The sequence below is a fragment of the Nicotiana tabacum genome, chromosome 12 (genome assembly GCF_000715075.1).
Source record: "Nicotiana tabacum cultivar K326 chromosome 12, ASM71507v2, whole genome shotgun sequence".
NCBI lineage: Eukaryota > Viridiplantae > Streptophyta > Magnoliopsida > Solanales > Solanaceae > Nicotiana > Nicotiana tabacum.
The window spans coordinates 101,167,071-101,239,159 of NC_134091.1; the positions used below are offsets into that span (position 1 = coordinate 101,167,071).

General features: G+C 38.2%; 1 long non-coding RNA gene across 1 annotated transcript; it reads left to right on the top strand.

Annotated features, from left to right (window-relative positions):
- Positions 1–13,095: 13,095 nt before the first annotated feature.
- On the top strand, positions 13,096–30,781 carry LOC107823560 (uncharacterized). The gene is made up of 2 exons (XR_001656673.2): positions 13,096–13,573; positions 30,369–30,781. It is a non-coding gene; the product is annotated as an uncharacterized LOC107823560 (long non-coding RNA).
- Positions 30,782–72,089: the final 41,308 nt, after the last annotated feature.

The following is a 72,089-nucleotide window of genomic DNA, read 5'->3' on the forward strand; positions in this document are numbered from 1 at the left end:
ACTCATAAGTTTTACTGAAATTTTGGGTCAAATGTAACTGCGATTTTCTCCCAATATACTTAGAGTTATGGGGTGTTCCACCGATCAAATTAAAGATCTATGAGTCTATTTTCCAATGCACTAAACCGTTTGTCAATATGACATTGGAGTAGAAAGATATGGGCATTTGTGCGATACTGCGCAAGCTGCTAGGTGACAAGTAGGTGTGTCACCTACTTGCTTAAATGAAAGCCCAAAAATGGGCCATTTCGGGTCATCCAAAGAGGCCTTTTAAGGGCCTATTTTCTTCATATATTATACTTAAAATAGAGCATAATAACCAAATATAAGCTCTGCAAAGAATCCTCCCAAAAATTTCCCACAAACCCTAATTGATTTTCTCTCCCTTTCAAGTTCTAATTGGAGGTAAAACCTAGAGTTTGAAGAACCAAGATAGGAGCTGAGTTATCCAACAAATAAGGTGAGTTTACTGCTCTCTTTCATCCAGTTTTTCTTCTGAAAATTCATGGTAAGTCGTTCTATACTTGTAAGAACTCACGGGACGGTGATCGGAAGCCGTGAGTTCGAGTTATTCACTTGTAGCGGACTATTTTGTGGACTGTTTTGTGTTGCTGTTGGGCTGCGTGTTTTACTACTGTTTTGTGGAGTTTTGGAGGAGGAAGGGGGTTTATAAACACCATATAAATGTAGGGTGATTGGCTGGTCATTCGTCATAACATTTCCGGGTCGTTTAACACTACTACGGTGGTCGTTTTGTGTATGAAGAGATTGGGGTGTGTTGGGCTGTTTTGTAGTATTTGATGGTGTATATAGGGCTGGAAAATGATGTATATATGTTGTTATTATCCTTTTCTTGTATTGTTGGTGTTATCTTGAATTTGGAGGAAGTAAGGATTATAGGGGAGATGCTGCCCGTTTTAATACAAAATAAGTTTGTCGTTCGTTGTGCGATAGTTGTACCTTTCATAACTTAACGATAGTATTATTATCATTCTTGTAGATTAAGGTGCGAAGAGGTGAGTTCAACTTGGTTATTACAAAGATTGTGATAAGGTATGTTAAGGTTAAGCCTTCCTTCATTTTGGCATGATCTCGTAGCTACATGTGTTAGTAATGAGACAAAAAGAGAAGTTCATATTCATGAATTTATTCACATTATTCTAGTCTCATAAGTTACAATATTATTCCTTATCGAGATTCTATATTCAATATAGTATTGTCTTCTTCCAGTCAAGAGAGCAGCAAGCCTATATATACAATATTACAGTATTTTCATTACCATCGAGCTATAATCGATGGGCAGGCCCCTATTGGGCAACCACTGATCAGATGGAAAGTTATATACCGAGCCTATTGTGGCCGAGCGCCTATGAGCGAGCCCAGCATGGTCGAGATACATAGCCTAGTATGGCCGAGCGCCTATGAGCGAGCCTACTATGGCACAACAGTTATATATACCGAGCCTTATAAGGCCGTACAATTATTTTACTTACTACATTGAAGGAGTTGAGTCAGTATCAGCAGGTAAGTATATCTCCAGATCATCTTTGACTCCCAGTTACTTCCAGTTATTATATTATCAGTTCAGTTTCGATTTTCAGTTATGTTATTGCCTTACATACTCGGTATATTATTTCGTACTGACGTCCCTTTTTCGGGGACGCTGCATTTCATGCATGCAGGTTCAGATAGACAGACGAGTAGATCTCCTCAGTAGGTGTTTTCCGAGTTCAGCCTGATCGGTAAGCTCCACGCCTTACGGAGTTGCCAGGTCTAGAGTGTTGTGTACATCTTATGTATATTTGTATATATGTTATGGGTAGGTCGGGGCCCTGTTCCAATCATAGTATATCTATCAGTAGAGGCTTGTAGACATATCCTGTTGGTTAGTGCAGTATGTTGGGTTTGTAGGCCTGGTATGTATAATTTGGTGGTTTGTCAGCTGTAGTAGCTATGACGGCCTTTTCAGCCTAGCTTTATATTGATGTTTAGTTAGCGCTAGTTTCCATTCAGTTTTATATTTTGCTTCGCAAATTGTCTTGCAAGGTGGCCCCATGGCCAAAGTATGACATTATGTGTTCAGAGTCCCTTAGTCGCAATTTGGTACGCCAGGTTAGGTGAGGCACCAGGTGCTTGTCTCGCTCCTAGGTTCGGGGCGTGACAAACTTGGTATCAGAGCAGTTCTATCCTAGGGAGTCTACAAGCCGTGTCTAGTAGAGTCTTGTTTATAGATGTGTTGTGCACCACATTATATAAGCAGGGCACTACAGGGCATTTAGGAGTTGGTTACCCTTCTTTGAAATCTAAATCGTGCTACAGAACTGAGTTATAGGAAATTTGAATTAAACTTATGTGTTGGTGTTTGCATGCACAGATGACGGTGACTAGGAAGACTACGGCTAGCCAGAGGAGAGATACAGCAGTAGGTGAGGGGACCAGCAGGGTACCCCCAGTAGATGGGGCCCAGTCTGAGGCTCAAGGTGAGACCCCTACTCAGCCATTACCGGCTCCTCCACCAACTACGGAGATTCCTAGGGAAACCGCACATCCAGTTCCCCCTCCACTTCCATCAGATCAGGACTTGAGGAGTGCGGTGCATTTGTTGACACAGTTGGTAGCTACCCAGCAACAGGCTAGGGCATCAGCTAGTGCAGGAACTTCTGAGGGGTCTGGGAGTTCAAGGGTCCGAGAGTTTATTGCTTTGAGTCCCCCAGAGTTCACGGGGACAGATCAGAGGGAGGACCCGCAGGATTTCATAGATCAGCTTCACAGGATCTTTCGTGTTATGCATGCCACGGAGAAAGAGGTAGTTGAGCTAGCAGCTTTTCGACTCCGAGATATAGCCATCCTTTGGTATGAGGGATGGGAGAGGTCCAGGGGACGTGATACACCTCCAGCTATTTGGGAGAATTTTTTAGATGCCTTCCTTGACCAGTACTTACCACGGGAGATCCGACAGGCTCGAGTCGATCAGTTTCTAGCCCTTAAGCAGGGTAATATGAGTGTTCGAGAGTATAGTCTCCATTTTGACTCATTGGCCAGATATGCACCATCCATAGTTGCTACTATGCGGGACAGGATTCACAGGTTTATAGCAGGGTTAGCCCCAGAGTTAACCGAGGCATGTGCCACCGCTGCATTGCAGGATAGTATGGATATCTCCCGGATTCAGGCATTCGCCCAGAATATAGAAAGGGGTAGGCGTCGGCAGCAGGGTACAGAGAGGGCTGAGCAAGGGCAACGTAAGAGGATGAGATTTCCTAGGTCTCAGGAGCAATCTCAGGGTAGTTATAGGACCCAGTACTTCGGACGGCCACCTAGGCCTCCGCCACCTCGGTTACAGGGTTACAGGTATGACCGCTATACTCAGTCAGGACCAGGTGAGAGCTCACGGGCATCGGGTTTGCAGCGACAGCGAGGATCTGCGCAGACATGGTCATTTCCTCCACGGTGTGACATCTGTGGTAGAGGACACTTGGGCCAATGCCGAGCAGGTTCTGATGCTTGTTATACATGTGGGCGTCCAGGGCATATGATGCGGGATTGCCCAAATAGAGATTCGGGGGGAATGGCACAACCAGCGAGTTCAGCAACAGGATCATCTATGTCCGTGCATCCTTCAGGGCGCGAGTCTCAGTCTTCGGCTGGTAGAGGTCGGGGCAGAGGTAGAGGTTCCAGTTCAAGTGGTAATCAGAACCGTATCTATGCTTTAGCGGGTCGACAGGACCAGGAGTCTTCACTAGACGTTGTGACAGGTATATTAACCATTTGCTCTCACGATGCTTATGCTTTGATAGACCCAGGATCTACTTTATCGTATATTACCCCATTTGTCGCGAGGAAGTTTGGTATAGTGCCTGAAATACTAAGTGATCCTTTTGCGGTATCTACACCGGTCGGAGAATCGATTATTGCTAGACGGGTTTACCGAGGTTGTACGGTGACAATTTGTAGTCGTCAGACCTCAGCTGACCTAGTTGAGGTAGAGATGATGGATTTTGATGCTATCATGGGCATGGACTGGTTGGCAGCTTGCTATGCCACAGTTGATTGCCGAGCAAAGGCAGCCAAATTTCATTTTCCGGGCGAGCCAGTCCTTGAATGGGTAGGTAATACACCAACACCCAGAGGTAGGTTTATTTCCTATCTGAAGGCGAGGAAAATGATCGCAAAAGGGTGCATTTATCATATTGTGCGAGTTAGAGATGCAGATGCTGAGATACCTATACTTCAGTCTATTCCCGTAGTCAAAGAGTATGCAGATGTGTTTCCAGATGAGCTTCCAGGTATTCCTCCAGAGCGAGAGATTGATTTTAGCATCGATTTGCTTCCAGGAACTCAACCAATATCCGTCCCTCCATATAGAATGGCACCGGCGAATTGAAGGAGTTGAAGGAGCAGTTAAAAGATTTGTTGGAGAAAGGTTACATCAGGCCCAGTACCTCACCTTGGGGCGCACCAGTATTATTTGTGCGGAAGAAAGACGGCTCGCTGTGGATGTGTATCGATTATAGGCAGCTGAACAAGGTAACTATTAAGAATAAGTATCCACTTCCAAGGATCGATGACTTGTTTGATCAGTTGCAGGGGGCTAGATGCTTTTCAAAGATAGATTTGAGGTCGGGGTACCACCAAGTCAGAGTTCGGGGAAAAGATATTCCGAAGACAGCCTTCAGGACCTGATATGGCCACTTCGAGTTCCTTGTCATGTCCTTCGGGTTGACTAATGCACCCGCTGTATTTATGGACTTGATGAATAGCCTATTCCGACCATTTTTAGATCTGTTCGTGATAGTATTTATTGATGATATTCTGGTTTATTCCCGTTCAGAGGATGAGCATGCGGACCACCTGCGAGCGGTACTCCAAACCCTCTGTGATCGTAAGTTGTATGCTAAGTTTTCTAAATGTGAGTTCTGGTTGAAGTGTGTAGCATTCTTGGGGCATATTGTATCAGATGAAGGGATAAAGGTGGACACTCAGAAGATTGAGGCCGTGAAATATTGGCCTAGACCTACCACTCCGACAGAGGTTCGTAGCTTTCTAGGCTTAGCAGGATACTATCGGAGGTTCGTAGAGGGTTTTTCTTCCCTTTCGGCACCATTGACGAAGTTGACACAGAAAGAAACTAAGTTTCAATGGACAGAGGCTTGTGAGCGGAGTTTCCAAGAGCTTAAGAATAGGTTGACCTCAGCTCCAGTTCTAACACTTCCAGAGGGTCTAGAGGGTTATGCCGTGTATTGTGATGCATCAGGTGTCGGGTTAGGATGTGTCCTGATGCAACATGGGAAGGTAATTGCGTATGCTTCAAGGCAGTTGAGGAAGCACGAGAGGAATTATCCGACCCACGACCTCGAGTTAGCTGCGGTTGTCCATGCACTTAAGATATGGCGGCATTATTTATATGGTGTTCATGTTGATGTATTTACTGATCATAAAAACCTAAAATATATCTTCAAGCAGAAAGAGTTGAATTTGCGACAGAGGCGATGGCTTGAGTTATTGAAAGATTACGATGTTAACATTCTCTACCATCCAGGGAAAGCTAATGTTGTAGCAGATGCCTTAAGTCGCCGATCTATGGGTAGCCTAGCACATGTAGAGCCCGAGAAAAGATAATTAGCTAGAGAGATTCATCAATTGGCTTCGTTGGGGGTTCGGTTAGTAGATTCTAAGGATGGTGGAGTTGTACTCCAAAACACTGCAAAATCATCCCTCATAGCTGAAGTCAAGGAAAGGCAGTACGAGGACCCAGAGTTGGTCGAGCTAAGAGAGCGAGTTCCGCAGCAGAAGAAACCACTGTTAGAGCTAAAGGGAGATGGGGTTCTCACATATAGGGGTCGTTTGTGTGTTCCAGATGTAGCAGGGCTACGAGACAGGATTATGTCAGAGGCACATTATTCATGGTATTCCATCCATCCTGGGTCGACGAAGATGTATCATGACATTAAGGATGTGTACTGGTGGAACGATATGAAGAAGAACATTACTGAGTTTGTCGCCCAATGTACTAGTTGCCAGCAAGTGAAGATAGAGCACCAGAAGCCTGGAGGGCTAATGCAGACTATAGAGATCCCGACATGGAAATGGGAGGCGATAAACATGGACTTTATCACGGGTTTACCTCGTTCTAATCGTAAGTTCGATTCCATATGGGTGATAGTCGATAGGCTCACGAAATCAGCTCACTTCCTACCGGTCAGATCTACATATACAGCAGAAGATTATGCAAAGTTATATATTAAGGAGATAGTGCGGCTACACGGAGTACCAATTTCTATTATATCTGACCGTGGGGCTCAGTTTACAGCATATTTTTGGAGGTCATTTCAGAGAGGTCTAGGGACTCAGGTGAATCTCAGCACAACTTTTCATCCACAGACTGATGGACAAGCCGAGCGCACAATTCAGACGCTCGAGGATATGTTACGAGTATGTGTGTTGGATTTTAAAAGAAGTTGGGATGAACATCTACCTCTTGTCGAGTTTGCATATAATAACAGTTACCACTCCAGTATTCAGATGGCTCCGTACGAGGCTTTATATGGGCGTAAGTGCAGATCTCCTATAGGGTGGTTTGATGTTGGGGAATCTGGGTTATATGGGCCAGACCTGGTTCAACAGGCCATAGAGAAAGTAAAGCTCATCCGGGAGCGACTGTTGACAGCTCAGAGTCGTCAGAAGTCATATTCTGACGTGCGGCGACGAGACTTAGAGTTCAGGATTAATGACTGGGTATTCTTAAAGGTATCACCTATGAAGGGCGTGATGAGGTTTGGCAAGAAAGGAAAGCTTAGCCCACGGTATATTGGGCCTTATAGGATCATTCGGAGAGTGGGCCAAGTAGCTTATGAGTTAGAGCTGCCCTCAGAATTGGAGTCTGTCCATCCGGTTTTTCACGTATCTATGCTACGGAAGTGCATTGGCGATCCTACCCGAGTGGTGCCCACGGATGATGTACAGATTACAGAGGACTTGTCATACGAGGAAATTCCAGTTGCTATCCTAGACCGACAAATCCGCAATCTACGAAATAAGGAGGTAGCTTCCGTAAAGGTTTTATGGAGGAGCAAGAATGTAGAAGAGATGACGTGGGAATCAGAGGAAGAAATGAAGTCTAAATACCCCCACCTATTTCAAACTGAAGATATGGTTCGAGATGGGACGCTACAACATAGCTCTATGTAGGCTAGCAGGTCATCAGGTAAGCTTTTATTTTTCACTTTCAATATTTATGATTTACGGTCGGTGAGGCAAATTGCTGCTATTTATAAAGATTGGCCATATGTGGCATGCATAGTATGTTTCTGGCTACGTGCAGGTTGGATTTAACCTAGTGTACGAAGGATACTTTGGCAAAATTTTCCAAAGTCTCTAAGAGTAAACATTCGAGGACGAATGTTCCCAAGGGGGGAGTGATGTTACACCCTATATTTTCGTACGTAAAAATGCGTCGTAAGCAAACTAATGTAGGACCAAAAATGAGATAATATTTAAAAGTATATAAAGTAAGTTAATCATGTTACCTCTGAGGTTACAAATATTGAAGATCATGAACAACAAGTACAAAGAGGGTTGGACAGTTCAGAAGCTAAAGCAATTAAATAAAATAATGTTTTGTCAAAAGTCGACAAGTTGGGAATATTATAACATGTACCTTTGGGGTGAGACTAGGGTGATTAACATGATAAGGAGATTATGTTATGATTTATATTAGTCGTATGACATCCGTGTGTTATGTTTTAATGTCAAGCGAGTTGTGGAACAAAAGTCGATGAAAGTCATCACAAGTTACACTCATAAGTTTTACTGAAATTTTGGGTCAAATGTAACTGCGATTTTCTCCCAATATACTTAGAGTTATGGGGTGTTCCACCAATCAAATTAAAGATCTATGAGTCTATTTTCCAACGCATTAAACCGTTTGTCAATACAATATTGGAGTAGAAAGATATGGGCATTTGTGCAATACTGCGCAAGCTGCTAGGTGACAAGTAGGTGTGTCACCTACTTGCTTAAATGAAAGCCCAAAAATGGGCCATTTTGGGTCGTCCAAAGAGGCCTTTTAAGGGCCTATTTTCTTCATATATTAGACTTAAAATAGAGCATAATAACCAGACATAAGCTCTGCAAAGAATCCTCCCAAAAATTTCCCACAAACCCTAATTGATTTTCTCTCCCTTTCAAGTTCTAATTGGAGGTAAAACCTAGAGTTTGAAGAACCAAGATAGGAGCTGAGTTATCCAACAAATAAGGTGAGTTTACTGCTCTCTTTCATCCAGTTTTTCTTCTGAAAATTCATGGTAAGTCGTTCTATACTTGTAAGAACTCACGGGACGGTGATCGGAAGCCGTGAGTTCGAGTTATTCACTTGTAGCGGACTGTTTTGTGGACTGTTTTGTGTTGCTGTTGGGCTGCGTGTTTTACTACTGTTTTGTGGAGTTTTGGAGGAGGAAGGGGGTTTATAAACACCATATAAATGTAGGGTGATTGGCTGGTCATTCGTCATAACATTTTCGGGTCGTTTGACACTACTACGGTGGTCGTTTTGTGTATGAAGAGATTGGGGTGTGTTGGGCTGTTTTGTAGTATTTGATGGTGTATATAGGGCTGGAAAATGATGTATATATGTTGTTATTATTCTGTTCTTGTATTGTTGGTGTTATCTTGAATTTGGAGGAAGTAAGGATTATAGGGGAGATGCTGCCCGTTTTAATACAAAATAAGTTTGTCGTTCGTTGTGCGATAGTTGTACCTTTCATAACTTAACGATAGTATTATTATCATTCTTGTAGATTAAGGTGCGAAGAGGTGAGTTCAACTTGGTTATTACAAAGATTGTGATAAGGTATGTTAAGGCTAAGCCTTCCTTCATTTTGGCATGATCTCGTAGCTACATGTGTTAGTAATGAGACAAAAAGAGAAGTTCATATTCATGAATTTATTCACACTATTCTAGTCTCATAAGTTACAATATTATTCCTTATCGAGATTCTATATTCAATATAGTATTGTCTTCTTCCAGTCAAGAGAGCAGCAAGCCTATATATACAATATTACGGTATTTTCATTACCATCGAGCTATAATCGATGGGCAGGCCCCTATTGGGCAACCACTGATCAGATGGAAAGTTATATACCGAGCCTACTATGGCCGAGCTCCTATGAGCGAGCCCAGCATGGTCGAGATGCATAGCCTAGTATGGCCGAGCGCCTATGAGCGAGCCTACTATGGCACAACAGTTATATATACCAAGCCTTATAAGGCCGTACAATTATTTTACTTACTACATTGAAGGAGTTGAGTCAGTATCAGCAGGTAAGTATATCTCCAGATCATCTTTGACTCCCAGTTACTTCCAGTTATTATATTATCAGTTCAGTTTTGATTTTCAGTTATGTTATTGCCTTACATACTCGGTACATTATTTCGTACTGACGTCCCTTTTTCGGGGACGCTGCATTTCATGCATGCAGGTTCAGATAGACGGACGAGTAGATCTCCTCAGTAGGTGTTTCCCGAGTTCAGCCTGATCGGTAAGCTCCACGCCTTTCGGAGTTGCCAGGTCTAGAGTGTTGTGTACATCTTATGTATATCTGTATATATGTTATGGGTAGGTCGGGGCCCTGTTCCAATCATAGTATATCTATCAGTAAAGGCTTGTAGACATATCCTGTTGGTTAGTGCAGTATGTTGGGTTTGTAGGCCTGGTATGTATAATTTGGTGGTTTGTCAGCTGTAGTAGCTATGACGGCCTTTTCAGCCTAGCTTTATATTGATGTTTAGTTAGCGCTAGTTTCCATTCAGTTTTATATTTTGCTTCGCAAATTATCTTGCAAGGTGGCCCCATGGCCAAAGTATGACATTATGTGTTCAGAGTCCCTTAGTCGCAATTTGGTACGCCAGGTTAGGTGAGGCACCGGGTGCTTGTCTCGCTCCTAGGTTCAGGGCATGATAGCCTCACCCGGCTCAAACCAACCCACCAGAGATCGACACCATCTCCCATACAAAGCCTCATACGGAGCCATCTGAATACTCTACTGGTAGCTGTTGTTGTAGGCAAACTCTCGCAAGGGGAAGAAACTGATCCCATGAATCCCTGAAATCAATGACACAAGCACGTAACATTTCTCCAATATCTGAATAGTGCGCTCGGACTGTTCGTCCATATGGGGTGAAATGATGTACTCAACTCAACCTCGGTGCCCAACTCTCGTTGTACTGCTCTCCAAAAACTGTGATGTAAATTGCATGCTCTTATCATGGACACTGGCACATCGTGAAGTCGAACAATCTCGTGCATGTAAATATCAGCCAACCGCTCTGAAGAATAAGTAGTCCCTACTGGAATGAAGTGCGCAAACTTGGTCAGGCAATCCATAATCACCCAAATGGCATCAAACTTCCTCGAAGTCCGTGGGAGCCCAACTACAAAATCCATGGTGATCCGCTCCCATTTCCACTTTGGAATCTCTAGCCTCTGAAGCAATCTACCCAGTCTCTGATGCTCATACTTTACCTGTTGACAATTAAGGCACAAACTCCATTATATCATTCTTCATTCTTCTCTACCAATAGTGCTACCTCAAGTCCTGGTAGATCTTCGAGGCACCCAGATGAATGGAATACCGCAAACTGTGGGCCTCCTCAAGAATCAACTCACGTAGCCCATCTACATTAGGCACACAAATTTGACCTTGCATCCTCAACACCCCATCATCCCAATAGTAACGTCTTTGTCATCACCTAATTGAACTGTATCATTAAGGACAAGCAAATGAGGATCATCGTATTGGTGCTCTCTAATGCGATCATATAAGGAAGACCGAGAAACCACACAAGCCAGAACCCGACTGGGCTCCGAAATATCTAATCTCACGAACTGGTTGGCCAAGGCCTGAACATCAACTGGAAGAGGTCTCTCACCAACAGGAATGAATGCAAGGCTACCCATACTCATTGTCTTTTTACTCAAGGCATCAGCCACCACATTGGCCTTCCCGGAATGATACAGAATAGTAATATCATAGTTCTTTAGCATCTCCATACAAATCTCCGCTGCCTCAAATTTAGATTATTTTGTTTGAACAAGTGTTGGAGACTTCGATGATCCGTAAGTACCTCACAAGACACACCGTAAAGATAATGCCTCCAAGTCTTCAATGCCTGAATGATGGCAGCCAACTCCAAATCATGAACAGAGTAGTTCTTCTCATGGGGCTTCAACTGACGCGAAGCATAAGCAATTACTCTATCCTCCTGCATCAAGACACACCCAATACTAATCCAAGAAGCATCACAATACACTGTATAAGATTCTGAAGGTCAAGGCAAAACTAGAACTGGAGTTGTGGTCAAGACAATCTTGAGCTTCTAAAAGCTCTCCTCACACTTATCCGACCACCTGAAAGTAGCACCCTTTTGGGTCAATTTGGTTAAAGGTGATGAAATAGACGAGAAACCCTCCACAAAGCGATGATAATAACAGGCCAAGCCGAGAAAGCTCTGAATCTACGTAGCTGAGGATGGTCTAGTCTAACTATGAACTGTCTCTATCTTCTTTGGATCCACCTGAATCTCCTCACTAGATACCACGTGCCCCAAAAACGCCACTGAACTAAGCCAAAACTAACATTTGGAGAAGTTGGCATAAAGCTTCTCCTCTCTCAACCGCTGCAACACAATCCTCAAATGTTGGGCATGCTCCTCCTGGCTAGGAGAGTACACCCGGATATCATCAATGAATACTATGACAAACGAGTCGAGATAAGGCTGAAATACATTGTTCATCAGATGCATGAATGTTACTGGGGCGTTGGTCAGCCCAAAAGACATCACAAAGAGCTCATAATGACCATAACGGGTCCTGACTGCTGTCTTTAGATTATCCGAGTCCCGAATCTTCAACTGGTGATACCCAGACCTCAAGTCAATCTTAGAGAACACCCTCGCTCCCTGAAGCTGGTCAAATAGATCATCAATGCACAACAAAGGATACTTGTTCTTGATCGTAACTTTGTTTAACTGCCTATAATCGATGCACATCCGCATAGTACCATCATTCTTCTTCACAAACATAACTGGTGCACCCCAAGGCGACACACTTGGTCTGATAAACCCCTTATCAAGTAGTTCCTGAAGCTGCTCAACTCAGCTGGTGCCATACGATACAGTGGAATAGAAATGGGCTGAGTACCCGGCACCAAGTCAATACCAAAGTCAATATCTCTGTCTGGCGGCATGTCCGGCAAGTCTGTAGGAAACACATCCGGAAAATCTCGCACCACTAGAAAAGAATCAATAGTAGGAGTATTAGCACCAACATCCCTCACGAAAGCCAAATAAGATAAACAACCCTTCCCAACTGTTGACATCCAATTTTGTCCCTCCTTTCTTCCAAACTATTTCTTTAATCTTCTAATATCAGTAATAATGTAAGAATAGTTATTTTACCATTTTTAGCACAAACTACACCTAATTATTATTATTATTTACTTAATATCACTACTTTTATTATTATTATTATTATTATTATTATTATTATTATTATTATTATTATTATTATTATTATTATTATTATTATTATTATTATTATTATTATTATTATTAATGTCATTACTATCGTCTTTATCATTCATACCTTAATCATATTTATTGTTACCTTTCACGAAAAGCATTTTTATTTCTTTTATCTCACTAAGCGAGAACATTTTTGCAATAACTTTTAAATATTACGAAATTATATTTAATAAATCTTGCGGCATGTTACGATTAGTATTTTATGTAAACGTTAGTAATTATAATTAGGTATAATAAATAAGTTAGTTACTTGATTATTTTAACATTAATATTATTGTTGATTATTAGAAGCCCAAAGAATTTCAAAAGAAGAAAGGAAATTTGGCCTAGTTAGTAGCCCAATATCTTTCTACTAATTCTACCGGCCCAAATCACGCCCAACAAGACAACCCAAGTAAGTCCTTAAACCAGCCCAAACAAATATTAGCCCATGTCTCAATTCTTTTCTAGATTCTTCCACTAGAAATATGTCTCTTTTGGATTTCAAAAATTCTATTTAATTATAAATAATTTTCTCCTCAAATCCACCACTGTATGTTTGACCTCTCATGCTACCAGACGGAATAGTCTGAATTGGCAGACCCCTCCATTTTCCCCTTTCTTGCTGCACAACATCCCAAGTTTTGAAGGCTACAGGAGAAGCCCAACCATTTTGGGTATTAATCTGAAACAAATCTGCTCAAAGTCTCGGGCAAATCTCGCTCATTATATGATGAACGGCTATTTTACCGTTCAAAACCCCACATTTCAAAACGTTAGAGGTAAAAATCCCGCCCAAAGAACCCTAAAATCCGCCTATAAATAACAAGTTATTGCAGCCATTTAGGGGGGAGCTTCAGACGACACCTCTATTCCCCTTCCAGTTTAAGTTAGCCTCTTAAGCTTGGCAGAGATTTTCTCTGCTCTAGTTATGTAGCTTTGTTTGTGAAAGGAGTTTGGACTGGAGAGTTGAGTGGCCCTCGCAAACGCCCTTAGTTCACTGCCCCGAAGAAGGTCAGTAACTTTTCTTCTCTCTGTTTATTTCGACTCTAAAATTTGAAACACTTTTATCTTACGGTACATTCCGTGAAAGTTGTTTAGCTTTTGGTTTTGTTAAAAATAGATGGTTAATATGCTCTTCGTCCTACTTTCGAGTCGTCATTCTGTGCGTTTTGGTTTTCTCCCTAGAAATCGTGTATTAGTCAGTAGTAAATAGTAATCTCGCAATACTATTTAGGATGGATATAGTATTTGCTCACTTAAATATCACATAAAAGAAAATAAGAAGTCATACAACTCGTTAATGTAACGGTTCGTATTTCTTAGATTACAAAGCATGACGATAGTTATATTTATTCCCAGAATATATAAACCATGTATCTAGAAGTCAAATATTGTGTATGAGATTTTCTTTATCTTTTAGAAATAATGCTTATAAGTTTCTAAAACATTTTTTTGCTCGGAAAAAATTGAACCAAAGCAAACGTGCTTTGTGCTTAATATAGATCTCGTTTCATTCAATATGTTTGCTGAAATCTTTAAGGCAAAAAGAAAGTTCTGTTTAATATACATAACTCCGAATATAATATTTTGATCTATCATTTTCACTCATCTACTTGAAAACTAAAATATAAATATGAACTCATCGTGACTTTATGAATTTCTTATTTGAATATGTTCTTTGTCCAGATACTATGTTGAAATTTAAATATTATGTGTTAATTCTCTGTAACTGCACTGATGTAGTTCTGCTATTTTCACTCACTTAGAGAAGCATGCCTTAGGATACTTTTGTTAAACTTTAAATGAGAAAATTGAAAGTTTCTGTTTGAATACTTCAATAGAGGATGTGTTTGAATCAGGGGATACGAATCTGTTAGTATAGCATTTTTAACATGACAAATCGTTTGCTGCCTATTAGAAGTCACAGTGTGACTCAGAGTCTGCTGCCTTACTTCTACTAATATCAGTTGTAATAGCAATACGACAATTTATATGAGTAAATAAATAGCGCAAATATTGTTCATATTCATGTTTATACTTATAAATATCACTCTTTACGGTTGTGCGAGGAAAACCTTTATAAGTAGGATTATAAACTTTTCTAATATAATGCACAAAGTGAGGGTTAAAAGAAAAACTATAGGGTAGCACATAACAGTAACCATTTTTGCCAATTCTTTCCGATCTTTTTTTGGATCATAATATAAAATACCACCGGTAACAGTGTTAATTCCCGGTTGAAATTGATTTGACCCGGTACTAAGGTCAGCCATACTAGGTGCACTTGTCCCCTCGGCCAAAGCTTTCATACAAAAATATCTAGCTTTATCTTGAGGGTGTAGCATATGTGTCTAGTTAAACTTCCCGCCCCCCCGATTTCCAACATATTTAAAAACTAACTCTTTGCCACAAGTTTTACACTTAGCCCTATTTTTTTCCTCTTAGTTGAGTAAAAAATGGCCAAACAAGAGATGTTTCTGCCCGTTTAGAAAGTTGTCTAGAAAATGTAGGGGCAGTAACAGGAGGGTCAGACGGGGATCATTTAGATTATTATTAGTTGGGTTAACTTCAGGAGCATGACTAGTGAGTGTATCGTCATCCGGTTGCGTTTCATTAAAATCTATTTCTTCATCATCATTTCATCAATAGTTGGATTACCATAAAGAGCATTCATATATTCATGGTTTAATTGTTCACCGGGTGCAATATTATGACAAAATTGACTCTCGGTAAATTGTAATAAACTATTATCGCTATCAAGAATAGCAGGTGTAAGACAGGTAACAGGTTTCGGCCAGGGAGGCGGGGGAAGTGGAGGAGGAACAGATTGGCCGCTAGATTCACCACTCTTGGATTTTCCCTTATTACTAAACATTTTTTTTAGGGAATAAGCCATCTTAATTAATCAAACAAAGTAAATAAAACAAACAAAACTATAATATTAAAACTTAAGAGTTGGAACGAGTTTACCGAATTGACGAATAACTTGTTGAAAAATAATTATCGTTGAAGACTTGAAGACTTCAATTCACCAACTTCACAATTTTGCACAAATTGTAACAATAAAGTAAGCAATTATAGAAGAATATTAGAGAGAGATTGATGATTTTGTGAGAAAATTAACATCACTACATATGTTAAGTCAACCCAGTTAATGTATTTTTAAAGAAAACAACTCCGTTAATGTACTTTAAAAGATGGCAAATAAGCAAGAACCGAATTTTCCATAATCAGCCCGTGTACGTACTCGTCACCTTGCGTACACATCGCTCACATATCACAAACTATTACAACAACACCAAATCCTAAGGGGATTTCCCACACACAAGGTTAGACAAGTCACTTACTTCAAATGTCGCTCAATCAATCGGTAAGAATGCCTTTCCCTCGACTTTCCAACTCCGAATGGCCCAAATATAGCAAAAAGTAATTAGATAACATAAATACAACTACAAGAAATTAATTTAAATAATGAAACTACGACTTTAGCAAAGAATCGAAAATTCGGCCCAAAAGGTTGACCAGGCCCCACGTCTCGGAATCGGTTAGAGTCAAAAAATACGAACACCCATTCGACCATGAGTTCACCCATACCAAAATTACCAAAATCCGATACCAAATAGCTACTCAATTCCTCAAATCAATTCTCCAAATCCTAACCTCAAACTCCCAATTTTCACCTTAAATATACACTAACTAGGTGGGAAATCAACGGGGAAACAAGATTATTGATCAAAAATAAACACAAGGGATTTATCTCAAGAAATTCCTCGAAAATGCTCTCAAAAATCGCCCTAGACCGAGTTTGCAAAGTCCAAAATGACAAAAATCACGAAACCCTTCGGTTTTAAATACTGCCCAAGCTTTCCGCACATGCAGCCAATTTATCCGCATCTGCGGCCCCTGATCCGCTTCTGCGGAATCAGCTCTTGGCACCCATTCCTCTTCTGCGGTCCAAATCCCGCTTCTGTGGGTGCGCATTTGCGCAAACACGTCCACTTCTACGGACATGCCTTCCCACACTCGTCCGCTTCTGCGACCAATCTTCCGCAGAAGGGACTCCGCTCCTGCGGTCTTTACGTCGCATCTGCGACCACTAGCCAAGTCCCCCAGCCCTGCATCTGCGCCCAAGTGCTCGCTTCTGCGGGCTTGCACCTGCGGTAAATCTTGCGTATGTGTGATTACACCAGAACAGCCCAGCACCAGAAAATCTTCTAAGTCCAAAAATGATCTCTTAACCATTTGAAACTCACCCGAGCCCCCCGGGACCTCAACCAAATATACCAATCAGTCCTAAAATATCACACGAACTTAGTCGAGCCTTTAAATCACATCAAACAATGCTAAAAATACGAATTACATATCGATTCAAGCCTAATAAACTTCAAAGTTTCAAACTTTTACATCTGATGCAGAAGCCTATTAAATCAAGTCTGATTGACCTCAAATGTTGCACATAAGTCATAATTGACATTACAGACCTATTCCAACTCCCGGAATCAAAATCCGACCTCGATATCAAAAAGTCCACTCCCGGTCAAACTTCTCAAAAATCATCATTTTTTCAACTTTCACCAATTAGCGCTAAAATGACCTACGGACCTCCAATTCAACATCCGAACATGCTCCTAAGACCAAAATCACCCTACGAAGCTATAGGAACCGTCAAAACTCCATTCCGGACTCGTCTTCACACAGTTCGAACTACGGTCAATTCCTATGACTTAAACCTCTATTTTAGGGACTGTGTGTCCTATTTCACTCCGAAACCATAAACAAATCTTCTCGGCAAGTTACATAACCACTAACTGAAGTAGAGGGAGCAATAAATAGGGTTTTGGTGCTAATTCTCTCAAAACGACCGGCCGGATCGTTACACTGCGCTAAACCCAAGGCCATACCAAATCTTGCTTCTGCGCCACTCCAGCTGCACCTGCGGCCAACCCCTCGCAGGTGTGATCACACCAGAGAACTCCAAGCTTCAGCAATGCACTAAGTCCTATTTTCGATCCGTTAACCATCCGCGGGAGGCCCCCGTGATCTCAACCAAACATATCAATAAGTCCTAAAACATGATACGAACTTAGTCGAGCCCTCAAATCACCTCAAACAACATCAAAAAAATGAATCACATCCCAATTCAAGCCTATTGAAACTAAGGAAATTTCAAGTTCGACGCCGAAACCTATCAAATCACGCCTGATTGACCCCAAATTTTGCACACAAGTCACAAATGACACCACTCTCAGTTAAACTTTCAAATTTTCAACTTTCGCCATTTCAACTTTCGTCAAATTTTCAAATCACGCCATTTCTGGACACGCTCCTAAGTCCAAAATCACCCAACGGAGCTACTAGAACCATTAAAACTCCATTCCGGAGTCGTTTACACACAAGTCTAACATCCGGTCAACCTTTCCAACTTAAGTTTTCGGCCTTGAGACTAAGTGTATCAAGTCATTCTGAAACCTCTTCGGATCCGAACCTACTACCCCGGCAAGTCATGTAGCAACAGTAAAGCATAAAATGAGCAGTAAATGGGGGAAACATGGCTATAACTCTCAAAACAACCGGTCGGGTCGTTACATACGTAGTCTCTAAGACTAGGTGCCATCATTAAATCCTCCGGTGTAGAATTGGAGTCGTGACAATAACCATCCCCGCAAGTCATAAAACTACAAATGCATGTGTGAAGCTTCAAAAGGGGAAACGAGGTTCAAATATACAAAACGACCGATCGGGTCATTACAATCTATGTAATTAATTTAAATTAAAAGTGATTTAAAACATAAATTATATTGTATTTGAATTAATTTAGAATTATGGTTTTATATTAATCAACTTCCTTTATAGTGTTTAAAATATTCTCTTATATATTTGTCATTTTAACAAAAAATTGTTTATTATCACTTTTTACCAAACACATCGGTAACTTATTTTAACTGCAATACATACTTTTATCCAAACATGTAATTTGTTTATAAAATAAACTCAAACACTTAAAAGTATTTTTCAACACTTGATGCTTAAAATCTACTTAAATTAAGCGGGTCCATATGGGCTCATAGCCAAAAATAATTTAACTTGCGACCTGGTATAGTTTTTTTTTTTTTTTTTAATTTCAATGTATTTATTTTAACAGCATCGTTTGTTAGAGATCCATAATTTATTGCTTAATTAGAGGATGTCAAGAATATATTACAATCATGATATTAAATATTGTTCACAATGCTATTAAATATGTTCTGAGCTTATCAGAATCTTTAGCTGGCAAACTTAAATGAACAGATTCTTCAGCCACGTATTTTCGATTCATAATTAATGTCATTTCAAAGTATAATCCAACCATGACATGGAGCAGTATTTAAGTTACCTCGACTAAAGTATAACGGTAGCATATATGAGAAGGAAATGCATCACTATATGTGATCAAGTAACATACATTATTTCTTCCATATATCTACTCTTTTTTATTTTTATTTTATTTCTTGTTGATTAGAATTTAGAATTAAGTAACATTCTTATAATTCTTAAACCCTACACATAATATATGCATGATATATGAAAATTCTTTCATAACAAGGGTTATGTATTATTCTAGTGAAAGGTGTTTTATGATGTATCGACAAGACCTTTTTCCCCTTTTTGCCCCTCTAATTTTTATGTTCCAATTTGGAAGAGTAATTCTCATTTAATCAATTTACTAGGATAAAATTGTTTACAGTGATAACTTTCAAATTTAAAGTTATTTTAGAGTATCCAGAATTTCAATATATGTTTTTGACGTTTTGATATAGATAAGTAAACTACCAACTTCACACAGATAAAATCACTAATATGAAGTATATAAAATTCATCTGACCGCATACTCAGAATGCTAAGGAGACATGCGACTTAAAGTTGAATAAAATATGGCTAATGCTGAATTGCCATACCCAATTGAATTTGTTTTTTTAACATGTGAATGTCTACAATTAAACTCAAAGTGATCATGTGCCCCTCTAATAAAGTAAAACCTGGCTCCTATAACATAAATATCCGGTCCCTAATTCTCTTAAATTTGACAAGAGTAGGTTGCTCTAGTAGTGAGCACCCTCCACTTCCAACCAAGAGGTTGTGAGTTTGAGTCACACCAAGAGCAAAGTGGGGAGTTCTTGGAGGGAGGGAGCCGAGGGTCTATCGGAAACAGTCTCTCTATCCCAGGGTAGGGGTAAGGTCTGCGTACACACTACCCTCCCCAGACCCCATTAGTGAGATTATACTGGGTTGTTATTATTGTTGTTGTTAGCTAGAGAAGGCGCGGGTACCAAATTTATCTTGCTAAAGAAACAAATAAATAAATAATATTCTTAAAAAAAATAGAAACAAATAAATAAAATAACTAAACACTAAACGCTAAGACCTAAAAATCCCTTTTCTACAGATCCTAAACCCTAGAAACTTTGAGCTTAAATATTGTATTTTCCATCACCAGAACGTTTTTATAGAAAAAAAAGTAAGGAGATTTGTACTTTTGTGTGGGGGAGAGGCATGTGCATATGATTTAAATACGCAATTCTTAGTTTAGTTATATATTAGATACATGAATGTATTATATGCATTTAATTTGTTCTTTTCACTAAAATAGTAAAAATTTAATAAAAATGAAGTGAAAAGTAAAGAAACCAAAAATAGAAAAGAAAATCTCTTTACAAACCTTTCTTTTATTGATCTTCTTTTTCCTTCCATTTTAATTGCCTAATCCTCCTACTATTATTTCTTTCCTTTTTCTCTCTACTCCTATCTTACACTCCTATTTATTTCTCTTTCCTACAATTGCTCTTTTAATTTAACATTTTGGAAATATACTATTCAAAAATCTTAAAGAGGGGAAGAAATTTTATTTTTTTAGGTGATGGACGCGTTAACACACCATATTCAAGGGGATGTGCCATGTGCATGCTATTCGTCGATGACATAGTTCTGATTGATGAGTCGCGAGCCGGTGTTAACGAGAGGCTGGAGGTTTAGAGACAAGCTCTTGAGTCTAAGGGTTTCAAGCTGAGCAGGACGAAGACGAAATACCTGGAGTGTAAGTTCAGCGCTGAGCCAGGGGAAGTGGGCATGGATGTAAGGCTTGATTTGTAGGTCATCCCGAGTAGAGGCAGCTTCAAGTACCTTGGTTCGGTTATCCAGGGGGAGGGGAGATCGACGAGGATGTCACACACCGTATTGGGGTAGGATGGATGAAGTGAAGGTTAGCATCTGGAGTCCTGTGTGACAAGAGACTGCCACCGATACTTAAAGGTAAGTTTTATAAAGCGGTGGTTAGATCGACCATGATGTATGGGGCTGAGTGTTGGCTCGTTAAGAACTCACATATCCAGAAGATGAAAGTAGCAGAAATGAGGATGTTGCGGTGGATGTGCGGGCACACTAGGATAGATAAGATTAGGAATGATAATATTCGGGAGAAGGGGCATGTGGAGGTTAGCATCTGGAGTCCTGTGTGACAAGAGAGTGCCACCGATACTTAAAGGTAAGTTTTATAAAGCGGTGGTTAGATCGACCATGATGTATGGGGCTGAGTGTTGGCTCGTTAAGAACTCACATATCCAGAAGATGAAAGTAGCAGAAATGAGGATGTTGCGGTGGATGTGCGGGCACACTAGGATAGATAAGATTAGGAATGATGATAATCGGGAGAAGGTGCATGTGGCTCCCATTGATGACAAGATGCGGGAAGCGAAGCTTAGATGGTTCGGACATGTTCAGAGGAGAAGCCCAGATGCTCCGGTACGGAGGTGTGAGCAGCTGGTTGCGGAGGGCATGAGAAGAGGTAGAGGGTGGCCTAAGAAGTATTGGGGAGAAGTGATCAGGCAGGATATGGCGAGGCTCCAGATTTCCGAGGCCATGACACTTGATAGGAAGATGTGGAGGTCGAGTATTAGGGTTGTAGGTTAGGAGGTAGTTGAGTCGTGCCTTACTTCGTACCATGGTGGGACTAGCCATGTAGGGTTTTTGATAGCTAGTGGGAATGTTGTGGCTTACTATTTCGCTTTTCAGTGCATGTCCTATTTACTAGCTATCGCTTTTGCTTTGCATCTTTTTTCTAGATTTCATGGTGTTCCTATTTTTCTTATGACTTGTGGTGATACTAATATTTACTAATATTGTTTCCCTTTGCTTTGCATCTTTCTTCTGGATTTCATGGTGTTCCTATCCTATGATTGTTATGATTGTCTCCCTTTTTGTCCTTTTGTCTTTTTCTTTTTTGAGTCGAGGGTCTTTCGGAAACAGCCTCTCTACTCTTTCGGGGTAGGGGTAAGGTCTGCGTACACACTACCCTCCTCAGACCCCATTAGTGAAATTTTACTAGGTTGTTGTTGTTGTACCACATTCAATTTAATACTTGGAGTTACTATATATGCAAAACCTTAAATAAAAGAATTGAAAATAATTAAAATTGCTACACTTCTAATTGGGTAGAAGAGAAAAATACCAAAAAAAAGTGATGAAAAATAATTGGTCATTTTAATTATGGAGATGTGCCACGTTATATCTCTACAAGTCATATACAAATAATAAAAAAAAAAGAAATAAAAAATAAAAAAGTCATATACAAATCGCATTCTTCACACAATGACCAATAATCTATTAATCCAGCAAAATATAAAAACTTCTATACTATATATTTTCTACTCTTCCAAAAAAAAAAACAAATCAGAAAAATGCTTGTAATACAAGAGTACCATTGCAGCACAATAATCGATATACAACACACAAACAAAAAAAAAAACAACAATGACTTGAAAAGTGGAAGTTGCATACGAACTACAGAAATAATGGGCATTGATAGAAAAGCTTGCCAAAATTAATCTCTTATCATTGAATTGCTTGCCAAATTTCTTCATCGACTCCTGGAAATTGATAGAAAAATATTTTTAATATCACCATCAGCATCACCTTAGTCTACTCCATATCTATATACATAAATATAATCTAATATGTATAAGTGTGGATATATGAACATTTGCTGAAATATTTGGTTTCACTATAATTTTTACAACATGTAATACGAAATACTGTTAAGGTGAAAAAGAATTTGAAAACTCACCAGCCATGTTGTTGAAATGAAACCAGAGACCATAATATATAGTTGGATTAGAAATTGGGTGATCAAGTAGAGAATGGGAAAGATCAAAAGATAAATAACCGATTAAATACAATTTAATACTCATAAGTGTATAATTACTTCTACTAACAATTGGAAAAATGAAACAAAGAGCTTTCATCGGATTTGTGAAGAAAAATAGGAGGAGTGGGGAGAAGCCGTTTCTGATTTAATTGCTAGTACTCCTTTCCAGCTTTATTTTACACCTTTTCTTCTTTAAGTCACTAAAGCTGCTTATTTTACCCAATTAAATTGAATCTCTTCCTCTCCCTTATTTAATATTCATAATTAATGTATATAATGAAAGATGTAATTCAATTCCAAAATTTTCTCCTCTTTCCTTATTTAAACTCGTAACAATAATTATGAGGAAAAGCATTAATTCAATTTCAAATTTCCTCCTCTTTCCTTATTTAAACTCGTAACTATAATTATGAGGAAAAGCATTTTAATAATGGAGATTGTACTAAAATTAGGATGAAAGTTAAAAAAAACAGGAAAAGAGATAAATAAGAATGATGGTTTTAGAGGACTGCCCAATTCCAATTCCCAACTTTATATTTATATATAGATCCCTTTTTCTCGAAATCTGAGAGAGAAAATGACACAAAATGATTGATTGTACTACATAGGCCATCTCTAGTAAGAAATTGTTGAGGTTTTGTTTTTAAGATGAAATATTCTTAAAATGAGGGTGAATGGGGAAATGGAGGGAAAATGAAATTTTGAGTAAAATTTTAAGTTTCCCCCTCTTGACAATGAGACATTGTCCCATATTGGAAGAGGAAGACATTTTTGGTGGGTATATATATAATTGCTCTTCTTGTAGCTCTTAAAGAGTTAAGAAGAAAGCAAGCCTAGCGCCGTCGTCGTCGCTCGGCTCGGCTTCGGCTTCGGCTTCGGCTACGGCTACGGGTCGTCGTCGCTCGGCTCGGCTTCGGCTTCGGCTTCGGCTTCGGTCAAATGATTGATTGATTAATTTTTTGGACCAAATTTATTTGTTAATAGTAAATATTAACGTAAGATTATCCGCATTTGTAACGGATATTTTTCAATCCGTGTATTGACCATTTGGCAGCCGCCTAATGCTCTTCCCACCATGAAGGTGCTTGCTCCACAAACATGAAGTGCTTGCTCCACAAACATGTAATGCTTGCTCCACCATGGAGGGTGGACGTTTGGTCTTCTTCAACATTTTGCTGCTATATATATGTGCAGCAGATGTTGAAGAAAGACACTCAACACAACACACAATTCGCTCAACAAATTGGCTATACAGTGCACTCCTTCCTCTCAGCATTTCCATACGAATTTCTGAGTTTATACTCCTTCGTTCTGCATTGTTTTTAACTTCAAACAAAGCAACTGTAAGTGTGATTTGCTACCGAACTTTGTGTTCGCTGAAACACTGGGGTTTGAAGTACCGCTACACCAGTGTGTTATTCGTTCTATCCTGGGAGGAAATAATCCATTACCTTGGGTACTAGGAGGGGATTAAATTCCTTAAGGAAACACTGTGAATTCAGTGGGCTCGAATTTATTATTGTTTCATTACGTTAACTTATATTTTGTAGAATTATTATTTACAAATACAGCAATATTGGCGGGAATAACAATCTTAATAACAGTTTAATATTAATTTCTGTATTTGTGTTATTCTTATTATTCTGCAAACTAAAACCTTTGTGGTTTATGTACTCCCGTTTTGGAGAGTTAAGCCTTCGTGGCTTTTTGTTGGATATTAAAATCTACGTGATTTTTACTCCAGTTTGAAAACGTGTATTAAACGTTTGTTTGTGTCATTCTTTTACAAAAAAAATGATGACTGAAAGCGAAAACCAAGCTGTTCCGATGGTAACTGCCAACGCATCGACAAGCCGAACACCGGCGTTGGCACCGGCAGAAAAACCCGAAAAATTTTCCGGGATTGATTTCAAGCGCTGGCAGCAGAAGATGTTCTTCTACTTAACTACGTTATGTCTACAGAAGTTCATCAAGGAAGATGTTCCTGATCTGCCAGATAAAACTCCAGATAATGAACGCTTTCTCGTGATTGAAGCGTGGAAGCATTCTGATTTTTTATGCAAGAATTATATTCTTAGCGGGCTGGATGATAATCTGTATAATGTATACAGTAGCATGGAGACCTCAAAAGAATTGTGGAATGCGCTTGAAAAGAAATATAAAACTGAAGATGCCGGGATGAAGAAATTCGTTGCCGCAAAATTTTTGGACTACAAAATGGTAGATAGCAAATCTGTTATTACCCAAGTCCAGGAATTGCAAGTGATTATTCATGATCTACTTACTGAAGGTCTTGTCATCAACGAAGCATTCCAAGTAGCAGCAATGATTGAGAAGTTGCCTCCGTTGTGGAAGGACTTCAAAAATTATTTGAAACACAAACGAAAGGAAATGTCCCTTGAAGATCTCATTGTTCGGTTGAGAATCGAAGAGGACAATAAAGCTGCTGAAAGGAGAGGCCGTGGAAATTCAACAATAATGGGAGCAAATATTGTTGAAGCTAACAAAAAGAGGAAGAAGGCTTCTGGTCCGAAATACAACCCAACCAAGAAGCGGTTCAGTGGAAACTGCTACAACTGTGGAAAAACTGGACACAAGTCTACGGAGTGTCGTGCTCCGAAGAAAGACAAGAAAAGAGGTCAGGCAAACATGGTAGTAAACCATGATGATATTGATAACTTGTGTGCCATGCTTTCTGAATGTAACTTGGTGGGAAATCCTAAACTGTGGTGGTTTGATTCAGGAGCCACTCGCCATGTTTGTGCAGTTAGAGAGGCTTTTGCTACTTATGCTCTTGCTGAACCCGGAGAGACAGTTTATATGGGAAATGCTTCAACAGCAAAAGTTGAAGGATATGGGAAGATATTTCTGAAAATGACTTCTGGCAAGGTCATGACTTTGAACAATGTCCTTCATGTTCCCGAAATGAGAAAGAATTTAGTCTCTACTGGACTTCTTGTTAAGCACGGTTTTAAGTGTCTTTTTGTGTCCAACAAGGTTGTAATTAGTAAGAATGAAATATTTGTAGGAAAAGGTTACCTCACCGAGGGCCTTTTCAACCTAAATGTAATGGTTGTGGAAAATAATAATAATATTTTAGCTTCTTCTTACTTACTTGAGTCAAATGATTTATGGCATGTACGTTTGGGACATGTCAATTATAAAACCTTGCGGAAAATGATTAACTTGGAAGTACTGCCCAAGTTTGAATGCGAAAAATCAAAATGTCAAACATGTGTGGAATCTAAGTATGTTAAACATCCTTATAAGTCAGTTGAAAGGAATTCAAATCCTTTAGACTTAATTCACACAGATATTTGTGACATGAAGTCAATACCATCTCGCGGTGGAAAGAAGTATTTCATAACTTTTATTGACGATGGTACTCGATATTGCTATGTTTACTTACTGAATAGTAAAGATGAAGCAATAGACGCATTCATGCAATACAAAAATGAAGTTGAAACGCAACTTAACAAGAAAGTAAAAATGATAAGAAGTGATAGGGGTGGTGAATATGAATCTCCTTTTGAAGAAATATGTTTAGAATATGGAATTATTCATCAAACAACAGCCCCTTACACGCCCCAATCTAATGGGATTGCGGAAAGAAAGAATCGCACATTAAAGGAGATGATGAATGCATTGTTGATAAGTTCTGGTTTGCCACAGAACTTGTGGGGGGAAGCCATTCTTACGGCTAATCGAATATTAAATCGAGTGCCCCATAGCAAAACACAATCCATTCCATATGAAAAATGGAAAAGAAGGAAGCCCAACTTGAATTACTTTAAAGTGTGGGGGTGTTTGGCAAAAATGCAAGTTCCTAAACCCAAAAGGGTAAAGATAGGACCGAAAACCGTTGATTGTGTTTTCATAGGATATGCGACAAATAGTAAAGCATATCGATTTCTGGTTCATAAATCAGAAAATCCCGACATTCATAATAATACGGTTATAGAATCAGATAATGCTGAGTTCTTTGAAAATATATATCCGTATAAAAAGGAATGTGAGTCGTTTGATGAAGGATCTAAACGACCTCGGGAAGAAACAAAAGAAAGTACATGTAATCAGGAGAATTCAAGACGTAGTAAACGTCAAAGAACGTCTACATCATTTGGACCAGATTTTGTGACTTTCTTATTGGAGAATGAGCCTCAAACATTTAAAGAAGCTATGACTTCTTCGGAATCATTGTTTTGGAAAGAGGCAGTCAATAGTGAAATAGAATCCATATTGAACAACCATACATGGGAATTGGTTGATCTTCCTCCTGGAAATAAACCTTTGGGTTCTAAATGGATTTTTAAGAGAAAAATCAAAGATGATGACACTATTGATAAATTCAAGGCAAGGCTCGTAGTCAAAGGGTATAGACAACGAGAAGGTCTAGACTACTTTGATACATACTCTCCAGTTACAAGAATTACGTCCATACGGATGTTAGTAGCATTAGCTGCAGTGTATGGTCTTGAAATTCATCAAATGGATGTTAAGACTGCCTTCTTAAATGGAGAGTTGGAGGAAGAAATTTACATGGAACAACCTGAAGGGTTTGTGGTTCCAGGTAAAGAAAAGAAGGTATGTAGACTTGTTAAGTCTCTTTACGGACTAAAACAAGCACCCAAACAATGGCATGCGAAATTTGACCAAACAATGTTGTCAAATAGTTTTAAGATAAATGAATGTGATAAATGTGTGTACATTATAAATGTTCCAAATCACATAGTCATTGTTTGCCTATATGTGGATGATATGCTGATAATGAGTAATGACATTGCCAACATAAATGCTACTAAGCGTATGCTCAATAGCAAGTTTGATATGAAAGACTTGGGAGTTGCTGATTTAATTCTGGGAATTAAGATCCATAAGACTCCTCAAGGTCTGGCATTGTCACAATCTCATTATATTAAGACAGTACTTGAAAAATTCAAGCACTTGGGCTTTAAAGTTGCAAAGACTCCAATTGACGTGAATCTTGCATTAGCAAAGAACAAAGGCCAAAGCATATCACAATTGGATTATGCTCGTGTGTTGGGATGCTTAATGTATATCATGAATTGTACACGACCAGATATAGCTTATGCTATAAGTAAACTGAGTCGATATACGAGCAATCCAGGCCAATCTCATTGGATGGCAATGAAACGAGTTTTGGGATATTTAGAACATACCCAGAACTTTGAATTGCACTACAGTAATTTCCCTGCGGTGATTGAGGGATACTGTGATGCAAATTGGATCACCGGGTCAACTGATTCTAAGTCCACGAGTGAATATGTATTCACTATTGGTGGAGGAGCGGTATCTTGGAAGTCGTCCAAACAAACATGTATTGCCCGCTCTACAATGGAGGCTGAATTCATAGCCTTAGATAAAGCCGGTGAAGAAGCTGAATGGCTCCGGAATTTCTTGGAAGACATTCCATTTTGGTCCAAACCGTTGGCACCAATATGCATACATTGTGATAGTCAAGCGGCAATTGGAAGGGCTGGGAGCGTTATGTATAACGGTAAATCTCGTCATATACGACGAAGACATAAAACCGTTGGGCAATTACTCTCTAGAGGAATTATCACGATTGACTATGTAAAGTCAAGTGATAATGTGTCGGATCCACTTACAAAAGGCCTAACTAGAGAGGTAGTTGAGAAATCATCAAGGGGAATGGGGCTATGGCCGAGAACAAGTCATTGTGGCGGTAACTCTACCTAGAAGACTGGAGATCCCAAGATCTAGGTTCAAGGAGATCAAACAAAGTCATTAATGACGGTTCAACATTGTCAAATAAAATTTTAGTCCGTTCTCGTGATGAGACAATGTTCAGTACCAAGGATAAAGCATTAAGGCTTTTTAATGATTTTTAAATTTGATACGGGGTATATCAAATAGTGTATCTACAGGATGACACGTTTAGGAATCACCTATGTAAGTGTGAAGTGTTAGCCGCTTCAAGGAGAACTTTGTAAGGCCAGTTCTCTACGCACTTATGAAACCAGGCGGTGTTCATGGCTGAAACGAACACAACAATGAGAACCAAAGACGGTTAAGGGTTGATTGTGTGACTTATGGTTGTCTAGGTATACACCAAAGATCGACGGTTCAAAGATATCGAATCTACCTATTGACCGAGTATATCCGACATAAGTTTACTACGGAAAGTTCAAAGGGAAACCTACTTATCCAGATGCGATTAATCCTTACTTGTAAATCACACAGTTTTTCCATGCATACTTCCGTGATATAGCCATTCCCCATTCATGTGGGGGATTGTTGAGGTTTTGTTTTTAAGATGAAATATTCTTAAAATGAGGGTGAATGGGAAATGGAGGGAAAATGAAATTTTGAGTAAAATTTTAAGTTTCCCCCTCTTGACAATGAGACATTGTCCCATATTGGAAGAGGAAGACATTTTTGGTGGGTATATATATAATTGCTCTTCTTGTCGCTCTTAAAGAGTTAAGAAGAAAGCAAGCCTAGCGCCGTCGTCGTCGCTCGGCTCGGCTTCGGCTTCGGCTACGGCTACGGCTACGGCTTCGGCTTCGGCTACGGCTTCGGATTCGGATTTGATTGATTGATTAATTTTTTGGACCAAATTTATTTGTTAATAGTAAATATTAACGTAAGATTATCCGCATTTGTAACGGATATTTTCCAATCCGTGTATTGACCATTTGGCAGCCGCCTAATGCTCTTCCCACCATGAAGGTGCTTGCTCCACAAACATGAAGTGCTTGCTCCACAAACATGTAATGCTTGCTCCACCATGGAGGGTGGACGTTTGGTCTTCTTCAACATTTTGCTGCTATATATATGTGCAGCAGATGTTGAAGAAAGACACTCAACACACAACACACAATTCGCTCAACAAATTGGCTATACAGTGCACTCCTTCCTCTCAGCATTTCCATACGAATTTCTGAGTTTATACTCCTTCGTTCTGCATTGTTTTTAACTTCAAACAAAGCAACTGTAAGTGTGATTTGCTACCGAACTTTGTGTTCGCTGAAACACTGGGGTTTGAAGTACCGCTACACCAGTGTGTTATTCGTTCTATCCTGGGAGGAAATAATCCATTACCTTGGGTACTAGGAGGGGATTAAATTCCTTAAGGAAACACTGTGAATTCAGTGGGCTCGAATTAATTATTGTTTCATTATACTAACTTATATTTTGCAGAATTATTATTTATAAATACAGCAATATTGGCGGGAATAACAAAAATTAATATAAATAAGTTTATGGAATATTTAATATACAAGGAACATATTATAGAACTATTATTGACCATTCCAGATGCCAATTCATTACCTTGGAGGTCTATAAATTACACTATTTTCAAAGCAGGATTATACTCAAACAAAAGTTTCATACAGAGTGAAGTACTATTTTCAATATGGCATTTCTTAAGCTGGGTTTCATTTACGCAATTCTTCTCATGGCAACCACTAGTTAGTATCTATCTCAATCTAGCTCTGCTAATAACTCTAATCTAATGTGATTTTTACAATGTATGTATGTATGTATGTATGTATGCATGCATGCATGTCTCTCTGTTCATGACGCATAAATATGCTTTATTTTGTTATATATATTGTAATGTAATTTTGATAATTATAATAGGGATATTTTTCAGTTAATTTGATGTGTTTCTCCAAGATGCAAGTGATGGCTGCACGGGATGCGGATTATGATCTCTCAAATGTCCAAAGAAGATTACTCCCGCAACTTAATACTTGTTTTAGATCTTGTCAACGGGACAGTGATTGCAGTGATTGTTGGATTTGTTGTTCACGTTTATTCGCAACATTCAATACTCTCCAGTGTGGTATCGACGTGGGAGGCCATATATAACAGTACGTCCTGTAGCCTATTGAAATAATCTGCTACAAAAAAATGTTGCTCGTTTATGGTATCCTGTAGCTTCTATGATTCCTTAATGGTTACTTTTTCCGTGTTTATCATGTGTTGTATGAATAATGAAGATTGTCAAGTGATGACACTCGATTCAAGAATAAAGACATATTTTGATTTCATATTGTCTTAGTTAGATTATGTCTATACATAATACATTCACAAGTTTTATCTTTAGATGTATTGCATGCGTAAACTACTGAAATCTTTTCTATTTGTCCTTTTATATAATATTTTATACCTCACATCTTAATAACAAAATATTTCTTTTTTTGATGATGTTGTCATACCCCGAAACTAGGGTGTGATGTGATGGCGGCCAACTCACCTTGCACGTCGAGCAAACCTTGTTTTAACTAACTGAAATTCTATACTGAACATCATACCAAAGGCATCTATATATCTCTATAAAGGAGGGCCAAGAGGTGGTGACATGGCATATCTATTAAGCTAGAATTACCATTTACCTTTTTTTCTTAGATTTTTGACTTTTCTCCTTATTTTCCTTATTCTTTTATTAAGCCACTATATCTTTTCCGGCGTTTCAAAAGTGCATTCTTTTGGTTACAACTTTTCAAACGCCTCGCTTTCTTTTTCCACCATTTTTAATCGGTCACAACTTTTCCGGGATTTAAATAATTACGCTTTGAATGTCTTTTGTAACATATTTCACATGAACTTTCATCTTCTGAACTTCACTTCCCACCATCATTTACCCATCTTTTTCTGCCTCCTTTTACTTCACCGTACCAGGAATTGCCTCTTTAGATTCCTCAAGTAAAATTAATTGGTCAATGGGTTCTGTTACAAGATCACCTTTCAAGTATTTTCCCCTTTTCTTCATCTAACCAAATTCTTCTTCTGGAGCATATATCCATATGATATGATTAATGGTAACTAGCTAGATCTTCTGGAATTTTTTTTGTATTCCAAGTGTGAGGGATATTTATATAGTATATGATCATATGTCAGAGTAGAATTACATTGAAGAATTTATCTTTTTATTCTCTACTGATTTTCGTTTATGAATAATTGTGTACGCTGTTACGTAGTCATCTATTTTATTTTTTTAATGTTCTACAATGGTGATTCATCTCATGTTCTGACAATCTTTTTTATGATAATGAATCTCAAGTGATGCAATATGTCGGTAATTCATCCAGAATAACCTGCCAACGAGGAGCTATCTTTAAATTTCATAATATAATGAGCAAAGCGACCATTTACAGTTACATCCTATGATAAGTGTTTACACATTTAAGAATGTATACATGTTTGAGATAAGTATTATCTATATGTCACGTCTAACTTTTACAACTCTTATATGTTCGGTTCAAAGAGGGGAAGGCATGAGAAGTTATACTCATTGGCTAATAGAGGATTGTATCCTTTTTTTATTTATATATTTGTTTGCTAATAGATGCGTAGTAACGATCTATGAGCTTCTAAAATAGTATAATATTTTAAGCATCAAGTTTACTCCTTGCTATTACCTCTTTTTGTTGCGACTAAGAAAAATGTACGCTAATAAATGATTGTTAACTGGCCATATTCTTTGAGCTTCTGTTTATTAGAGCCGCATATATGACCTTTCCATTCTTATCTTTTCACCTTTTCACGCATTTTAATACAATTACTCATTTATGTCTTTATTCCTTCCGATACAGTTATTTGTTCATTTCGTGAATAATTTATTGTTTTGCCCTAAATCCTAATATTTGCTGAGAGAAACACTAAATTATTGAGATTTGATATGTTTTTAGTTTAGAGTTGTACCTAACAATCAAATTGAGCTAACAAAACCACACACACAAATGCACTCTTAACATAATTGTGACAGAGTTGGGAATTTTGAATTGGCACCTGCGGGGATTAGAATAGTGAGAAAATAGACCGGAGATATACAAAAGAATGGAAAGAATAGAAAAAGAAAATGCCTTAGAGAACAAAATTTATTTGATTGATCTTTTTCTTTTTCTCCTTTACCCATTAATATTTCCTTTCCTTTTTATATTTTTTTTAGAGAAATGAAAATTACATATCAATCTTATGAAACATAAGTGTTAACAATTCATACTAAGAAGATTAACAAACGGGAGGGAGGCATCTCAAGTGTACATCCCTGTTGACCTGTTCTTTACATTATATTTTTTTCTCCTTAATTATTTTTTAAATTTTTTATTTCTTTTACTCAATTTTACATATTCTGCTGATAAATTTCACATATGGTGGTAGAAACACATGAAAAAGTATGCTTAGTACAGATTGATTTTTTAAATAAAAATTATGATATTACATGAAACTATATTTTACTTTTTTCATAAGCATGTATACTAGTTAATAAATAAATCTTAAGATAATAACTGTCAGAACACTGAATTATCACATAAATCTTAACATGTTTGACAATTAAACCCACCAGAAAGTTACGAGTCTTTGTTTGAAAATAAATTGAGTACATAGATCTTTGGGGCATTCCAAGGCATTCCCTTGGAATGCCGTAAGTAATTAATAACTGCTAAGGGTCTGAAAAAAATATTAACAACGCTGAAAAGAATCAATGACTCGCCACTGAGTCTATTGAAATCGTCGCTAGCCATGTGCTTCATCACCATCAAACTCAATGCCTGCTACACGACGTGGTAGATCGAAACGGGCTAAATACCACCAAATGATACTTAGAAAGTCCCGTTGACTATCACAATCCAAATCCCAACCAAAGAGTCATGATGACACCTAACTCTACTTGCTAGATAAGCCAACACATAAAAGCAATATTAGAATTTGAATTTAAACATCTAACAGTAGCATATCATAAATAAAAACGTAAATGATTGCAAACCAACAAATAAGTCTACATCAACCACAATTGTCGAATAAAAAACCTCATGACTGGTGTCAAGAGTACACGAGTATTTACGAATAATACAACCCATATATCTAAAATGTTCAAAATATTGTCTGGAATGTAGTACAGTAATCATGGGGTAAAGAAGGTGACTTCAAGGTATTCGCGAACGAGCATGCAGTACTTCCTCAAGTCTCCTGAAGTACATCCATTGAGCATCTGCCTTATCCCTATCGGTATCAATACCTTGATCTGCACAATAAGTACAAAAGTGTAGTATGAGTACTATTGACTCAATGTATTCAATAAGTATCTTAACTAACCATGGTGAAATAGTAACGATATTTTAAGTCAAAGATTCTCATTTATCAAACTTGCCCATTTACTATATATATATATATATATATATATATATATATATATAAAACACATAACGGGGAAATAAAAAGAGACATGAATTGATGTTATTATGGCATATTGGGTCATCGTGGATTAATATTGATAAGATAAGGCACGATGAATTCTTGTGTTGGCTCTTGGATAGGATCCGTCCCTGTAGAGTTAGGTGATCACCCATGTTACATTGGGTCCTGTGAGCACAAGGCAATACATGAATTGTGTGTCGAGACACATGGATCTTATGCTAGATTCGTGGACATCGATATGGTGGAGTTTAGAGTATGCATAAACGTCATAGACTCGTGTAGAAGTATGATAATTATGCTATTTGATGCATATTATCCTTATATGTGAAATTTTGTATTTTATCTTGTCACGAACCCAATTTTCCTCCGCAGGATGTCGTGATGGTACCTAATCTCCACGACTAGGTAAGCCTAATATTTGATAACAATTGAACAAATATAATTAACAAAATACTTAAAACCAGTATGATAACTCATATAACTTCTGAAAAACAGAATCTCAACCATACAATCCCCCAAGAACTGTGGAACAGAGTCATAAGTTCTATAGAAAAAAACTAAGATATCTAATACATCACTATTTGAAAGAAATACAACAGGAAGTAAAATAGGGAAGGTGACTCCGAGTCTTGCGGACGCCGAGCAGGCATACCTCAAAGTCTCTGTAAGGCAGCTACACATGATCTCTAACGACCGGCACGAGCAGACGTACCTGGATCTGCACAAAAATATTCAGAAGTATAGTATGAGTACACCACAAAGGTACCCAGTAAGTATCAAGCCTAACCTTAGTAGAGTAGTGACGAGGCCATATCAAAATACCTACTAGGATATAAATAAACAATATAAAAATATAACAAGGATAAATAATAGAAAGCAGAGAAATAACTGATACGAACCAAGATAATAGCGTGAACTAATAGCAGAAATTAAGCATGGAGATAGCATAAAAGAAGCAACTAAAGAGAATGACAATGATCATATATGGACAACAACTGCCAGAACAAATAAGAATGAAACAACAAGAAATGTTCCCACCAAAACTCCGTGCAACATGAAATAAACTGCAAGAATCACAATGAGGTACCGCCTCGTGTTTAATGAATCACAATCGAGGTATCGCCTCGTATTCCCAATTCTCAATTTCAATCACAATCTTTCCCTATACCATCGCGTGAGCCTTACATTTGAAATAGGTTTTGAAAACAGTTTTTTCGAAATAGCTACACGTACTTTAGCCTACCTTATGACGCCGCGTGGCTTCAAGTAGTTTCCGTACAAGCAACACACACATAAGTCCCACCTTATACCGCCGCATGCACATCAATCCCAAGCCTTATACCGCCGCATGCACGTCAATATCACATCACAATAACAACTCGCACCACACGTGCCCATATATCACAATTTGCCAATAACTCACAGTATCAATATTTCCACAATAATAGCCCACGGCTCCACCATAACAGGTATAAGAATATCAACAACAACAATGAATGTAAAATGCTCAAAAGGATGATGTTCCAACAATATCAATTTCGCCTCAATGTGATAACGACTTTCACAACTTCAACACCAATAACTCAACAATGAGTGACAATGTATAACCACAATGTTAAATAAAAATAACTCACAATGGAAGAGATAACGTGTAGCAATGACTTCAAATAATGGGAGTCAATAACGAAAGAGATAACATGAACAATAACTTCAAATAATGGTAATCAACACTGAAAGAGGTAACATGAACAATGACTTCAATTAATGATAAGCAAAAATAAAAGAGATAACATGTAACAATAAAAGAGACAACAAGTTCAACTAAAACATGAGAGCAAATTAGATCAAAAAGTCATAAAGCTCTCTCGCCCAACCAGAATCACAACCCAAATTCTAAGATGACTTCAGATATTATTCTTCCAAACATGCCGTAATCAAATCCGATAGCACTCACTCTAGGTCCAATGACCTCATCTTATCAAATTCAAGCAGCTCTACTGACATGCCACACCAATACTACCAAGAGCCACAAACCGTGCAATCCGTGCACCAATAATCAACAACTCAAATTTACATAAAAAATGAAAAGTAAAACAAATAAGAGAACCGCCTCGCAAGCTCAACAGGTAACACCACAAGCGCAATACTATGAACCCATTACACATAGTAGAACCAAGACATATGAATCTAACAAGAAAGATCATATCCCAACATGACTCCATCATCGTGCGTGACCCAATCCAAACACCGGTCCACATGAAATATCTTGAGCCATAATGCTCAAAATCAACAACTATACGCAAATCAACAACAAACGGCTGAAGTGTGTGACCATAACCATGTAGAAACGGATAGCACAATATACCTCAAACGGGAAAGACCATAACCAAGGCACAATCAACCATTCACACACCCAAGAACCATCTCGTTCGAATTTCACCACAAGGCCCAAACAAAAATGCATCTTGTGAGCAAATAACAAACATATCACAACCCATTGTAGCATAGCAGAGTAACACATAGAACCTATGAACAAGCTCACTCTAACCGAATGACACACCTCTCAACAATAGTAGTGCTGAGTAAACAAATCCGACCTGATGTAGACTACATATCCTCAATAGGCCTACCTATAGCCCCCAATCAATTCCGATCCTCCCGAAATATATTGAAAACCTTCCCAAAGATCTGATGAAACCTATCCATAACACATACCATCAACTGTCTAACTCTGGTCATATCTTTATAGTCCACAACTAAGGAATAGTCCCCCTCTGAGACTCCCAGTCTCCAAATCAGGAGAACACATAAATCACCATATCCGATCCCAATTCCATCACTCGAATGACTAACACCTCTCTCATACACAATCATCTCATGAGAAATACTTCTATCATTCTTCTATACCACATAGAAAAATATGAACACCAGTAGTCGATCAACCGGGCGAGTACTGCAATACCAATGTAGCATTTGTAAGTCAAAACACAAGGCGCCTTCTTAAATGTGCACTCTTCTTAGGTAATACCCGATAGTGCCATCTTTCTTCTAAACATCATAAACCGTCCATACTGTTTGGAACTCATGACCTTCCCTTCGAAACTGAACCACGACCTTGTACATAAAATTCTCAATTCCATATGTCGCACCGCATCTATCATGCCATCATATGAAAACACGAGAATCCTATTATCAACTCTGAGTCACAGGAAAAGTACACACTCAATCAGCAAGAAACCTTCCACTTGATCCCATCCAGGAGAAAATCACAATGCGCAACAAACTCCCCATGCTTGTAGAAAACATCCATCTCAAGCCATGACAGAAATCATTGAGAACTCTTCAAAACCTATTTGCACATAACCAAGCCATCAGAACTGAATCTCTATAACTCAACCAAATCACGCATGTCACCAAACCCAAGAGTATTGCCACAAAACAACAGTAAAGCCTCACCACATCATAAGAACCAAAAGAACCGATCATACCATTATCATACTGATCCAACCTACTACCAAGTTGCTCTATTTCTCCGATTTTCTTCCGAATTACCTTTAAGTTATACTTCTCCTTGCGAGTAGACTACGAGCCGTAACCCAACGGTCACCACAAGAGATCCTAACATAAAACCGCATCTCCTTAAAGCCCATAAGCCATTGTATTCCCTCTTAAGCATACGAAAGTACCACAACCGAGATACCCACTATGATGAGACCTTCTGTGAATCTGAAGTTGTTTCCTTAACCTCTTTGATACTGAAATGTAAAATTCATATTAATACAAAATATAGCGAGTCCCCATACCATCCAATGCAAGTCTCAGATTTTTTGCCCTTTACAAATCCGAAAATTCCTCAAATACCATATATGAATCTTGAACCCATTAAGACCTCCTCGAGAGTCATCCACCCTACTCTAATCTCGAATGCACCGCCCAAACGAGCCGAACAAAATGTGCTCCATTAGCACACCAACACCTAAAGAAGTAACCCCGCCTTAATGCAACAAAGTGACTCCCTTCTCTTAGCACATCATATCCATCATGAATAACAACCCGAATCATTCCAAGATTTCTATATATCCATAGAGTGTAATACATCATGCATCCAGAAATTTCTTTGCTTATGTCACCCTCAAAATAAACCTCTTCAAATCATAACTAATCCACAAACATGCCTCAGGATGAATCTAACATAACACATAACCATGTAACCTGATTGTCGATAGCATACTCTCCTACTTGTCCCAAAGCCATAGAACACAACTTCTGATAACCCACAATAGCTTTACTCCATAGCTGCCATGATCTCGCACCATAATTCAGCCAAATCCTTCATGAACTCATGTAGCACTAATCATAACATATCTCAAATCATCTGCTAAACTCACATTCCTTCGTGTGATAGTCAAGACAACTTCCTCAAGCAATCCAAACTCAAATTACAATACATGCAACCCATCGGTAGAAAGAAACTCTCCACAGAAGCAACATAGGAGTCATGCAACCTCATAACATCCCGCAGGAGAAAACCAACCTACTTAGCCACACACTGGCATCTCTCTATGTCCTTTCATGGACATAACCACAATGCAATCACTAAATCTTCCTAAGTCTGAACTCATCAACAAAACATAAGAATACACTTCATTCCACAAATGAAAAACTGAAAGATCCCTAACACACTCGTAACTCAAGACTGCACAACACGTCCCAGGCAAACTCTTCTCGTCACATCCAAGCCATCTGAACATATCCCACAGTCACATCATACTCATCATATATCCATCTAACAACTCACTGAGCCATCAATCCCACTCCTAGGGACACTACCACATATATAAGTCCAAAAGCACATACTTACACAACTGAAACTACCGAGCGCTCACCTAACATACGAGGGAGTGGAAGAAATTCAAAGAGATACGCTTCAAGCTGAATCAATGCCGCACGATAAGGAAGGGAAGATAGGAAGTTTATCCTAGATGCCCTGTAGCCTCTCGAAGATAGGTATGAACATCATTATATCGATCCGCAAGACTCAACTGGACATTTGCTCATGACTCGTAAAACGTATGAACCTAGAGCTCTGATGCCAACTTGTCACGACCCAAAATCCAACTAGTCGTGATGGCACCTAACCCAACCCGCTAGATAAGCCAATTAACAATAAACCAAATCCAATTGAAATTACTAGGAAATAGATGATGAAATAACTAAATTCTTATACAATAACCCAAGGACTAGTAGTACAAATCATGAGCTTCTAAGACTTAGATTTACAAAGTTAGTATGAAATAAATACAATATCTGTTTTAAATATAGGTAACACATTACAAATCTAACACTACCAAGGACAAGGGAAAGCAATATTCGATAATCAAGTATGTCTTTAATGCCCTCTCCCGCCATACACAGCAGCATCAGCTCCAGGATCTACACGCAATGTGCAGAAGTATAGTATAAGTACAACCAACCCCATGTACACAATAAGTATCATAACTAACCTCAGCGAGGTAATAGAAGCAAGAATTATAAATGATACTCACCAATAACCTATACAGTTCATAATTTCCAACAAGTACAGAACAATAATATGAACGAATAATGAAATTTCAAATAAGATCACATTGGAGCACAAAATATCTTTAACGTACTCTACTTAGTCAACAGTCTAACATATAGGGAAGATATGAAAATAATTTAGATAAATTGCCAAGGAATATTTCAAATAAAGAAGAAATGCAATAATCAAATATCAACCCGTTGCGGCGCACAACCTAATCCAAATAGAAGTCACCTCACGGCTCTCAGGACCACATCAGAATCTCAATAATTAAACCATACTAGTAACCATCTCTCCCAGAGCTCCCATCAACCAGAAACCTATCGGTTCCTCACAATCCGCATTATGGGTGGCAAGTGGGCCGAGCCCTAAATGGGCCTAACGGGCTGATCTCGTGGGCCGCGGTCCCGGTCCTTAAATAAACGGGCTAAATGGTCCCGGGCTAAACAGTATTTTTGTAGGAAGCGGCTCGGGACCGGGCCCACGAACTCATGGTCCCGGGCTAAACATGCCGGGCCCGCGGTCCCTACGGGCTAAATTGGCCCAACGACTAAGTAGTGATTTTAAAAAAAGAATTAAATAAAAATTAGAGATAAAAAGATGTTAAAAAAATATCTAAGGTAATGCTTTGTAAATTTATTATAGAATTGTGACCTAATTTTTTAATTCAAATTTAAAGACAAAAATATTGTAAAAAGATATTCAAAGAAATGACTTGTAATTTTATTATAGCAATAAAAAATATGGAAATATATTTCTTAGTCTTCCTACCCCCTATGGAATGAGCTCAACAAGGTGCTAATACCGCCATTGAGAAGAAAAAAGAACTAATCAAGATGTGCCAAAATATAAGTTACATAATACATACTATTTTTTGTTCATACAAGTTACATGCTATCTCTTACAAACTTCATAAATCCTTCAAGGTTCGGAGGAAGTTCCGTTGGTGGTGGCGGAAAAGTAATTTGGTTATCGCCGCTTCCATTGTCGGGCATAGCAGCATCCTCAGCAAGTTCAGCTAGCATTTCTTCGTAAGCTTCGTCTTCCTCTGGTTGTAATTAAACAAGTCCAAAATTTCTTCTTTCCGAACGGATCCAATCTCTGAAAAGTACTGATTTTTCCAAGCTCTCCCTCACAGACGCTCTATAATCAATAATTTGAAGTCTTGCTTGACTGGAAGCGCTCTCCAATGCCACTGTTGAAGCTTAAATAGTTAAAATGTCTTGGGACATCCTTTAAAGAACTGGAAAGTATTTTTCTTTGTCCTTCCACCATTGCAAAATATTAAAGGTGCCGTCGGAATTCACTTCCTCAAGTTTCTGCGACAAATAAACTTCAAGCTCATTTAATTGTGAAAAATTATTACTACTAGAACCTCAAAAAAACCCATAAACCCCGCCCAAGCACTAAGTCCTCTTACTCCTGCAGTTGTTTTAGAAGATTGAGAATCAGAAGAAGAAGGAGTTGGAACATTTGGTCTAGCATGATTTAATGCAACTTGATAAGCATTATAAATAGTTCGAGCATTTATTATAATTGAGGCTATTGCTTCCGGAAGTTTAGGCAACTCATCATCTTCAAGTGCTAAACTATTATAAACAGTTTCATACCAAAATTGAGGACCCCCTATACAAGGATTTAACAAAGCAGCAACATCATAAATAAGGGGAATAGGGAAAAAAATATTTTTTAAACTTTTCTCTCATAGAATCAATAGCAAGTTGATAAATTTCCTCACCCTTAGAAAAATAAGCAAACAAATTTGCAAGTTCTGCAATATAAACTAAACAGTTAGAAATAATAAGATAATGTTGCCCAGAAAATTCATTTGTAGAATATAAAATTTTTCTAAAACATCAGCAAGCATTTTACCATTAGCCCAATCCCCATTCGTAAGGTAATCGTCATCACCAGCTACATGTGCATTAAACGTTGAGAGTTTATGGGGTTTCTATATTCATATGCAACAACCAAACTTTCATACATGGACAACTCACGTGCTAATAATATCAACTACATGGACAACTCACATGCTGCATGGACAACTCACGTGCTAATAATATCAATTGCACAGACATTTTACGTGTTGCAGGGACAACTCACATGCCAATAACACCAATATCTGGATCTGCACTGACAACTCACGTGATGCACGGACAACTCACATGCTAATAATATAACAACCGCACAGACGACTCACGTGCTGCACGGACAACTCACGTGTTAATAATCACAATCCGCCCGGCGTTTTCACAGGCACAATATCACAATCCATCTGGCATGGTCACAGGCACAATATCAAAATCCGCCCGGTGTGGTCACATGCTACTAGTCCAAACTATATCACACCTAAAGAAGATATGCAAAAATACATGTACATGATCAAAGAACATCAAATTTCATAATTCTAGACTGCGATAAGTGACATGCTAAGGTGTATGCATGTGCAAGTGTGATGTTATAGCTCAAACCAGGTGAATACATCACAAAATAGCAGCTATCAGGCTAAATTAAAAGATTAACCTCTATGCAACCTCAAACATGGCTCAAATAGCTTAAAACATGGGGTACAAATAAGAGATACATCACACTAGGAGCCTTATCAATAAATTCAAGGCATGTCATAGCCTAAACACTACCCCGAGCATGGATAAATACCCCAGTGCTCGCACCTGGGCTCAATTCCCAAACATATGCGCACCCATAGCACGTAGCTATCACTAATAACTTAAGCAACTAGTGCCTCAACCAAGTTTAGATAGGATACTTACCTCAAGCAAGCCAAATCGAATGCTGAGCAAGCCAAACAATACTCTAGAAATGCCATCCAGCGTGAATCGACCTCTGAACGACTCAAAACTAGCCAAAAGCTATTCAAAATTATCAAATAATGCCTAAGGAAACAAACCCAAGCGAAAAAGGTCGAATCTCGCATCAAATACTCAAAGTTAACCAGGGCCCACACCTCAGAACCCAACAAAACTCACAAATTGTGACAATCCATTCAAATACGAGTCCAACCATACTAAGTTCACTCAAATCTGACTCCGAATAGATGTTCAAAATTCAGTAATACACTTTAGGAAAGTTTAGACAAAAGCCCATAATTTCTTCTCTTCATATCCTTGATGTAGGTGTAATAATCTAGAGAAAAACAAAACTTAAAATCCAAAAAAGGATAAAATTACTTACCCTCCAGATTTGGGTCTTTATCTCCTCAAAAATCGCCTTACTTGTGCTCCAAACACTAAAAAAGTGAAGAAAATAAACTCAATATCCCGTAATTTGATGTTTAATGCACTACTAGTGGTCCTTCTTCGCGATTGCGGTCACCAACCATGTGATCGCGATTCAAAATCTCCGGCACAGTTTTTACCCTTCGTGATCGCGGCCATGTCCTTGCGATCGTGATGAACAAATTCCAGTAACTCTTCCCAACTCCTCCCAGACAGCCTGTAGTATAATGGCCATAACATTTTGTATAAAACTCCAAGTGACAAACAATTTGCTTTTATGAAAACTAGACATGAAGCTCTACAACTTTTATTTATTTGGATCACCTCAAAATTCCTTATAGATTGCAAGATATAACCTCCCGAAGTCAGCTCTGTCACAATAGAAATTTCTTCTTCGCGAACACAAAATTTCCTCCGCGCACGCGATTCACAGTTCCAATTTTCCATTTTACTCTTCGGGATCGTGGCCCAGAGCTCTGCGATCGCGATGCACACCCTTGTAGCCAAAAACTAGCCGTTGAAAAGGGCATAAAAAGGGTCTGAAACTACCCCGAAACTCACCTGAGTCCCTCAAAACCCTGTCCGAACATACCAATAAGTCCCAAAATATAACACAGACTTACTCGAAGCCTCAAATCACACATAATAACATCAAAACCAAGAGTCGTACCTCAAATCAAACTTAATGAACTTTTGAATTTTCAACTTCCAAAACCCGTGTCGAACCATATCAAATCAACAAGGAATGACCTCAAATTTTGCGCACAAGTTCCAAATGACAGAATGAGCCTATTACAACTCCTGGAATAAAATCCAAATCAGATATCATCAAAGTCAACTCCCGGTCAAACCTATGAACTATCCAAAACTTCAAACTGTCAACTTTTGCCAATTAGCGCCAAAACCTTCTAGAAACATCCAAATGCAAATCCAGGCATACGCCCAAGTCCAAAATTACCTTCTGGACCTAAAGGATTCATCAAAACTCCGATCCGGGTTCAAACATACAAAAGTGAATATGTGTCAACTCTTCTAACTTAAACCTTCTAAGATGAGAATCATTCTTCCAAATTAATTCCAAATCACACGAAAACCAAAATCAACGGTTCACACAAGTCATAATACATCATATGAAGCTACTCATGACCTCGAACCATCGAACGGAATGCAAATGCTCAGACCAACCAGTCGGGTCGTTATAGTAGTCAAATACACAAAGTCAAACTTGGTCAACTTTTCCAACTTAAAGCTTCTAAAATGAGAATCGTTCTTCCAAAAAAATCCCGAAACCACTCTGTCACGACCTAAACCGATGGGCTGCGACTGGCACCCGGTACCTTACTCAACCGAGTACCAACGTAACGTATCTCTTCATATCATACTATCATAGATAACTAAGCCGGAAAGGCTACTGTGAGATAAGTAGAATACAACATGTAATACCAACTTATACATAAGACATACGGGCCTATAAGACCAAAATAACCACTCGTACACTGAACATAGGCCGACAAGGATATACAATCTTTTACGTACATGACATTTGTCTACAAGCCTCTAAGAATACATAATTGTCATAAAGGCCGGGACAGAGTCCCGCCATACCAAACAAAACATGTCTAAATCATATTGACCAAACAAGTAACTCCAGAGCAAATGGAGTGCACCAACATCTTCCGCTGATCTGATAGCCTACTTGGAGGGTTCTCGACCTGTCTATCGGGACCTGTGGGCATGAAACGCAATGTCCCCAGGCAGAGTAAGTAAGGAATGAAAATCAGTAAATAATAGACATGAGAGAAACATGGAGTAAAAGACTCGACATGTACGTTTGCATAGCTCTGTGAATCACTTCATTTTTATAGTATCATGCATATGCATATAAATGTCATACCATGCATAGATATATGCGTTCGTAATATCATCAAGCCCCTGAGGGCATCCCATCATATCATTTCGGCCACTATGGGCAAATCATCAACGTATACCAGCTGATCAGATGGCGGTGTGTATATAACGCCATAACCTTTTTCCATATCCCATATACATATAATATACGCGTATATAACACCATCTAGTCATGTGTCAATGTACATGTATAAATGAATGAAATGCATAAGAAGTGAGCTAATAAAACCTCTCGGAACGTCATAAGACCATTATGCCTTTGATTAATGTCATGAAATAAACTTTATCAACTTACGTATTTTCTGAGAGCCATGAACAGATGATAGAATAATAGGACACATGAGGAATCAAGAATATAGACACCCCTAGTATTTCTATGAATAGAATCATTTATGAAAGTTGCGTATTTTGATCGTTTTATTTGTATCATTTGGATCATGCCAAAAAGAAAGAAGGGATAACCTTCACACACCTGAGCCGATTCTCTTGACAATCCCTCTAATACACTTCAACTACGACAAAACACGTAATGTCGGATCAAAGTAGGGAGAAATCCGTATGATATTCTTGAGAAAGATTGTACCGGACTTTCTTAGATTTACATCTCACGTTTCTGTAGCGTTATGAAATTTTGTTGAAGCAATTTGCCATAGCAGATCCGTATGATATCTTTCTCAAATGAATTTGATCTAAATCTTTCATGATCTTTGTTGAAGTGAATTATGTTGCCAAGATGCTTAAAGAATATTTGCTTGAATTTTTGAATTCTTGCTTGAATTCTTGTTGAAGCAGAATGTTACTAAGTTGCCTATTTTTAATATAAGCACTCACGTTGCTAATGAAGTTCACCTTGCTGAAGACTTTCACATAGATGTAATACATCTTTATTTTGAATTTAGAGATGGATTTTAGGTCTTGGTGATGTGGGCCCCACCTTTCAAGATATTGTGTCACATATCTTCTTTAAAATGTGCCACCTTTCCACTTAATTCAAGAGTCATTATATGTCATAGTGGGCTGCCACGTTTGGGAGCTCAATCAAAATTATTCAATAATTAACCACCAATCATCTTAATTAAGTGTTAATCTCCCACTAAAATTAATAATTACCCGATTATCCGCATAATTAAAAATTATCTCAATTTACTTAAAATACTACTCACTTTTAATATACTTTATACACCTTACTATCATGGATATGTGGTACCTTGTATGGTATTAGTCCATAAATATCGGGTATTTTAGCTCGGGCTGTATTTTATCCCAAAATATCAAATTTCAACGAAATTCATTCTCTTCGATTTTCTTACCCTCTCACCTTCACGAATTTACTCGTCACTTGTTTGAAATAGCATAATGCTTATAATCTCATAATAATCCCATTCCTGAACTTACGTCGATTAACTTACGAAGAAACTTTAATGTACGAAAATACGGGATGTACCATCTCATTTCCAAACTTTCATCAATTTACTTATAGCGTACTTTCACGTACGAAAACATGGGGTGTAACATCATTCCCCCCCTTTGGAACATTTGTCCTCGAATGTTGACTGATGCATGTATCATTGTCATAACCCATAGCTCTTGCAAATGCTTTAATACTCTTCTTGCTATTTAGGCAACTGTTCTTTGAATAAATCCACAGTCCAGGGTATTCCACCCTTTAGGCCTCTTTCTCACACCACGGTCTATGGTCGGAATTCTTCCAATCTCGTAACTCTTGCTACCTTTTGTCATGCAGCCTATATGACTTTTTCCTTGTATGTGTGGCTATGCGACTCTTCTCTCCTTTTTCCTCCAGTTTTTAGTCAATCTCTAGGCCTCACTTTGTACGCATATACAGAGTTTTATAAGATGTCTCTCTGGGCATATATAGGTATACTGAACTTCTTTGCTCGATACTTTGTTGAACTTACGAATATTGCTATATCTTATTTCGTAGACCCGGTTATCCATTCGTATGACTTTACTGCATCTAGGTAGGTCATACTATAGCATAACTCTTACTTCGATTTATCATTACTGAGGTCTGCTACCGAACTCCAGGTTACTTTCTTTGCTTATCCCATATGTATAAATCTAAGTCCTTTAATGCTTCCTCATTACTGTTATCTTAAGAATGACGACCTAATCTCATCTCATACTTTGTGACGTCCATCTATTGTTGATTCACCTCAATATTGATCTGCAATATACCACTGATAACTTGAAACTTCTTACGTAATACCTTGCCACTAGGGCTTACGTTGCATCGAGGAATATTTGAAGTGGTTTTCCTGATCCACCTGGTGGCGATACGATGCTATACTTCCATAATCATATTTCATATCATCCCAATGTGATTTAACTTAAATGGGTATTTTAATCCTGTACAATTCATGAAATCATTACTCAAACGAAGGCCTAAACGCCATCCTTCATCTATCACAATTACACCCTCATTCTACCACCAGGTCAACATTCCATTTCTTCTAAATGATACTAGTCTTAAACTCCTTTGAGTTCATTCAGGCTATACTGAGCTTTCTATGACTTAGAGAAACCATAAGCTCTCTTGTTTACATGGGCTTAATCCCGAGGACTTATCCATTCTCGTCACCTTCTCACTCGCCCTTTTTTTTTATCCTTTTCTCCTGTCTTCCTAAAACCTTGTCGCTTTACCATACTTTAGCTTGCGACCTACACATATTCGTTTATACTACTCACAACCTTTGTTTACCTTACTTGCCTTAAAATCTCACATCGCATCCTTTATCTCTTTCATAACCTTCCTTCCACATAGGTATAATTCACATCCATAACTTGAAGCTCTATTATAATACTTGCACCCTTGGTGCATACCCAATCCGGTGAGAGCTTCGTACTGACTTCTTATGAGGCTGGTAGTCTTCTGACTGGCTTTATCGTAGAGCCGTTATCGAATATGGCTATTATCTCTCTTATACCTCTGATATTTAAGGGTGATCCTGCAATGTTCTCAATCGCGAGGTCTATAATTTTTTGGGTCCAATAATCATACTCCTGATTTACTTAGTTGATGTAACTCTTTAGTTTCCTCTTCCTTCTGATCAGCCTTTATGTAGGCTTAAGCTATCTTCTGATATGCGAATCCTGGTATTAGTTATTACTTTAGCCTTTCAGCGCTATGGAATATCCATGACACAATCTTCTAACAATTCAATCCTTTGTCTATGCCCTGGGCTCAATTCTTTCTTTTAACTTATACCTAAGTCTCCTACGACTGCATGATTGTTGACATATATACTGTATGGATAATACTCTGAAACCTTAAGTGTGTTCATAACGTAACTAACTCTAGATCATTGATCGAATGATTCCTTTCGTTCCTTCTCAGCTTCCTTTAAACATAAGCTATTACTTTTTCTGATCTTTCTGTCCCCTTGTTGCGTGCATACTTAGCTTATCTTAGTTCCCATGCATGCCGAAATTCCATACCACTCATATGATCTTGAATATCACTTCTGATTTTACTTCCTCTTTATTAGCCACGGTAGATGCCATTTTCTTATGGAGTACATACACTATCGGTGTGAGACTGTTGTTATAAGACCATTCCTTCTTTAGGTCACTAAGCTTAGGTTGGAGCCTTCTTCCTTATTTTCTTAGCAAATCTTTTGTTGTAGTACTTAGGGATAACTTCTGGCCCTAGTAAAGCTCCAAGCTTATTACATCGTATACCCAATGGAATTCTTGATGTTCGTACTCACCTATAAAATTCCTTAGTTACTTACCTCCACACTTATATGTTTGTACGGTTGCTCCTGAACTGAAGTTTTGACTGTCTTCCCATAACACTCATACAGTATCTTTAACTATCCCAACTCCTATCTGAATATTTCTCAAGGTCACGATGCCATATCTGCGAGATTGAATTCCCCATGTTGGGGTTCACTCTATTTATCTTGCAGGATCTATTGATTTATCTGTATCCTCTTTTCTAGCCATAACTAGGCTCTTCCATAATCAACTACTAACTAATCGTTGGCCCATTCTCATCTCAATATTCCGCGTAATCTTTCTTGGGTTATTTCCTTTGTCTTAACTAACGTCTCGCACTGGCTCTTTGTCTATTAATAACATCTCGGGTAGGAACCCTTACTTCCTCTCCTTGACGTCGTTCTTGCATAATGTTCTGGAATCATAGCATATCTGTAGGATTTGAATGAGTGCAATCATATCCCCTTATTATTTTTGTCGCATTCTTCCTTTACCATTCCATAGTTACTAGAACTACTTAATTCTGACTTAATGTCACATCACACCATATTCCCCCCTTTAAGGGAGTACTAAGAATTGGAGCTACGATGATCTACATATAGATGTTTTACCTTTTCATATTTGGCATCTTTTCAAATTATCGATGATCCTTACTCTCCTCACGGTAATACTTCTATACCAAGGATAACGAAATTCCTCACTCGCGAGGGTGACGCTTAGTGTAACTGGCACATACAGTCCCTTAAGCTTAACTTTGCTTACTTTAGGGAAGCATCTTCCTAAATGACGTTTAAAGGGTATTCTTCTGTCCTCCATTCTATTATCGCCGGGACGCAATCTATGAAATTCTCATGTTCCCGACTATTACTCAGTCCCTAGTTCATGTTTAGTTTAACTTGTTCATCAGTCCATGTTGATTTCTTATTACTCTAGGGTCTAACTTTTCCTTTTGGTAATCACATTGGAGTCTCGAACCTATTTATTGAAATGAATATATGACTTTATGGCCTATACTCTTTTGTTGTCTCCAGGCCTGTCACCTCTCGTCTTTTCCTTCAATTGACTATAGACTCTGTAATACTGTCATCCTTTTGATCTACCGTTGTCATCCATATATCCATCTTACTTATAATGCTTCATTAACTCTCTTTTTATTTCCCTGCCAACATCTCTGTCTATCACTTTATTCAAAAAACTCGAACAAGACATTCTTTTGCTTTTTAGCTCCCCTTGCTCCATCTACTATCTCTTCGAGTTTCCTAACATTCTTTCTCTACTACGAACGGGAGACACACTAAGGTAATATTTATCCCATCAAGGCTTCCAGTGCCTATCTTTGTAGTACTCATATTTAGCTGTACTATTTTAGAGTGCACTATCTGGGTGCCTCACAAGGAGATCTATTAGCACATTTGCACTATCCTTCGGAAATGTCAACTAACGCAAACAATCCATCAATCATTTTTGGTTACTCTAACCCCAGCCGAATCCTGATATCCCGCCCTCCTTTTAAACCATATCTGTTAGCTCTCATAGGGCATATCTGAGATGGGTGTGACTAATTGTACATACCTCTGTTACAATTGAAGGTAACTCAAAAAACTTATATTTCTGTGCTTGAATTGTAAATACTGTTAATCTTCATTAACTGGGTACCTCGTACCCTTCTTCACCTTGCTTCTTTCACTTACTGGAACTTGTGTCTACCTTCTGAATTTCTCATTGCTTTTCACCTTATGGGTAGATATTCTTACCTTAAGGCTCCTTATAAAGAAGCTTACATGTCTTAGTACACACATATTCTGCTAAAGACCTCACATTTATCCATCATAAGAATGACGAAATCGAGTTCCTCTGACACAATTCTTCCACAACTACATTTAATTTCTTACCAACTATCTTTCTGGATGTAGGCATCATCGTATTATAAATAAGATAGAGTTTAGGAAATTGAGTTCTTACAACTGAGCTCTACCACATGATCTACAGTAAGAAGAAAGAGTGACAGTCCTAAATGCCCTGTAGCCTCATCCTTATAAGTGTGGTGCACAACACACGCATAAATAAGACTCTACTAGACATGACTTGTAGACTCCCTAGGATAGAACTGCTCTAATACTACTTTTCTTACGACCCAAACCGATGGGCCGCGATGGGCACCCGGTACCTTACTCAATCGAGTACCAACGTAACGTATCTTTTCATATCATACTATCATAGATAACTAAGGCAGAAAGGCTGCCGTGAGATAAGTAGAATACAACATGTAATACCAACTTATACATAAGACATACAGGCCTATAAGACCAAAATAACCACTCGTACACTGAACATAGGCCAACAAGGCCATACAATCGTTTACGTACATGACATCTTTCTACAAGCCTCTAAGAATACATAATTGTCATAAAGGCCGGGACAGAGTACCGCCATACAAAACAATACATGTCTAAATCATACTGACCAAATAAGCAACTCCAGAGCAAATGGAGCGCACCAACATCTTCCGCTGATCTGATAGCCTACTTGGAGGGTTCTCGACCTGTCTATCGGGACATGCGGGCATGAAATAAAGCATCCCCAGGCAAAACGGACCTTAGTATAAATAATGTAACGAGTATGTAAGGAAAGAAAATCAGTAAATAATAGACATGAGAGAAATGTGAAGTAAAAGACTCGACATGTATGTCTGCATAGCTCTGTGAATCATTTCATTTTTATAATGTCATGCATATGCATATAAATGTCATACCAAGCATAGGTATATGCGTTTGTAACATCATCAAGCCTCTGAGGACATCCCAACATATCATTTCGGCCACTATGAGCAAATCATCAACGTATACCAGCTGATCAGGTGGTGGTGCGTATATAACGCCGTAACCTTTTCCCATATCCCATACATATAATATACGCGTATATAACGCCATTTAGTCATGGGTCAATATACATGTATAAATGAATGAAATGCATAAGAAGTGAGCTAATAAAACCTCTCGGAACATCATAAGACAATTATGCCTTTGATTAATGTCATGAAATAAACTGTATCAACTTACGTATTTTCTGAGACACATGAATAGATGATAGAATAATAAGACACACAGGGAATCAAGAATGTAGATACCCCTAGTATTTCTATGAATAGAATCGTTTATGAAAATTGTGTATTTTGCTCGTTTCATTTGTATCATTTGGATCATGCCAAAAAGAAAGAAGGGATAGCCTTCACATACTTGAGCTGATTCTCTTGACAATCCCTCTAATACACGCCAACTGTGACAAAACATGTAACGGCGGATCGAAGTAGGGAGAAATCCATATGATATTCTTGAGAAAGATTATACCGGGCTTTCTTAGAATTACATATCACGTTGTTGTAGCGTTATGAAATTTTGTTGAAGCAATTTGCCATAGCAGATCCGTATGATATCTTTCTCAAATGAATTTGATCAAAAAATTTCTTGACCTTTGTTAAAGTGAATTACGTTGCCAAGATTCTTAAAGAAGTTTTGCTTGAATTCTTGAATTCTTGCTTGAATTCTTGTTGAAGCAGAATGTTACTAAGTTGCCTATTTTTAATATAAGCACTCACGTTGCTAATGAAGTTCACCTTGCCGAAGCTTTTCACACAGATGTAATATATCTTTAGTTTGAATTTAGAGATGAATTTTAAGTCTTGGTAGTGTGGGCCCCACCTTTCAAGACTTGGTGTCACATATCTTCTTTAAAATGTGCCACCTTTCCACTTAATTCAAAAGTCATTATATGGCATAGTGGGTTGCCACGTTTGGGAGCTCAATCAAAATTATTCAATAATTAACCACCAATCATCTTAATTAAGCGTTAATCTCCCACTAAAATTAATAATTACCCGATTATTCGCATAATTAAAAATTATCTCAATTTACTTAAAGTACTACTCACTTTTAATATACTTTATACACCTTACTATCATGGCCATGTGGTACCTTGTATGTTACTAGTCCATAAATACCAAGTATTTTAGCTCGGGCCGTATTTTGTCCCAAAATGTCAAACTTTGACGAAATTTATTTTTTTCGATTTTCTTACCCTCTCACCTTCACGAATTTACTCGTCACTTGTTTGAAATAGCATAATTCTTATAATCTCAAAATACTCTCATCCCCGAACTTACGTCGATTAACTTACGATGAAACTTTAACGTACAAGTATGCGGGATATAACATCTCATTTTCGAACTTTTATCAATTTAATTATAGCGTAATTTCACGTACAAAAACATAGGGTGTAACACACTCGAAAAACAAAACCGATGATACACGCAAGTCGTTAATCATCATATGAAGTTACTCACGACCTAAAACCACCAAACAAAATGCACATGCTCAAAACGATAGGTCGGGTCGTTATAGTACTTTATCTTAGTGGCTCATGACTCTGTACTACCAGGTTTTGGGAGATTGAGTTGTATTATTACGTAGTTATTCATGATGTTAGACTTGTTTAATTTTTAATTAATGTTATGACAACTTTAAATATATTATTTTTTCTTCCTTTGAATGATTAAGAATGATTGGCTTACCTAGTCGGTTTGATTAGGTGTCATCACGTCCATGCTGGGATTTCGGGTCATGCACGATTCTGACGATCATCTCATGCCACCTACATAAAAATAATACTATTAGCATACCTTAACTGAGGATTCCTTCATCGACTCTAGCTTATAAGTGATAAGTGGTGATTTTACCACCTATTCTAGTGCATGTTGCTTTAGTTTTTATATCCTTTTATTATAATATGAGGTTATTTATGGTGTACGTTGCTAGATTTTCAGGTACAATGAGTCATGAAGAGAATTGAAATCAATTGAAGTGAAATTGAGAAAACAATGTTGAAGAAGTAAAAATGCATCTAGTGAAATCGCATTTGCACCATAATGACCACATATGTGGTCTCATATCTGCGAGAAATAGTGTGCATCTATGAAAGAAGATATGTGAGATTGAAATAGCATCTGCAGATGATGTATCGCATCTACGGTATTGCTTCTATGCTGGAAGTCCAAATCTGCAGACTCGTTTCTACGTTGATATGTCTGCTTCTGCGGAGTAGCCAATTTCCCACAAGACTTTCACCTGCAATTGATTTTTCGCATCTACATAGACACATCTGCGAAGATTCTTCTGCAGGTGCGCCCAACGGGCTTCAAACCTGGGCAAATTTGCCACTTCACATTTTTTTTGATCCCAAACTCACAAATACATGACCTAGCTCATTTGGGGAGACAATCTTTGGCATATCTTTGGTCTTCTTAACTTAGAAATACAAGCTTGAAGCTACGAGTTATCGCACTCACACTTGGGGATTGAATATTTGACGTCTTTGAATGAAAAATTCTTAACTTTTTACTATTTTCTTTATTCCTTAATTTGTATTGAATGTGTAAGTGTGGTGTATTCATTTCATTACTTGAATCATGTTTATAGGAATATTCATTATTAAAGTTTGGAATAAATCTCTTGTTATGCTTATGTAATGAATGATTTTCATTAATTATGAAGTGAGTTATTATTTTTTTAATTAACTAACACTGGGACTCTCCCATTAACTTCGAATTAATCTTGGAAAGGTAATTTAGGGTTGGGAAAGATTAATTAACAAGAACTTGAGGCATTAACCCTCAATTTAAAGATTCTACCTAGGGATAGGATTGAACAACTTGTAGCTATATTCGGGTGCACTTAATCTCTTAATTATTTTAGGAATAATTCAATTAGAAAGTCTAGTTAGTCTCCGGAAGAAGCTAATATAGAATTATTATGCAAGGCTAACTAATATAAACTCCCTCTTTTTTGTAAAATTGTGAAGTACGGTGGATCGTTACTTGAGTGTAATTCCCGTTGTATCCATGTTTGTAGCCATTAATTATTTTACTTGCTTTCTAGGTTAGTTTATATTTCTGCATTTAGACATAAATATTTTCTCAAAATACCTTTATTAGTGTTTGGCTTAGCATAATATGCAAAAATTCTCTTAATTCTCTCATCGCCTACATATTGTTCTCTGTGAGATTCAACCCCGACTCATAGTTGGTTAAATTATATTGCATGTCACCTTATCCGTTTACGCTTTGAGGAGTGTATTTGGACATCATCAAAATTAGCGCCATTGTCGGGGGATAATTTGGAGCATTTAGGTTGTTTGGGAAGTAAGCATACGTGCTTTGGTCTAAACTTATGAATATTTGTGTAGTTATTTTTCTTATCTTTCCTATTTTCTTGTTGTTTTCTTGTTTAGTTTCTTAATTTTTGAAAATGGCATCACATAATAAAAATTGGTCGGATGGTAGTTGTTCATACTTTGATGACCCTTGACCTTATTGTGAAGGACCACACTCATGGCAAAATTGTTTAAATTCTCCCGGAGTTGGATTATGAGCACAATCTCAAACCTATGAGTGGGGTCTATGTGATAGGTGTGGTGGTCAAAATGGTCATTTAAGAAATTATTCTTATTTGTCCTTCCCTTTCTCGAACCCCCACTATGACGAGTCTACTTTTAGTTTTGACATTTATAGGGATTTAGAAGTGGAAGAAAATGAGCATGGGCAACATGGAGATTTTAAGCTATTGATGAAGTTCCTACTTGAAGAAGGAAACAAAGAGCAAAAATCCTTAGAGGAGATTAGGAGAATAGTCTCCAAAATGGATTGGAACTTGAATCAAGAATTGAACATCCGCCAACCGACTCCAAGCATTTCTCAACATTGGAGTTGTATGGTGATATGAGAATTGAACTACATGAATTAATGTAACTACCCGACCAGTCATATTGTGTATTTGCCCCCTGTTTTCTATTTTGATGCTTCACACATGTGTATTTGGAGTTTTATGACTTGCGGGGTTGATTATTTTCGTTCTAGGAAGGTTTTGGGTTGATTTAGACCCTTTGGTTCTTGGCCAAGAAGCCTAACTAAGAAATATTGACCAGAGTTTGACTTTTATAAAAATGTCCCTGAAATGGTAATTTGATAGCTCCGATAGGTTCGTAACACGATTTTGGACTTGAGTGTATGTCCGGAATCAAATTCGGATATCTGTAGGTTGATTTGTGTTATTTTGTCAAACGTTGGCAATTTAAGGTTTAGAAGATTTCTCAAGTTTGACCGTAATTTGACTTTTGGCTACGGGGTTCGGAATTTGGTTTAGGGACTTGGAATAGGTCTGTTATGCTATTTATAAATTGTCTGCAAAATTTTGTGTCATTTGGAGTGATAGACTTGCTTCATATTACGTTGCCTATTAAATTCCTTCATATTACGTTGCGACTTGAGACTAGACTTGTGTAGAGTGATAGACTTGCTATTGTAGAGATTTGACGGGCTTCATGATAAGCCACGAATTTTATTGTACTCTCCTTACGTAATTCTCCTGCGTTATGCGTTCTCATTGAAATGTTACCTTAAAAATCTATAACTCACACGACCATTCGTGAGTGGGGTCGAGGACCCGTCACAGCTTCTTATTCTAATGTGATCGGGCCGTTGGCCTCGGCATTTCTATAAAATACTCTTATGAAATCGTGCGTAATAATTGGCAAGAAGCCAGCATATCTGTGAGCTTTTCCTGATTGAACTGTGACGACCTATCTGGTAAGGTCCATTATATATAAACTTAGATCGAGGAGGTATCCACTAGTTGAGAGTCTGAGTTATTGTTGAGAGGAGGATTGTACCACGTATTATACTTGCTACTTCGTTTATCTTCTCTGATTCACATCTGTGTACTTCTACTGTATTTGTCTTATTGGACTACTAGTAAGTGTCGATGTCGACCCATTGTCACTACTTCTATGGGGTTAGGATAGATACTTACTGGCTACGCGTTGATTTACATACTCATACTACACTTGCTGTACTTTTTGTGCAGGTACACATATGTCTGGTGGTCTTTGGGCGCAGAGGCGCGGTCATTTTGGGGACTTTACTGTGAGATGCATCTCATGTTACGATCCGCAGCCTGCAGAGTCTCCATCAGAGTTATTTATATTTTTCTGTCTAACTTGTATTCCAGATAGATGTTATATTTTATTATATTTCTTAGTTGATGCTCATGCACTTGTGACACCGGGTTTTGGGCGTTCCTACATGTTCTTCACTATTGTAGTTCGTGTAAATTCTATTTCACACTATTTCATTAATAGAAATTATAATTTTAAAGTACAAGAATGGGTAATTAAATTGACTAATCACTGTTGGCTTGCCTGACGGCGGTGTTAGGTGCCATCACGACCACTAGTGGATTTTGGGTAACAATAAAAATGGGGAAGTCTGAGTACCCAATTACTTTAAAATATCAAAACACTTTTTCTGCATGCTAAATGTTCGATAAATTTTTCGTGAGAAATCTACTTATCGTTTGCCTTAAATCATATGTAATCAAGTCGTGTAATCTTATAGTGAACAAATTTAGAAGTCTTGAATATAAATTCTTTGCCAAAATCATGATTTTAATTGAAAAGAGTCGGCAGTTTATGGGTTTCTTGAAATTCTGACGAACATTGCATCTACGAAAAAGGTGTCGTAGATGCGGCACCGCACCTGCGATGAATCTTCCGTAGGTGCCAAATCTTTTTGAGCAGTGAAACATCACAGAGGCAAAAAAATTCCGATGACTAGGCAAAATTTCTGCAAACCAGTAGCTTTGCAACTATGGCTTGCTGGGCTATTTGTCTTGATTCTTTTGCGTAATTGCAGTGTTTTAAATTGCTTAGCATGATTCTAATGCCCGAATAACTTGGTTTTGATTTTATAGGTACTTTGAGCTTCAAAAATGGACACAAACATGAATGAAACTGTGGCACATGACCGTGAAATTGCAAAAGAGGTTGTGAAAGAGCAATTTGACACTGATCGCTTTATGTCCGCTGATTGTCATCACCGGTACCATGACAACCTTCTTACGAAGAAGGTCCTACTTGAAAAAGGAATCTATAGGGAATGATTGGTCAAGCTACTTCCAGATTTCTATGGCCGTCTATAGATCACTGGCTGGACATGTTTCATGCCTACTCCATGTGATGCAAATGAGAAATGGGTACGCGAGTTTATGCCAATCTTAAGCGTACAAACTTCAACAACCCGAAACTCACCATAAGGGGCAAAATAGTGAGATTTGGACCTGAGCAGTTCAATGATGTTTATGGGCGTCCAAACCATCCACTTGAGCCGATGCGAGAAAAAGATACATGCTCCAACAGAGATTGACTAGTGTCTAAACTTTATCCCACAAACAAGCCGATGAAGTGGGCCAACAAGAGGAAGGGCTTAAAATCTATTGATTTCATAGCTAAGGCCAAGATGTGGATGTACATAATCTGTACCAGAGTCTAACCCTGTGGGAATGTCTCTGATGTTTCATATGTTAGAGCCCTGATTATAGCATGCATACTTGACGGCATTCCGGTGAATGTAGGTTATTATATCATTCTAGAGCTGAAAGAGTACTTGCTTCAAGATAACCCAAGCTTGATGTTGGCTTCTTTGATCATAGAGTTGCGCCAGCAGGCGAATTTTGATGTGCTCAGCACCGATTGTTGGATACTACGATGACCTAAAATATCATCTTTAAATTTAATAAGTAATTCTGTATTATAAGACCTCAAAAAAATACCATTTATAATTCCTCGACTTGCGTGCGGAGTCCGTACAATTTTCCGGAAAGTTTTTATGTGAAAAATGAATTAAAATGTGAAATAGAGCTTTAAAACTCAATTGAATTGACTTTGGTCAACATTTTGAGAAAACGGACCCGGATCAGTGTTTTGACAAATCCGGTAGGTCCGTATTGTGATTTGGGACTTGGGCGTATTTCCGGAATCAAATTTCGAGGTCCCTAGCCCGAGAAATGGAATTTTGATAAAAAATTAAAAGCTTGAAAGTTTAATGATTTTTAAGAAATTACTGGAGTTGGATTTATTGACCTCGGGTTCGTATTTTGGTTCCAGAGCCCGGTATAGGCCCACTATAATATTTATGACTTGTCTGCCAAATTTGGTGAGAATCAGAGTTGATTTGACATGATTCGGACGTGAGGTTGTAAAAATATAAGATTTAAAGTTTTCTTGAAAATTTCATTTGAATTGGTGTACGATTCGTAGTTCTAGGTGTTATTTTGGCGATTTGATCACGCGAGCAACTTCGTATGATATTTTAAGACTTGTGCGCATGTTTGGTTTGGAGCCCCGAGGGCTCGGGTGAGTTTTGGATAGGATACTGGATGATTTGAAATTAGAAAATATGGTTTTTCTGCAACTTCAGGCTTCTGGTATTTCCTTCATCGCGTTCGCGAATGTACTTTCACAAACGCGAAGAGCAAAATTGGTTGGCTGAATTTTCCTTCTTCGCGAACGCGAAGATGGGGTCGTGAACGCGAAGCTATGGGGACTTTACCTGTCGCAAACGCGACTAGCTCAACGCGAATGCGAAGCTTTAGAGGCCTGAGGGAGGGGTTAGTTGTCCTTCTATGCGAACGCGAACGCTAAGGCCAGAGGGGAAAAGCCTTCGCGAACGCGAAGGAAGACTCGCGAATGCGAAATCCACGGGCTGCTATTCATCGCGAACGCGACAGTCCCTTCGCCAACGCGAAGAAGGCCTGACGCCTATGACTTAAAACAGAACCAAAACGGGATTTTTTCTCATTTTTCAGAAACCCTCAATTATAACTCGGCTTGAGGGCGATTTCTAAGGAGTTTTTCATGATTTCGAACTGTGTAAGTGTTCTTTATCATATAGTGATTGTATTTCATAAATCTAAGTCAATATTCATCATTTATTTCGGATTTAGACGAAAGAAATTGGAATTTTTATAAAACTTTCAAAAATTGAATTTTTTTGATTTGAAGGTCCATTTGACATCGAAATTGGATAAATTTTTGTATGGTTGGACTCGTCTCGGAATGGGAGTTCGAATTTCGTAAGTGTTTCCGAGATTTGAGATGTGGGTCCCACTGCCAAAAATTTAAATGAATTTCGAATTTTTATTAGGAAAATTTGTAAATTCATATGGAATTAATTTCTATGATTAGTATTGAGTATATTGAATTGTTTGTGAATAGATTTGAAGCTTTCGGAGATAAATTTAAAAGGAAAAGTTGTGGTTGAGTAAATGATTGGAATTTGCAAAGCGAGGTAAGTGTCGTGGTTAACCTTGACTTGAGGGAATAGAACCCTTAAATTAATTGTTATGTGAATTACATGTGAACGACGTATAGGCGAGGTGACGAGTGTCTATACGTCGTCAAATTAATTGTTTGCCTGCTTACTTGAAAAATCATAAATTATTTTAAATCATGAATTAATTATTATAATAATTGTTTCTCTCCTATACTTTGTCAAATATTAATTCTTGAATTCCTGCATTAATTGTTACATGTTATTTGGATTATGTGACTTAATTGTTATTTAACATTTAGCATATTAAATATTAAACTGCATATTTTCTCTCTGGTTTCTATAATAATTTGCTATTTGTCTTTGTTTGTTTTGTAATTAAATCATAATTATTGTATGCTTGTTGTCTTCTATTGCACGCCGCAACAAGATTGATTATAATGAATATATTGAAGGTTCGGGTTACACACCGCAATAGATTTATTAAAAGTCCATATTGGAGGATCGGGTTGCACACCGCAACAGACTTATTAAAAGTCCATATTGGAGGATCGGGTCGCACGCTGCAACAGACTTATTTAAAAGTCAACATACATATATATTTATTGGGGGATCGGGTTGCACGCCGCAACAGACTTGATTAAAATGAATATATTGTGAGAGCGGGTTGCACGCTACAACAGACTTGATTAAAATGAATATATTGTGAGAGCGGGTTGCACGCTGCAACAGAACTGAATGTGAATATATTGTGAGAGCGGGTTGCACGCTGCAACAAAATTGATGGAAATAATAATTGGTTATAACTGCTGAGTTGGCTCCAATCATTATAAATGAGTTACCTAATTTATTTCTATTATTGATGTTGTGACTAATATTGCGTACAAGTTAATATAAGTGAACCGCCTTAGCCTCGTCACTACTTCATCGAGGTTAGGCTCAGCGCTTACCAGTACATGGGGCCGGTTGTACTGATACTACATTCTGTACTTCTTGTGCAAATTTCAGAGTTGGTCCCAGCGGCGTGCCATAGACTTGCTCGGATTTCAGCTACTCGGAGGAGACTTGAGGTATAACTACATGGCATCCGCAGTTCTGAAGTCCCCGTCTATTTTACTTTAGCTGTGCGTTTATTTCCAGACAGCTTCATTTTATTCAAACCTTTATTTGTATTATTCTAGAAGCTCGTGCACTTCTGACACCAATTCTGGGATGGTATTTAGACACCGTTATTTTTATGGATTATTCACTATATTTCAAATTTTACATCCGCATTTGTTTCTTTGATTATTAATAATTTAAAAATTATTTAAAAAAATTGGTTAATATTATTCTAACGTTGGCTTGCCTAGCAAGTGAAATGTTAGGCGCCATCACGGTCCGAAGGTGGGAATTTTGGGTCGTGATAGTTGGTATCAGAGCACTAGGTTATATAGGTCTCACGAGTCACGAGCAAGCTTAGTAGAGTCTGAAGGATCGGTACGGAGACGTCTGTACTTTCCTCTCAGAGGCTATGAAGTTTAGGAACAATATCACCTCTTTCTTTCCTTATCGTGCGGTATTGATTTTGCTTGAAACCTATATCTCACATTCCTTTGTATCTACTCGTGTATGACATTGCGTACTCAGTATCAGTTGTGTGTCGACGGTTCGTGATGCCGCAAATGAACTACGAGGGAGCTAGAGATGCTCAAATATTGCCTCAACGTGTGATTCCGACTGAAGATGCGGGACGTATAAAGAGATCACCCAGTGAATAATGTGGGGGGTGCAACGTACCTTGGCATCTGGTTGATTTATACGAGTTGTGAAGGTTAATATTGTGGACCATCGGACGTGGTGAACTATGACTTCGCGCCGAGTGGGGGAGTCCACTATCAATGAATGGATTGCGAGTCATGTGTTATATCAGTTTTGGCCTGAAATGTATATATGTGGTACTGAAAGGTTCCCCCAAAATTTACATGTGTTTAAGGCCTGAGATTTTGTAGAGGATAAGGTTGGGACTTGTGGTATGTCTGCCTCCATAATAATCCTATACTTCAGTACCAAAGGAGTTGGAGAAACAACATTAAATTTACAGAAGGTCTACTCAGCGTGGATGTCACAGTTGCGGATTTTGGGGTGCTTCGGAGGAAGTACAGTAGTTGACGAGATTATGGACTAAGAATTATCTGTATGGAGCTCTACTTTTGTGATCATTATATATAAATAGGGGTAAAGTTTACCCCAAAGAAGAATCGAAGAGTATGTTAAGAAATGGGTCAGCTCAACTGTGTTGAGTCAGCGTAACAGAAGAAGAAATTGGCCTTGGGAGAGATAATTCTCCACAGGTGTCTGTGGCAAGCCTATGAAGAGGGCAGACCAACCAATACAACACCGCCCACTTGGCTCGGTTCTCAGAAATACTTTTGAAAGAGTTTGTTTCCTGGACTCTCCGTAATGCATGGCGCATAGGGTTTGAACGATTGCGTTAGGTCACCATGACGGTGTCATAATATGCCATCAGATTCAATAAGTTAGCCCGTCATATTCCTACTTTGCTTCTTACAGCTAGAGAGCGAGTCCACAGACTCATTAAAGGAATCAATTATGATCGTAAAATTTTGTATGACTCGGGAGCTACATGCTGATACTTCATTTCCACTAGTGGTAGAGATTGCCAAGATATGAGAACGTGTTCGGGGTGAGGAAAAAAGAAACTAAGGAGACCAAGACGTCTCGAGGTTCTGTGGGATTCAGTGGATTCTACTCTGCGAGTATAAATCATTATGGCGGGGGCTTGGGTAGTCGACCAGCCCAGTTCGCACATCGGATTAATCGAGGTGCTCCAGTAAGTTCTTTTAATGCACCACTGACATAAGTGTCCTACAATGGTTATTCTAGTTATCTGGCATAGACTCAGTTTGAGCAGCCAAACCCATAAATGGGTTGTTATGAATGCGGTGATACTAGGCACATCATGAGAAAATTGTCCCAAACGTGGGAGAGGCATATTTCATCAAAGCACTCAGGCTACGTGCCGCATTGCAGTTACTATACCACCCACACGATCTGTTAAGGGTGGAGGACAGGCGGGTAGAAGGCGTCCTCGAGGTGGTGACCCAGCCATTGTTATATTTGTTTTATGGTATGGTGGAGGTCGTTAAATCAGATGGTGTCATTATAGGTACGACCTCGATTTAAAATAAAGGAATAATTTCCTTAACTTGATTCGGTTCTGAGTATCAAAACGAGTCCTCCTATTGTGCTCCACTTATGAGTGAGCTTCGTAATTCTATAATCTACTTATGTGTTTACTTCTGTTGGGAGGTTTCATGGAGATAACTACGCCTATCATTCCATGATAGACTCTAATAAGATCCGTGAGGCTAAATGTGCCTTTCTGGTACTCATTTTGGTGTATTTTGATGTATTTCCGGATAATTAATTACAAATTATGAATTATATGCCCTACCGGTGTGGGGTTCATTATGTGTTTTGATTTTGTTTAACGAAAGTTATTTAAAATGAGAAAATGGAAAGTTTCGATTGGCAAGATGTGCATGTTACTTGTGATTCAGAACTGAGGCTGAGGTCCTCGTATTTTAAAATAAATTGATATGTTTAAACCGGGCTATGAGCTGCGGTGGAAGTTATATAAGGACGAGATCCTTGTGATAAAAATTCTTGTGTTTAAATTCTCCCTTGTGAAATTAAATTTGTACTATAGTACTAATAGGGAGACATGCCTTCTAGGCTTATTTAAAAATATTTGTATGAAATCCTCTGTGCATACTTGTCAAATTTGTGTTGTAATATTGAGTTGTAACCTACGAGGTAGGTGCCCACCCAGGTAGCGTTAAATGTTACTCGTTAATTCGGGTAAATAATTATGAGGTCTTCATGCCTCGCATCTCGTTATTAGTATTGTGAAGGTTTGAAACAAGATTTTTCTTAACATGAAGTTAATTGACGATTCTGTAATTTATTATGAACAACTATTAAGACCAGATTAACCCAGAAGGGTGCCCCATTTAGATGGTCAGACAAATGTGAGTTAAGCTTTCAGAAGCTCAAGACCGCTTTGACTACAACACTAGTGTTGGTATTACCCACAGGTTCAGGATCGTATACGGTGTATTGTGACGCCTCTCACATTGGGCTTGGTGCAGTATTAGTGCAAGATGGCAGGGTAATTGCATATGCGTCGCGGCAGTTGAAAGATCACGAGAAGAATTATCCTGTTCATGACTTAGAACTGGCAGCCATTGTTCATGCGCTGAAGCTTTGCATGCATTACCTCTACGGTGTCTCGTGTGAGGTATATACTGATCATCGTAGCCTTCAGTACCTGTTCAAACAAAAAGATCTTAATTTGAGGTAGAGAATATGGTTGGAGTTGTTGAAAGACTATGATATCACCATTTTGTATCGCCCCGAAAAGGCCAATGTGGTGGCCTATACTTTGAGTAAAAAGGCTGTGAGTATGGGCAGTCTTGCGTATATTCCGGTTGGTGAGAGGCCGTTAGCTGCAGATGTTCAGACTTTGGCTAATCAGTTCGTGAGGTTAGATGTTTCAACCCAATCGGGTTCTAGCTTGCCCAGTCGCGCGGTCTTCTTTATATGAGCGCATTAGAGAGAGGTAGTATGATGATCCTCATTTACTTGTCCTTAAGGACACAGTGCGGCACGGTGATGCCAAACAGGTTGCTGTGGGGAAGATGGGGTTCTGCGAATACATGGTCGTATTTGTGTGTCTAATGTGGATGAGCTTCGTGAATTAATTCTTAAAGAGGCACACAGTTCCAAGTATTCTATTCATCCAGGTACCGCCAAAATGTATCAAGATGTACGGCAACATTATTGGTGGAGGAGAATGAAAAAGGATATAGTTGCATATGTAGCTCGGTGTCTAAATTGTTAGCAAGTTAAGTACGAGCATCAGAGACCTGGTGGTTTGCTTCAGAAGTTAGAAATTCCTGAGTGGAAGTGGGAGCGTATCACTATGGATTTTGTTGTTGGGCTCCCACGGACTCATAGAAAATTTGACGCAGTTTAGGTCATTGTGGACAGGTTGACCAAGTCAGCACATTTCATTCTAGTGGCAGTTACCTATTCTTCAGAGAGGTTAGCTGAAATTTACATTCGTGAGATTTTCTGCCTACACGGTGTGCCCGTGTCTATTATTTAAGATGTAGATACGCAATTTACCTCACACTTCTGGAGGGCTGTACAACGTGAGTTAGGCACGCGGGTTGAGTTGAGTACAACATTTCATCCACAGACAGATGGATAGTCTGAGCGTACCATTCAGATATTGGAAGATATGCTTCACGCTTGTGTTATAGATTTTAGAGGTTCTTGGGATCAGTTCTTGCCACTTGCGGAATTTGCTTATAATAATAGCTACCAGTCGAGCATTCAGATGGCTCCATATAAGGCATTATACGGAAGGTAATGTCGTTCGCCAGTTGGCTGGTTTGAACCAGGAGAGGCTCGGTTGTTGGGTACCGATTTGGTACAGGATGCCTTGGATAAGGTCAAAATTATTCAGGATCGACTTCGCACAGCTCAGTCTAGGCAAAAGAGTTATGCCGACCATAAAGTTCATGATATTGCATTCATGGTTGGAGAAAGAATATTGCTCCGGGTTTCGCCTATCAAAAGGTGTAATGAGGTTCGGAAAGAACGGTAAGTTGAGCCTCAAATATATCGGACCCTTTGAAATTCTTGAAAGGGTGGGTGAAGTAGCCTACAGGCTTGCACTACCACCTAGTTTATCAACGACTCATCAGGTGTTCCATATGTCTATGCTCCGAAAATATCATGGTGATCCGTCCCATGTGTTAGATTTCAGCTCAGTCCAAATGGATAAAGATTTGATTTATGAGGAGGAGCCGGTGGCTATTCTAGCCCGGCAGGTCCAGCAGTTGAGGTCTAAAAGTTATCATTCAGTTCGGGTGCAATGGAGAGGTCAGCCGGTAGAGGCATCTACCTGGGAGTCCGAGTCGGACATGAGGAGTAAATATCCACACCTTATCTCCACCTCAGGCACTTTTTCTAACTCCGTTCGAGGACGAACGTTTGTTTTAAAGGTGGAGAATGTGATGACCCAAAATGTCATCTTTAAATTTAATAAGTAATTCTGTATTCTAAGACCTCGAAAAAAATACCATGTATAATTCCTCGACTTGCGTGCGCAGTCCGTACACTTTTCCGGAAAGTTTTAATGTGAAAAATGAATTAAAATGTAAAATAGAGCTTTAAAACTCAATTGAGTTGACTTTGGTCAATATTTTGAGCAACAGACCCGGATCAGTATTTTGACAATTCCGGTAAGTCCGTATCGTGATTTGGGACTTGGGCGTATGCCCGGAATTGAATTTCGAGGTCCCTAGCCCGAGATATGAAATTTTGATAAAAAATTGAAAGCTTGAAAGCTTAATAATTTTTATGAAATTACTGGAGTTGGATTTATTGATATCGGGTCCGTATTTTGGGTCCGGTATAGGTACTATAATATTTATGACTTGTCTGTCGAATTTGGTGAGAATCGGAGTTGATTTGACATGATTCGGATGCCAGGTTGTAAAAATATAAGATTTAAAGTTTTCTTGAAAATTTCCTTTGAATTGGTATCCGATTCGTAGTTCTAGGTGTTATTTTGGCGATTTGATCGCGCGAGCTAGTTCGTATTATATTTTAAGACTTGTGTGCATGTTTGATTTGGAGCCCCGAGGGCTCGAGTGAGCTTTGGATAGGATACGGGATGATTTGAAACTTAGAAAATCTAGTTTTTCAGCAACTTCAGGCTTCTAGTATTTCCTTCATCGCGTTCGCGAATATACTCTTGCGAACGCAAAGAGCAAAATGGGCTGGCTGAATTTTTCTTCTTCGCGAACGTGAAGATTGGGTCGTGAACGCGAAGCTATGGGGACTTTACCCATCGCGAACGCGACCAGCTCAACGCGAACGCGAAGCTTTAGAGGCCTGGGAGAGGGGTCAGTTGTCCTTCTACGCGAACGCGAGCACTGGCACGCGAAGGCCAGGGGGAAAAGCCTTCTCGAACGCAAAGGAGAACTCATGAACGCGAAAATCCACGGGCTGCTATTCATCGCGAACGCGACAGGCCCTCCGCGAACGCGAAGAAGGCCTGACGCCTGTGACTTAAAACCGAACCAAAACGAGAATTTTTCTCATTTTTCACAAACCCTCAATTATAACTCGGCTTAGGGGCGATTTCTAAGGCGTTTTTCACGATTTCTAACTGGGTAAGTGTTCTTTATCATATAGTGATTGTATTTCATAAATCTAAGTCTATATTCATCATTTATTTCGGATTTAGACGAAAGAAATTGGAATTTTTGTAAAACTTTCAAAAAACGAAATATTTAGATTTGAAGGTCCATTTAACATCGGAATTGGATATTTTTGTATGGTTGGACTCGTCTCGGAATGAGTGTTCGGATTTCGTAAGTTTTTTTTTGAGATTTGAGACGTGGGTCTCACTGTGGAATATTTAAATGAATTTCGGATTTTTATCCGGAAAATTTGTAAATTCATATGGAATTAATTCCTATGATTCGTATTGAGTATATTGAATTGTTTGTGAATAGATTTGAAGCTTTCGGAGACAAATTTAAAAGGAAAAGCTGTGGTTGAGTAATTGATTGAAATTTGCAAAGCTAGGTAAGTGTCGTGGTTAACCTTGACTTGAGGGAATAGAACCCTTAAATTAATTGTTATGTGAATTGCATGTGAACGACGTATTGGCGAGGTGACGAGTGTCTATACGTCGTCAAATTAATTGTTTGCCTACTTACTTGAAAAATCATAAATTATTTTAAATCATGAATTACTTATTATAATAATTTTTTCTCTCCTATTCGTTGTCAAATATTAATTCTTGAATTTCTGCATTAATTGTTACATTCTATTTGAATTATGTGCCTTAATTTTTATTTGACATTTAGCATATTAAATATTAAATTGCATATTTTCTCTATGATTTCTATAATAGTTTCTTATTTGCCTTTGTTTGTTTCATAATTAAATCATAATTATTGTATGCTTGTTGTCTTATAATTTTATATTAATTGTTGCATTTATTGGAGAAATTCTTCTATAAGAATTGGTAAATGAATATGTTGGAGGAGCGGGTTGCACGCCGCAACAAGATTGATTATAATGAATATATTGGAGGATCGGGTTGCACACCGTAACAGATTTATTAAAAGTCCATATTGGAGGATTGAGTTGCACGCCATAACAGACTTATTAAAAGTCCATATTGGAGGATCGGGTTGCACGCCGCAACAGACTTGATTAAAATGAATATATTGTGAGAGCGGGTTGCATGCTGCAATAGAACTGAATATGAATATTGTGAGAGCGGGTTGCACGCTGCAACAGAACCGAATGTGAATATATTGTGAGAGCGGGTTGTACGCTGCAACAGAACCGAATGTGAATATATTGTGAGAGCGGGTTGCACGCTGCAACATAATTGATGGAAATGATAATTGGTTATAACTGCTGAGTTAGATCCAATCATTATAAATGAGTTACCTGATTTATTTCTATTATTGCTGTTGTTACTAATATTGCGTACAGGTCAATGTAAGTGAACCGCCTTAGCCTCATCACTACTTCGTCGAGGTTAGGCTCAGCACTTACCAGTACATGTGGTATGTTGTACTGATACTATATTCTGCACTTTTTTGTGCAGATTTCAGAGTTGGTCCCAGCGGCGTGCCGCAGACTTGCTCGAATTTCAACTACTCGGAGGAGACTTGAGGTATAACTGCATGTGTCCGTAGTTCTGAAGTCCCCGTCTATTTTGCTTTAGTTGTGTGTTTATTTCCAGACAGCTTCATTTTATTCAGACCTTTATTTGTATTATTCTAGAAGCTCGTGCACTTGTGACACCAATTTTGGGATGGTATTTAGACATCGTTATTTTTATGACTTATTCACTATATTTCACACTTTGCTTCCGTATTTGTTTCTTTGATTATTAATAATTTAAAAATTGTTTAAAAAAAGTGGTTAATATTATTCTAACGTTGGCTTGCCTAGCAAGTGAAATGTTAGGCGCCATCAAGGTTCGAAAGTGGGAATTTCGGGTTGTGACAAATACCGACCGACAAACCCTTTCCTTCATTGAGAGTGACAAGAGAGGGTAGTGTAGTAAAGAGTAAGAAGAGAAAAATTATCACAGTTGCCGGATAAGAGTCCTCCCAGAAGACACAACCCAAGGGACCATTTGAGATGCTTATTTCCCAACTTGCCGCCATTCGTGACTTAGTGTCACAGCTCCCTAGTGGACCCTTGCACTGCCAGCCAATGCCTGACTACTGTACTAGAGATGAAATGAAGACATATTTGGAGGCTCAAAATATGGGAAGATGGCAAAGGCACATGTCGATCTTCAGGTAGACTTCACAGCAGAAAAAAAGAAAAACAAGAAGAAGGATAAATTCATGGTTAAAATGTGGATCGACATCAAGGCCATTTTCAAATGGGGGCAGTTGAATAAGAAGATACTGATTGAAGACAAGGATGATAGTGAGGAGTATTCTTTCTTGTCGAATGATGATGAATATGATGATTCTGGTGATGATGAGGCCCCGAGCTCTACACAACGGTGATGATGAGCCCTTTCCCGTCATCTACTAGTCTGATACAGACTTCAAGGAGACCTTCAAACTACTCTTATTTTTTTCTGATATTATGTAATGAGGACACTGCATTATTTTTAGTTGGGGGGTGGTATTAGAGAGCACAATGTATTTGTAAATCTATGCTTGACTTGTGCCCTTACCAGGTTTATAATTTTGTATGGATATTTTGTGCCCTTATCGGACTTGTTTTACTATTGTGGATGATCATGTGCCCTTGCCGGGCTTATTTGTGATTGGTGATGTAACTGTGGATTAGTTACTTTTGTTTTTTTATTTTCTTTAGTAGTTTTTAGTTTATATTATTTTTATTTCTTTAGTATTAATATACTTTTTAATAAATCTCCTTGGGTTTTCTTTATGCCACAGTTCTTTCTCAAAGAATATTTTTGTGTTGAACCGGATGACTTTTTCCTATGATGGATGCGTGACAACTTTCTTAAGGGAATTAGTCTTATTTAATTACGTGGATACTTTTGGATTGTTTGGTAGTACTAAAATTAGTCTTTTGCATGTGATGTTGTGAATTGAGAATACCCCTCAGAAATTTTGTGTTGTAAATGAAAAAAGCAAGTTGCATGGAAAAGAATAATTTTTGTGATAATTTTTTGTTCATTTTGTGATTCTTTTCCCACTAGTTGGTATAGTATTTCTCTAATTATTCTTATTAAGAAGTGAAATTGATCAGTCTTTACTAGTCCATATGCCATGTGTGTTAGTTATTGTTAAAACATTGTTGTGCTTACTTTTATCATTTAGGACTTGCCCGGTTGGTCTTTCAATGCTAATTTTAGTTATGTTTGGTTGGATGGATGACCTTAGGCATTTTTTGTTGTCTTGAAAAAGCCTCTTTAGCCTTTCGAGCCTACAATTACATAAATATTATCACTAGTTAACCCCATTTGAACCTTTAACCTTTTCTTTGGCTACTACATTACAAAATTTTATCCTTTTGTGAAATAATTGCCTCTTTTGGACCCGTCTCTCCTTGATTATTAAATATGAGGCTAAAAGCCTAAGCTAGGGGTGTTGGTATCAATTGAAAAATAGTGAAGATGCACACTGTGTGTAGAAGCAAATACCTCGAAATTATATTATGTGAAGACACTCAAGCTCCAAAAGAAAAGCATATATATATATATATATAAACTAAAAGAAGGGAGTCTTGAAAAAATTAGAGAGGAAACGCGACTAGAGGGTACTTACTAAATTCAAGGTGGTTCAATGTTGGCAACTAGAGGTCAATAAGGGCTATGTGGTTTAAAAAAGAAGCAAAGTGCAAAAAGAAAGACAAATGTGAGTAGTGATCAAGGAGGGTATAGTCACCTATATCCCAAACTAGTGAACTTCTAGTGCTTCGCGCGGTTGTTAAAGAATATTAGTGAATTTATAAAATGATTGTTTTTAAATTAAATGTAATGTGAGATGTTAAACAGATTCTTTTAGAACTATATTTTTTGAAGTATTCCTTAAAAAGTACTATAAGTTGTTAACAATGTAATTTATTTTGTTTTCATGCATTTTCTAAATATTAGTGGTTGTTAGAGTGCTAAATACGGGCCCATCCCAAAAACTAAAATAGAGAAATGAGGTTTACAACATGTCCATTAGATTAAAGTTAAATCTATATTACTTAATGCAAAATTTGAAGTTTGGCACACTGCATCGTACCTATTCTAATAGTTTTATGATAAATATGTATACTCCTTTGTCAAGGACCTCTACCATAACACTCTTTAGACAAATCCTAGATAACAAAGGAATTATTCTCAATAGCTTAAAAAGTCCCACAAAAATGTTAAAGAGTATAATGGTTAGTAAAGGTGGTTATCAAGAAAGGAAAGTTATTTGCACAGTTAACATGTCGAAACAGATTGCCTGATATTGCACAAAGTCCATCGGTTATTCTAGGATTGAAATAATTGTGCAGATATGCTCATTCTTAACATTTGAATCTTATATAGTATTTAGGATCACTGGATCAGTGGTGCAACCATCTTATTGCGTTAGCCTATCATGATAATGCAAGCGCTTCAACTTTCTGAAGGGATGTAAATCCAGAATGCTACTAACAAAGCATGAGTGTCTTTTGTTAAGAAAATTATTGATTATTTTTTTAAATACATACCATAGTTACATTTTTCAAGCTAATATAGAAATAAAAATTAGATAACAGAATTTAAAAACTGCATCACATCATAAGTTAGTAAAAGTCCTGATGGCCAACAACTCTCAGGTCTCACACCAACAAAACTCAATTCATATATTAAAACTACTCATAAACATAAAAAGAAACATCAATTGAGTACATAAGTACGTAGAACACAGAAGAAATAAGGAGAAGAGAGCATGAGTGGACTATGCCTTCTTGATTCTATCATTATCTAACATGACAAGTATTTCTTTTACATGAAATCTTGACATCTCCGAGGTAATTTGTTGCACCTCAAATATTCCACTCAGTACCTGTATCTAACATGAGCAAATTTGTATGAGATTTACAAGTGCGACGAGTTCTTTCAAAAGAAACATATCCTTCTCTCTTCAGTGAAGTCAATTACTTTGAAAACATATTTTGCAATCCTTCGGCATTGCTCCAAAAGATGTATCAGCCCCCAAGAGGACCATAGTTAAAAGAAGCTAGAAAGAAAAGTACAAATGAAAACCTTCTGAATTGATGAACATGTGATGAGAAGTAATCTAATGGGACTAATGAATATAATCAAAGCAAAGGCACCGGGGAAAGAGAAGTAAACAACTTACCTACAGAGAAAAAGAATGATGCCCAACACACATGCAAACATGAACATTGCTTCATGAGTGTGAAAAGAGGAAAAATATTTCATTATTCGAGATATCAAATTACAGGCTAAATTTAATGAAATATTTCTT